Consider the following 52431-nt stretch of genomic DNA (forward strand, 5'->3'; position numbering starts at 1 on the left):
CCAATGCCAGCTCCTTCCCGGGGTCCCGGGGTAATCTTCTTCCGCAGGTCTCTGGCTGTCAATCATATCAGGAATGCAATGTCCGTTAGAGTTCGCGCTCAAACATTCCTGTTGAATTCAAAACATTAATCTCCCCTCCCCCCTTAATTATGTCAGACTGACACTCTTAAAGGGCCCTCTCTACTTAACTTGAATCCAAAAGCTATTTACATTAGAAATAAAATCCCATGCTATCTAACAACTGAATATAAGAAGTACAAAAAGAGATGAAGATTGGAGTGGAGGCTGACAGTTAGGAAGTTTCTCCTTAATTCCAGGTTGTTTCTCTCCTTCATTAGTTTTCATCCATTGTTTCTTGTCCTACTACCCTCTGGTGCTTTGGAGAATAATTTGACTCCCTCTTCTTTGTGGAAGCACCTCCAATACTGGAAAACTGCTATCATGTTCCCCCCAGTCCTTCTTTTCTCTAGACTAGCCAAAAACAAATCCTGCAACCGTTTTGCATGTTTTAGTCTCCGGGCCTTTAATCAACTTAGTTGCTCTTCTTTGTACTTTTTCCAAAGTCTCAACATCTGTTTTGTAATGTGGTGACCAAAACTGGATGCAGTATTCCAGGTGTGGTCTTACTGAGGCTTTATAAAGCGGTACTAATACTTCAAGTGATTTTGATTCTATGCCTCTGTTTATACAATCAAGGATTGTATTAGCTTTTTTGGCTGCTGTCGCACACTACTGGCTCCTGTTTAAGTGATCATCCACTAGGACTCCAAGGTCCTCTCACATTTACTGTTTTTTGAGCCAGGTTTAGCCAAATCTGTACTTAGATTTTTCCTGCCCAGATGTAAAACCTTGCTTTTTTCCACATGAAATTTCATGTGGTTGGATAGGGCTCATTTTTCAAGTCTGTCAAGATCTTTTGGAATCCTGAGCTTGTCTTCTGGGGTGTGGTCTATTCCTGCCAGCTTAGTATCATCTTCAAATTTGCTGAGTTCCCCTTCTATTCCCTCATCTAAGGCATTTATGAAGATATTGAAGAGTACTGGGCCTAAGACAGAACCTTGTGTCACCCCACTGCTTACTTCCCTCCATGTAGATATAGTACCATTAAGGACTGCTTGTTGAGTACGGTTTGTCAGCCAGTTGCAAATCCAGCTGGTGGCGATCCTGTCTATCCCATCTTTTTCTATCTTACCAAGAAGTAAGTTGTCTACTTTGTCAAATGTAGACCACATCAAAGCAACTCTGGACAACGCTAAAGAGGTAAAAGCCAAAAACTGGGTAAAAACCAAGATTGTTGTTGTTAATTGGGAAGTCGTGTCCGACCCACTGCAACCCCATAGATAATGTTCCTCCAGGCCTTCCTGTCCTCTACCATCCTCTGGCGTCTATTTAAGCTCATGCCTACTGCTTCAGTGACTTCATCCAGCCACCTCATTCTCTGCCATCCCCTTCTTCTTTTGCCCTCAATCTTTCCCAGTATTAGGCTTTCTTTCTCATTAGGTGGTCAAAGTATTGAGTTTCATCTTCAGGATCTGACCTTCTAAAGAACAGTCAGGGTTGATCTCCTGTAGGACTGATCGGTTTGATCGTCTTGCAGTCCAAGGGACCGGCAGGAGTGTTCTCCAGCACCAGAGTTCAAAGGTCTCAATTCTTTGGTGCTCAGCCTCAACCAAGATACAGACATACAAAAACTATCCATAGTCAATTACCAAGAAAAAAAAAATCACATTCGTCAGCATCCTCCTCAATACAGCCCCTGTAAGATCTCCCCACCATTCCTAGACTCCCAGGCAGGGTGACAAAGCACCTTCATAATGGCCAAAAAATATCAGGGCCAATTGAAGGGCAGTGGGGGGAAATAATACCTTGGGCAGGGACCATTCAAAATTGTAACAGTGGGTGGGGGGAACAGCTTGTGGTAAATGCTTGCATTTATGACTGTCACAGCACCCCACACTCATGTCATTGTCCCCGAACCAGGGGAAAAAAAAGCCTGTGGTAAACACTTGAATTTATGACCGTCACAAGCACCCTACAGTCATCTAATTGTCCCCAATGCGGTCATTGGAGAAGGCGGCAATAAAATTGTGACAATTATGTGATTTTGCTCTTAGCAACCAAGGGGAAGTGAAGTCCTAACTCTGTCACGGTTATGTGATTTTTCTGCCTAGCGCATACTGTCCCAGTTTCTGATTATTATTTTTTTAAAGAAAAGGCCTGAACAGAGGAAAAACAAAACAAAACGCACAAGTTACAAGGTGTACTGCAATTTTTCTCCTGAGATTGGGGCAATGGCCAAAATATACTCTCTCTGTCATGCCTGACGGTACTGCCTTTCTCTCAAAAGATGACCCAATGGGTCACAGTTATCTGGTTTATTCTATCTTGGCTAAATATGTCAATTTGCTAGTGTTTTATTTAATAGATATGTTTGAAATTTTTAACTGTGACTAAGACTACCCTTACCCAGGTAGACTTTGAGTTACACAACAGTTCATTTATTGACCATTGAAAGTTACAATGGCACTGAAAAAGTGACTTATGACCGTTTTTTCACAGCTACAACCATTGCAGCCTCCTCATGGCTCAAAATTCAGATGTTCGGCAACTAGTTCTTATTTATGACACTGCTGTGCCCTGGGGTCAGATGATCCGCTTTTGCAACCTTCTGACAAGCAAAGTCGAGGAGGAATCCAGATTCACTTAACAACCGTGCTACTAACTTAACAAATGCAATGTGTTGTGACCCAGGCCCAAGTAGGTAGTAGTAAAATCAGTCTGTGGCTCAGACTGCTAAGACAGTCTGTTATTAACACAGCTGCTTGCAATTACTGCAGGTTCTAGTCCCACCAGGCCCAAGGTTGACTCAGCCTTCCATCCTTTATAAGGTAGGTAAAATGAGGACCCAGATTGTTGGGGGGGCAATAAGTTGACTTTGTATATAAATATACAAATAGGATGAAGACTATTGCTTAACATAGTGTAAGCCGCCCTGAGTCTTCGGAGAAGGGCGAGATATAAATGCAAATTAAAAAAAAAAACAAAAAACAACCAAACAAACTTTATTAGAACAGCTGAGAATTAACGCCTTCTCAGCGTAGTCCAAACTAAATCAAAGCAAATTCTTCACAACACGATTCTTCAGTCTTATCACCAACCTTGGTCTAATTAGGCAAACTGCCAAAGGCTTTTCTTGGCAAAAGTTCAAAAACAGAAGACAAGAGATAAATGCAGCAAGAAAAGGCTGTCAACGTTGTTTTCCGGCAAGGAGCCCAAACGCTGTTGCTGGTCTTTTAAGCCTTATGGGAGGGGCCAATCATCTCTTGGCCCTACTCCTGAATCGTCCTTATGGGAGGGGCCAATCATCTCTTGGCCCTACTCCCGAATCGTCCTCTTTGCTTGAGCTACTCTTGCCTTCAAGAAGCTCTTCTCATGTGGGCATTAGGAACAGGCTCCTCCTGTTCCTCTGCCTCACTACTGTCAGCCTCTGGAGGCTCCGTAGTCCACATCTCACTCCCAGATGGCCCTGGCCCCACCTCTGCCTCTGACGCAGAGCCCTCATTCAGGCCTTCCCCAGCCTCCAGGACTGGCCCATGTTCTTTCTCAGCCTTATCGCTGTCCGACTCCGTTGCCAGCTCCGCAGGCTACTGGCGGACTACAACACAATGATTCACTTAACAACTGTGGCAAAAAAGGTTATAAAATGGAGCAAACTCATTTAACAAATGTCTCTCTTATTGTTGTGTCTGCGCCCCCCGAGCCGGGCCCCCTGCCAGAAAGTGACTTGGAAAGTGAGGGGGAAGGGCCATTAGGACTTACCTCGGGAGCACCAGCTTCTCTGGCTCAGCTCCAGGAGCCAGAGGTAGGCCAGGTGGAGGAGATAACGAGGCCTCCATCCCCTGACTCTTTCCCCCCCAGGACACGCCTCCAGACCCAGCTGATGGCAATCAGGCCTGGCTGGACCCTAGATTTCGTAGGCAGGAGAGGCGGGAACAACAGAAGCAGGGGTGGGGCAGGCCTAGGAAGTGCTGAATCATGGAACCACACCCCACAGGATATAAAACCAGCGAGGGCTGCTATGCCTCTTCTTGGCAGCAAATCAACTGCTTAACTAAGAGCTGAAGTACTGTTTGTTCCTGGGTGACTCATCGGCATCAAGGGAGATAACAGAGTCATTTGGCAGACGCTCGCTAGTTTGCTGCCAGAGCTGTTAGTGCCGGCTAATTAAGCCATCGCTCAAACGGAGGCGAGGGGGGACAGAACACTTATCAACATAAATTTTGGGCTCAATTGTGGTCGTAACTCGAGGACTATCTGTACAATCTTCTCTATCTCTATTCCTTGTACGAAATAGGGTCTTCACTTGAAACTGTCGGCTAAGCAGAGGAAGGTGGAATGACCAGGCTCTAAACTGAATCACCAATCTGAAGAAAAGAGATTTTTATGACCTTATGAAAGGTCAGATTTCTCCAGGAACAAAAGGAGCACATTCCAGGTTCACAGCACTTTGTACATGAAAGGCCCCAAACCTGCAGACCCCAATTTTGAGCAAGGTGGGGGGAACCTTCAGGATTGTGGGGAGAGAGAAAGGCCGAGGGACACTGGAGTGGGACTGGGAGAATTAAAGTACCAGCATCCATGGTTTTAAATGGAGTTAAGGCTTCAAGTTGTTTATTCGTATATACCAGTGATGGCTAACCTTTTTGCTGTCACATACCAAAAGTGGGGGTTGCACGGGAGGTCATGCGCACACGTGCCCACACCCAAAATTTAATGCGCCTGGCCCCCTGCATGCATTCCCCCCACCTGCGATCCCTCACTTTTGGCATGTGATGGCCCGGTGGGCCCAGTAGGCCCGTTTTTTGCCCTCCCCAGACTCCAGAGACTTTTTGGGAGCCTGGGGAGGGCGAAAACAGCCTTCCCTGCCCCCTCAGAGGCCCTCCAGAGGCCAGAAACAGCCCGTTTCCTGACTTCCGGTGGGCCCCAAAGGCCTGAAAATCAGGTGGCCAGCATGCGCATGCGCACTGGAGCTAAACTAGGGCAATGATAGCGTGCCCACAGATATGGCTCCACGTGTCATCTGTGGTATGCATGCCCATAGATAGGTTCACCATCACGGATATATACAGTGGTAGGATTCAAATAATTTAACAACTGGTTCTCTGCCCTAATGATTTCTTCCAAACAACCAGTTCACCAAACTGCTCAGAAAGTTAACAACCGGTTCTCCCGAAGTGGTACGAACTGGCTGAATCCCACCACTGCCTATATACATACCTGCCAGGAACCATCTTTATTCCAAGACAATATTTTGCAAAGAGGCTTAAAGAACGAATACTAGAAATTCAGAAGGGACTCTTTCTATTCCTTCCATATTGTGTGGCCCCATTAATTCTTTCCCTTCCAACTCTTTCTGAAATTGCAGGGAGGATCAACTTTGTTACACCTTCTGGGAAGAGCCTCCGTGGTATCCGAAGCAGAACATCCCAGATTCAGTCACAGTTTTGTTCCATACAGTATCAACCTTGTGAACTCTCAGACTTCCTCTTTCTGCTATGCATTCAAGATGGACAGATTAATGCCGACATTTGTATCAGTGGTGAAATCCAATTTTTTTTACTACCGGTTCTGTGGGCGTGGCTTGGTGGGCATGGCAGAGGAAGCACACTGCAAAATCCCCATTCCCTCCCCACTCCTGGGGGAAGGATATTGCAAAACAACAAACAGGGCAAGAAAAGTCGTAAAATGGGCCAAAGCTCACTTCCCAAATTTCTCACTTAACAACATAAATTTTGGGCTTAATTGTGGTCATATGTGGAGGACTACCTGTAGTCTGCCCTCAAGGAAAAAACATACACAAAAGAGACCTAATACATGATGGACCGATGACATCAGCAAATATTGCTGGCCCAATTGGTAAAAGAAAGCCCAGGAAGAGGCCTTCATCCTGTGTTTGGATGTTATTGTTAGTTGCAAAGTCTTGTCCAACCCATCACGACCCCATGGCAACATTTCTTCAGGCCTTCCTGTCCTCAATCATGCCCCGGAGTCCATTTAAGCTCACGCCTACTGCTTCAGTGTCTCCATCCAGCCATCTCATTCTCTGCCGTCCCATTCTTCTTTTGCCCTCAGTTTTTCCCAGCAATAGGCTCTTCTCCAGTGAGTCCTTCCTTCTCATTAGGTGGTCAAAGTATTTGGAGTTTCATCTTCAGGATCTGGCTTTCTAGAGAGCAGTCAGGATTGATCTCCTCCAGGACTGACCAGTTTGATTGCCTTGCAGTCCAAGGGACTCGCAGGAGTCTTCTCCAGCACCAGAGTTCAAAGGCCTCCATTCTTTGGCGCTCAGCCTTCCTTATGGTCCAACCTTCACAGCCATCCATTGCAACTGGGAAAACCATAGCCTTGACTATACACACTTTTGTTGGCAGGGTGATGTCTCTGCTTTTTAGTATGCTGTCTAGATTTGCCATAGCTTTCCTCCCCAGGAGCAAGCGTCTTTTAATTTCTTGGCTGCAGTCCCCATCTGCGGTCATCTTGGAGCCCAGGAAAATAAAATCTGCCACTGATTCATGCTTATACTTATATATATATATATTATCCACTTGACAAATAAATAAATTAAATAAATAAAAATACCTCCATTTCTTCCCCATCTATTTGCCAGGAATTGAGAGTGCCGGATGCCATCATGCATTGGCTAGACAATGATAATGATGATGATTGATGATTGATGATGAGATCCTTAAAGAGGCAGGATGTCAGGTAGGTAAAATAGGCCCCTTCAGGAGCCAGCCGTCTCTCTGTGGCTAGCAAACGGCGGATGATCCCCAGTTCAACCTGTGCAAAGGCAACCTGAGCTCCGCCTCCAAGAGAAGCCCAGGCCTCTCTCCCCTCCCGTCCGGAGATGGGCGGTGAGGCTGCAGCCCCGTCGGGAAAGGGAGGGAGGCGTGTGGCCGGCAGATCCGGGCGAGGAGGAGCGCAGGCCGCGAGGAGAAGGGGCCGCTCTTCCCGCGGCAGAGAGTAGCTGCTTGCAAGGAAGGAAAAGCAGGCGGGCTCGGGGATTCCCGGGGAAGAAGGTAGGGCCCCCTCCGGATTCGGGAGACGCTGGAGCAGCCGGGAAGTGGGGGGGAGGAATCACGTTTTGTTTTGTCTACCCCCCCCAACACACACACACACACACGTGCATGGCTGCCCAGAGGCTTTGCCTTGCAAGGTGCAGTTCAAGAGGCATTTTTGCACTTATTTTCAGGGAGGGGGGGCGGGGGCGGCGAGGGGGAAAAAATCCCTGCTGGATCTGAGATCTTGGGGTTCTTTTCCCGTCTGCCTGGTTGCTTTGATCCGGTTGTGGCTTTTGAAATGAAGCAGTTCTTTTTTTTCTGGCGATTGTCTTGTCTTGTCCCTTTTCACCATTCCAGTTTGGGGAGCTGCATTCGGGGCAAAGTGGGGAAGGGGGGGGGGATACCGGATTGGCAGTAGCAGCAGCAGCAGCAGCTCTGTGTTGTTGGTTGGTTGGCTGAGACAAGCCACGGGGACCTTTGTTGTCCTAGAGGTGTCCCTTCCCCCCACCCCCACCCCCCATTGATTAAAACAATCCTTCAATCCCTGTCAAATATATATCGATTTGCCAGATGTTTTGATTTAGGTGCCTGACTCTTGGGCAGAGTTGGAGGATGACATGCCTCCTTTACCGACTGCCTCGTGCAGTGACCGTTCTGGGGGAGGGGAAAAAAAATCATCCCTCTTTGTCGTTGTATACCATCTTTGCAGCGTTCCCTTGGGCACATATTTGCAATTAAATATATTCGATTTGCAGCCCTTCCTCCGTTCCATCCATCCACAATCATTTTAAAAACAACACCCAAAAAAAAAAAATCAAACTGGGCTGCATAATCTGCAATACAGCCCCCATCAATGCCCGACCTCCAGGAAGGGTGGAAGACCAAAGGCTTCAGGAATTTCCTAAATGCCCAAAGAAAGTCAGGACCAATTGAAGGTCTGGGTGATGGTGGTAATGAGGTGGGCGGGGGATAATGCCTGGGGCAGCCCCCATTCAAAGTTATGACTATGGGAAAAGAAAACCAGTTTTGTGACGGTCTTGCATTTTTGTCCCTAATCCTCCCATTTAGAAGATTTTAATCACGGCATCATCCCATAATCACATAATGGCCCCTTCGGTCTTCTCAAACTAGCCGGCAACAAACTGGCAGTCAAATTGTGATCTTGTGCTTAGCAACCTGCCACTTTTCTCTTTAACAATTGAAAGGAAGTGACATCATAACTCTGTCAAAGTCATGTGGTTGGGTGTGTTTTTTTTTCTCCTCTGCTTAGTGGCCCCGGATGCTTAGCAACTGAGTTTCCAGGCTGAACTGTGGTTGCTAAGCAAGGACTCCTTCCGTAGCCACAGTATATCTTTCTCAGCATGAAATAATTTAACTGGGCCGTTCCTGTGCAGCTAAATGAGACTAGGATGGGATAGCCAGGCATTAAGCTAAAACTGCTAAGCAAAGAAAGGGGTTTTTATACCCCTTTGAAAGGCCCGTTTTTCCCAGAGAAAGCAAAAAGGAATTTATTTTAGGCTCAGAGGATATCAAGGGAGCAAGGGAGGCCTGAGGACTGTGGGGGAAAAAGAAAAGCCAAATGACATTAGAGGAGGACTGGGATAATTGAAGCACAGACCTCCGTGGCTTCAACTGAGCCCAGGCTCCAGGTTATTTATTTATACATACCAGCAAGGAATGTGTATTCTAATGAGAGAATATTTTGCAAGTTTTAAAGGAAGTGATGAACGTTAGAGACATAGAAGAAGATCCTTTTATTCCTGGCACATTGTGTGGCCCTCATTAATATTTCCTTCTTCCTTTCCTTTTCTCTCCTGGATCTGCAGGAAGGAGCAACGATGGCGGAACAGAGGGTTGGGGTACCCAAAGAAGCAGGAACTGAGAATGAGGCAAGAGACCCCCTCATTGTTCAGGTCAGGACCACGGGGGACTGCTTGACCAGCAATGGCCCATCCTATATTAATCTGCAGTCCCAGGAGGAAATCCACCAATGCTGGGACTTTCATTTGCAGAAGTTCCTGAAAAGTGTGGCAGTGCTTCCCGCAACTCTGCCTCCCTTGGAGGAAAATGCCACAGAATCGCAGGCCTCCACGGGGAGAGACAAGGAGAATCCGCAGCAAGAGATTTCTGGGTGGTCCAGAGGCGAATCCGTGCTCCAAAGAGACCCGAACATCAGTGCAAAAGCTTGGACGGGCAGGGAAAAGCTGGATTTCTGCATGAAGGTGAAGGTGAAAGAGACTTTGAAGGAAGTTGACCTCGGGAGCCAGTGGCCCCTGCAGCTCAGGCAGTTCGGTCCTCAGGATGCTGAGCAGCACCAGGAGGTATCCAATCCCCAAAGGCTGAAAAAGAGGGAAAGGTGGGACGGGTGGGTGGGAAATATGTGGGGGTTGCGAAAAGCCATTACTAACCTGTGAAATGTTTCTCTAGCCATCTGAAGTAGCAGAGTTCAGAGTCTGTGTGTCAGTTTTGGTTGCAAGAGCCTGTATGAAAACAAGGTGATTAGGATAATAGTCTCAGAGCATAAAATACTGGGATTGGTTGTTTTTTTTAAGGAGATTGTGGGGGATTCTATTCGTCTTATGGGAATCGGACAGTTGCCCAAAGGAGAATATTATGTAGCAGATGATTTTGGAATGGATCCATAGGATGATAAAGGAGGATGGGTGAGGTTTTCAGATGTTCCCGTTTGGTAGTATTGCCTGAGAACAAAAAAGAAAGAAATGCAACTTTACCTTTGCTATAAAAACTGTTTTGGATGACCTATTGATTTGTTAAATTTATTAGTTGTCTCACTTGCTACTCTAGGTGGCTTACAATAGTAAAAACAGAAAGATGAAGTGTAAAGATAACAGTAGGAAAATAACAAAACAATAAAACAAACAACGAAAGAAACCATGAAAATACAGTAATATGAGATTAAAAGATGGACAAGGGGAAGCAGGGAATGCGGAAGAAGAGAGTGGGGTTTGCTGTCAATCTAGTAGCCATCTCCCCAGGCCAATTCAGGCTCTTGGGGAAGGATAGGAGGGTGGTTATAGCCATTTGTCAATTGCTTCAGATAAAGACTTTCCTGCAGAAGCCTTTAACTAAAAGCTTTCCTCTCTCTTAGCATATTCCCCAACCTGTGCTTTCCAGATGTTCTCATTTTCCTCACCCTGCACTAAATTAAAATGTGCCAATTTTTTTATTTTATTTACATTTATATCCCGCCCTTCTCCGAAGACTCAGGGCGGCTTACAGTGTATAAGGCAATAGTCTCATTCTATTTGTATATTTACAAAGTCAACTTATTGCCCCCCCAACAATCTGGGTCCTCATTTTACCTACCTTATAAAAGATGGAAGGCTGAGTCAACCTCGGGCCGGGCTTGAACCTGCAGTAATTGCAGGCTGCTGTGTTCTAATAACAGGCTTCTAACAGCCTGAGCTATTACGGCCCCTGCAATTTGGCGAAGGCTAGAGTGTTAAGAATTCCAGTTTGGGAACTCTTGATTACCATAACCGTCCTGAATCACTGGGACTCAGGTGGCTTATAAGTTTAATAAATTAGTATGTGATTGATCACACAATCAGCCAGCTGTTTAAACTGGATCGGGCATTTTTGTCCACCTGTCCAGACCTTCCAAGGACCTGGGTATTGCAGGTACTATGGCAGGATATAAACTGTTCCAAGTAAAGTTGCCTACTACAATTGACCGATGGGAATTTCGTCAGTGCTAATGGTGTTTAAATGGTGCTCCAGTTGTCTTGGCATTGCACCCATAGCACCTATTACTACTTGCTACTTTGTCAATGTGTTGTTTGAAGTCAATGCTGTTTTCTTGTAGCAGCTAACTAGGTAGTCCACGGTTTCTTCAGTTTTGCTTTCCTGTTGCTGTTTTCTTAGTTTTGGTTTTCCATGCATTTGTTCTTAAGGTTTGGTCTTGTGATGCCAGAATTGGCCCCTCTGTTTCTTTGTTCAACTTTCCATATCTTAACCATTATCAGATCTTCCTGTTATTTGCTTTGCTAATTTTTGATGTACCGGCCTCTTTTCCCTTCTTCATTTGGTCTTTCTTATAAGTGAGTTTGATCTCTCCGGTAATCAGTAAGCCTTCAGGGTTTGTTGGATTCAGTAGATCTTCTTCAGTGTCCTTCAGGTATTCTTCCAATGCCCTTTCTTCTTCAAGTGTCTGGTCTACTTGCAACATTCCATGGCCACCTAAGTTCCTTGATAATGTCAACATTGCTGTGTAGATGAAGGTCATGATTCATTGTCCTTATTTTTCTGATCTTCCTATCCAGCTTGAATCCAGTCCAGTATTCCAGCTGTGTATCTAATGACTGGAATTACCCAGGTGTTAATTGCTTTGATGGTGCTTCTTCACTTTAGGAATGTGTCCATTTCTAATCTTTTGCTTGACTTCATTGTGTTGGATGTTGTGAGCTTGAAGGATATCCAGGTATTTGGATACCAGGTTCAAGGTTGACTCATCCTTCCATCCTTCCGAGGTGGGTAAAATGAGGACCCAGATTGTTGGGGGCAAGATGTTGACTCTGTAAACCGCTTAGAACGGCTGTAAACGCACTGTAAAGCGGTATATAAGTCTTAATTGCTATTGCTATTTGTAGCGATCTTCATCATCTAGACCAGTGGTTCCCAAACTGGATCGGGCATTTTTGTCCACCTGTCCAGACCTTCCAAGGACCTGGGTATTGCAGGTACTATGGCAGGATATAAACTGTTCCAAGTAAAGTTGCCTACTACAATTGACCGATGGGAATTTCGTCAGTGCTAATGGTGTTTAAATGGTGCTCCAGTTGTCTTGGCATTGCACCCATAGCACCTATTACTACTTGCTACTTTGTCAATGTGTTGTTTGAAGTCAATGCTGTTTTCTTGTAGCAGCTAACTAGGTAGTCCACGGTTTCTTCAGTTTTGCTTTCCTGTTGCTGTTTTCTTAGTTTTGGTTTTCCATGCATTTGTTCTTAAGGTTTGGTCTTGTGATGCCAGAATTGGCCCCTCTGTTTCTTTGTTCAACTTTCCATATCTTAACCATTATCAGATCTTCCTGTTATTTGCTTTGCTAATTTTTGATGTACCGGCCTCTTTTCCCTTCTTCATTTGGTCTTTCTTATAAGTGAGTTTGATCTCTCCGGTAATCAGTAAGCCTTCAGTGAGATCTTTTGAGGGTGCCGGGAACTTTTGAGCTACGGAGATTTTAAATATCTATTTCCTTATAAGGGTGCCGGGAACTTTTGAAAGGCTTTCCAAGGGTGCCTCAAACAAGAAAAGGTTGTGCCTCAAACAAGAAAAGGTTGGGAACCACTGATCTAGACTCTTGTTGGGATAGACTAACAGATATTTTTGATGTTTGATAGGCATGGCCTGACTTATTCAGTATTCTTGTTGTTCAGTATTGTTGTTCAGAGTATTCTTGACAGAGGAATCAATGCAATGAGAAACACTTCACTGAAAGAGAGAAACACTGCATTGAAAGGAGAAACCAAGGGTGATAGTAAATCTCCTTGAAAGATTCCTCTCTTGATATTAACCTGTCCCAGTTTATCACCACTACCAGAAAATGTGTCTTCCGTTGTGCCATTGATCTTTGCACAACAGCTTCTGACGTTTGTACGGACTCCTGTTATTTCTAGGCACTTGACTATCCAATCACGTGGCAGGAGTCAAATGCCTCCTTGTAATCAATCCATCAACATTCAAGTTGATCCTCCTTCTTTTGCAGTTTTCCAGAATCGTCTTGTCAATTAGGATCTGACGTTTTGTTCCTTTGCTGTTTGAGCAGCTTCCTTTCTGCTCAGATGGAAAGAGTTCGTTTTCAACTAGAAGCTGTGGACTGCATCAGCCATCGTACCAGTTAGCAATTTTGACAGTACTTGGTAAACAGATAATTGACCTGTAGCTGCCTGGTGCTGCCCTTTTTATTGGGTCTTTTAGTATTAGGTCGGCAGTTCAACGATTCGAATCCCTAGTGCCAGGTAACAGGGTGACCTCCCGTGACTTGTCCCAGCTTCTGCCAACCTAGCAGTTCGAAAGCACATAATAAATGCAAGTAGAAAAATAGGGACCACCTTTGGTGGGAAAGTAAAAGCGTTCCTGAGTCATGCTGGCCAAATGATGTATTTGGATAGCGCTGGCTCTTCAGCTTTGAAATGGAGATGAGCACCACCCCCTAGAGTTGGGAACAACTAGCACGTATATGCAAGGGGAACATTTACCTTTACCTTATCAGATATTTTTTGTTGGTGTTAGTTGCAAAGTCGTGTCCGACCCATCGCGACCCCATGGACAACATTCCTCCAGGCCTTCCTGTCCTCTACCATCCTCTGGAGTCCATTTAAACTCAGTGACTCCATCGAGCCACCTTGTTCTCTGTCATCCCCTTCTTCTTTTACCCTCAATCTTTCCCAGCATTAGGCTCTTCTCCAGCGAGTTCTTCTTTCTCATTAGGTGGCCAAAGTATTTCAGTTTCATCTTCAGGATCTGGCCTTCTAAAGAGCAGTCAGGGTTGATCTCCTCTAGAACTGACTTGTTTGTTCGCCTTGCAGTCCAATATTTAATATTTAATATTATAATAATATAATAATAATATAATATAATAATAATATAATATAATATAATACAGGGGTGTCCAAACTTGGTCCCTTTAAGACTTTTGGACTTCAACTCCCAGAGTCCCTCAGCCAGCAAAGCTGGCTGAGGAACTCTGGGAGTTGAAGTCCAAAAGTCTTAAAGGGACCAAGTTTGGACACCCCTGATATAATATAATATTTAATATTCCAGATATTTACCAATCTTCAAATTACTGTTTTGCAGTTTGTTGCTAAATTGTTTAACAATGAATGGGTATAGGCCAGTCACATGTTTAAACAAAAAACCCATGCAGTTCATCTTCATCTGGTACTGACCAATTCTTGGTCTTCCTTGGCTTTTCTCCACCATTACTGCTGTTATTAAAAATTCTTTCATTTCAGCTTCTTTTTTTAGTTTTATCCGCCTCATCCATCTCCTTTAGCCAAGCTGTGTTTTTGTTATATTTCCCATATCTGCACCCAGAGCTTCAGTTTGTCAGGTGTTGACTAATTCACTGCTTCCAGAGGTCGTGGATGCTCTAACGTGGGAGGTTTTTAAGAAGAGATTGGATAACAATTTGTCTGAAATAGTATAGGGTTTCTTGCTTGAGCAGGGGCTTGAACTAGAAGATATCCAAGGTCCCTTCCAACTCTGCAATTCTGTTACTTCTGTCATTTCATTGATGGATTGCTAGAAACATTTTTGACCTTCTCCTCCTCCTCCTCCTTCTCCTCCTTTTCCTTCTCTTCCTCCTCCTCCTCCTCCTCCCCTTCTTCTTCGTCTTCCTCTTCTTCTTTTTCTTCTTCTCCTCCTCCTTCTCCTCCTCTTCTCCTCCTCCTCCCCCCTTCTTCTTCTTCCTCTTCTTCTCCTCCTCCTCCTCCTCCTTCCCTTCTTCTTTTTCTCCTCCTCCTCCTACTCCTCCTCCTCGCATGTTGTAGGAACCCCACCTTTGTCTGGCAACTTCCACAAAGAAAGTCGTCACATTCAGCCATAATATGCTTCAAATGATTGGGTTTAATAAGTTACGCAAACATCCTTTCCTGTTCAGTAACTGCAATCGCTCTCTTAAATAGGAAGCGAAATGGTTACTAAACAAACATGTGATCAAAAGATGCTGCAAAATCTCTGGTAGCTGCTGTTTCATTCGGATAAACTTTTCTCGTGCAGCAATGCCAGCATTACTCTCACTCCGATGTACGTTGTCAGGCACAGAAACTTGCATATATCGGTGGTAAAATTATTAGTTTTTGTTTATTACTGTTCTATTTGCGAGGGGTCCTCCTTTGACTGACTTCTCACAACTAACTCCAGTTTCATAGGCCACAATATACTGGCTCTTCATCTGGCAGCTAGCTAGGCGAGGAACTATTTGCAAACGCATCAATAATAAGCAGTATAAAAACATAACTTTATGGGATCAAATTTCTGCATCTGAAAATTCATTTTGCAAACGATGAATCTATTGAGGCCTTTTGAGGCACCTGTCACTTAATTAGTATTAGTATTAATGTTAGTATTTATTAAATTTCTATACCGCCCTTCTCCCGAAGGACTCAGGGCGGTTTACAGCCAACATAAAAACAATACAGCCAACATAAAAACAATAATTACAAACAATTAAAAGACAATATAAAAATCTAATTCAATTTGGCTAATACCTATTAAAAATCATTCTAAAAAACCATGATAAATCACATGTTTGTTATTACGTATATTAACCTGATGTTACTTTGTTTATTTAATTGTTTCTGTGCGTTTCTATCCCATACCAAGATGTCTTCAAAGAGAAAGAGCTCCAGTACAACCGAAGGAAGTAAAAAGAAGCAAAGGAAAGTCATCAGCCTCAATTTGAAGATGAAGATCATCAAAGCCTACGAGGCCGGGAAGAAAGTGACTAATATAGCTCAAGAGGAAGGCCTGGCCCACTCCACCATCTCCGCCATTTTGAAGGACAAGGAACGGATCAAAGAGGCCACAAAAGGATCATCGGGAATGACCACGAGCATCATAAGGAAGCAAAAACACCTCGTCCACGAAATGGAGAAACTCCTCATCCTCTGGATCGAAGATCAGATACAGAAGAGGCTTCCGGTGAGCCTTTTCCTCATTCAGAATAAGGCGCGCAGCATTTTCTCGACGCTGAAAGAACGGGCAGGTGACGAATGCACCGAAACATTCACGGCCAGCCGTGGCTGGTTTATGCGATTCCAGCTAAGATTTCATTACCAGAAAACACACAGATTAGGTAAAGCTGACAAAGAAGCTGGCAAACACTTTCCGGATGAACTGGATAACGTCGTAGCAGAAGGGAACTATTTCGCTGAACAGATATTCAGAGTGGACGAGACTGGGTTGTATTGGAAAAGAATGCCGGAGAGGACCTACATACACCGAGAAGCCCAAGCAATACCGGGGTGCAAAGCATTTAAGGACAGAGTAACCTTGCTATTGGGTGGAAACGTCGCCGGATTCAAGCTGACGCCGTTCCTGATCCTCAAATCAGATCATGCCTGTATGTTCCAAAACATAAACAAGGACACGCTGCCCGTTCATTACCGTTTTGATTGTAAGGCCTGGATGACACACGTCCTCTTTGAGGATTGGTTTACGAATTGTTTCATACCCCAAGTAAAGGAATATTGTTGGCAAGAGGGAATAACGTTTAAAATTCTGCTGCTCCTTGACAAAGCACCTGGACACCCCCTCCATCTTGACAGTCTCCATCCTAATATAAAGGTAGTTTATCTACCCCAAAATACCACCACTCTCGTACAGCCGGTGGGCCAGGGAGCTATCTCAGCATTCAAGGCCTACTATTTGCACGCGGTGTTTGCCAAAGCCTTTGCCACAGTGGACCACGAAAGGCTAACGCTGACTGAGTTTTGGAAAAGCTACAATATTCTGCATTGTATCGAAAACATCGTAGCAGCCTGGCAGGACGTTAGTGTGAAATGCATGCAAGGGTTTTGGAGAAAGTACTTGAAATGTTTTCCTCTCCTTGTCAATAATTCGGTAGGATTTGACCAAAACCAAACTGTGGATGAAATAAATAAGAAAATTTTGACACTCGCGAAATTCCTTGATTTAGAGGTCGATGCTAAAGAGGTAAAAAAATGGATTGCTTATGCAGAGGGAGAGCTTTCGAACGAAGAGTTAATTGAACTGAAAGAAGAACTGGAAGCCCAAAAGGTGGTGGAAGAAGAGGTAGAGAAAGAAAAAGAAAAAGTAGAGAAAGAAAAAGAAAAAGTAGAAAAAGAAAAAGAAAAAGTTGTCGAAATTGAGCCCAAAACATTCAGTCTGAAAAGATTGGCTGGTGTTTTTTCGAGTGTTAACAAAGTTTTATCGGAATTGAAACGTATGGATCCAGACGTAGAACGTTTTAGTAAGGTACATTGGGAAATGAGTGAAATCTTAAAATGTTACCGTGAAATATATGAAGGAAAAAAGAAAGAAAGGAATGATAAAGAAACCAAACAGAAGGACTGCCGGAAGGAAGTTACTCCTTCTCCAGCTCCACTTCCCCTCCTTTTGCCCTTCCCGTCTACAGGAATACAACGCCCAGAGGATCCACAGCCATCAACCAGCTATGCCAGCCGATTCGCTCTTCCTGAAAACACAGAAAACTACGAATGTTTTCAAGGATTTATATCCAATTTTATGTATGCAGGTACTGTAACTGTAAAATCTGATTTGTTCAGGGTCATGTGATCCTCTTTTGCGACCTTCTGACAAGCAAAGTCACAACAGTTCACAACAACCAGGTTACTAACATAATCCATGGCAGTGATTCACTTAACAACCGAGGGAAGAAGGGTCGTAAAATGGGGCAAATCTCACTTAACAAACGTCTCACTTAACAACAGAAATTTTGGGCTCGATTGTGGTCATAAATCGAGGACTACCTGTATGGGTCTGAATTTTGATCACGGGGAATGCTGCGACGCATGAAAAATGGCCCTAGGTCCCTTTTTTCAGTGTCATTGTAACTTTGAACAGTCACTAAATGAACTGTTGTAAGTCGAGGACTAGCTGTAGCGGGGTTCCTCAGAAGAAAATTGGCGGGAGCAGCTTACAGGAAGGACTTGTGAAATTTCCTGCCAACTTCCTGACGGGCTTTGCTGGCAGGAAGCCCTCGGCTAAAGTGGTACATGGCATTCACATGACGGCTGCTCCCTGGATCGTCATAATCTGTGCAGATTACGATCTCCTGACTGCACGAACACTGCGACACCTGGAATTTTGAGCAACTTTAACTCCAACTTTAACTCCAATCTTGGCAACTTTAAGACTTCTGGACTTCAACTCCCAGAATTCTGGGAGTTGAAGTCCACAAGCCTTAAAGTTTCCAAGGTTGGAGACCCCTGAGTTAGATCATTTGCAAATCTGCACATAGAATGAAACAAAAGCTTTAAAAATATTCCTGCATTTTAAACAGAATGATAATCAAAGATTTAAAAAGGTAATAAATTATTGTAGTGTACAGGTAGTCCTCAATTTACGAACAGTTTGTTTAGTGACCATTCGAAGTCACAATGGCATTGAAAAAAGGGACATGACCGTTTTTCGCAGTTACGACCGTTTCATGATTATATGATCAAACTTGTCAGCTGATTCATATTTATGACCGTTGCAGTGACCCAAGGTCATGTGATCCCCCTTTGCAACCTTCTGACAAGCAAAATTAATGGGGAAGCCAGGTTCACTTAACAACCGGGTTACTAACTTAACTGCAGGGATTCACTTAACAACTGTGGCAAGAAAGTTCGTAAAATGGGGTTCGTAAAACTCCTTAATGGATGTCTCATTTAACAACAGAAATTCTGGGCTCCATTTTGGTTGTAAACTGAGGACTACCCGTATTTTAATCTCAAAGATACGTTAGCATGAAAGAGATCTTGGAAGCAGAATGCACAAAATTTATTTTATTTCTGTATCAAATTTTAGAAATTGCCCAGTAACTGGCATGCCTAAGCTACTATGATTCTCACCCAGTGACCATTTTGCTTAATGACGTGGTCCCTGGAAGAGAATGTGGAGTGGGAATATTCAGTAAACCACAAAGGTTTTATATGAGGCAGCTGTTCAGGATTTGCGCCTTGTGAGTCCTAAAGCCAGGACAATATTCCAGTATTTGAGAGGCTGCCATAAAGGGGAGGGGGTCAATTTATTTTCCAAAATACCAGAGGTCACGACAAGAAACAATGGATGGAAACTCATCAAGGAGAGAAGCAACCTGGAATTAAAGAGCAACTTCCTAGCAGGGAACAATCAACAAAATGGAACAGCTTTGCCTTCAGAAGTTGTGGGTGCTTCATCACTGAAGGTTTTTAAGAAGAGACTGGACAGTCACTTGTTTGAAGTGGTATAGGGTCTCCTGCTTGAGCAGGGGGCTGGACTAGAAGACCTCCAAGGTCCCATCCAGCTCTATTCTATCCTAGAGATGTTTTAGTAGGAAAGAGTCTCCCATCACTGTGCTTTAGAGTTGCAGCCCATTATTTTTTTGTCTACTTTGGGGCCCCATCCACCTCTTAGTTCAAAATTGTAGCCCCATAGAATCTGGAATTGCCAACCATTTGGATAGGGCTGCCTGAAGCTACTTCTATATTTATTTAATGTGTGGAGGAAGAAAAATATTTTAATTAGGGACAGGCAAATTGCACCTACTCTGAGTCTGACGGAGCATGAGATTTGATTTGGCAATTCAGACTTCAGAATTGGCTCAAAAAAGTAAATTTTGTGCATTAAATGTCGAGAATCTCTCCATCTCCCCCAACACATTTTGAGCACTACGAATCACTGAGGGAATGAGACCATGCCTGGTACAGGAATTCTTAAAATTGAATCTACTTTCCTTTTTTTTTTAATTTTCCCAGGAGTCCCAAAGGATACAATACTAAAATCTCCCAAATTGGAAGAAGAGACTTTTGAGATACGGAAAGTAAAGATTCCCCTGGACATAAAGGAAGAGATTGATGGAGAGGCCAATTCACCAGGTAAGGATGCAAAGCGTGGATCATTGCAAACATTTCTGGGGTGCTTTGAGCCAATAGGATCCTTTGCTTCCCTTTTGGAAGCCAGGGAAGTGTCAGCATCTTGCTTAACTAGTTGGTTGGGTGGTCCTTGACATCTGATGGTCCAGCAAGCTGAGGAAAGAGACGGTCTCAGTTTCCACTGCAGAATTTTTGATTCCTAAAATTGTTGGTTGAAAAGGTTAGGTTGCAGTGGATAGGAAAAGACCTGCTGGAAAACCTAAAAACCTGCCCCAGTTGAGCAATAGCACTAGCGCTTAGACTTATATACCGCTTGACAGTGCTTTACAGCCCCCTCTAAGTGGTTTACAGTCAGCATATTCCCAACAATCTGGGTCCTCATTTTACCCACCTTGAAAGAATGGAAGGCCGAGTCAACCTTGAGCCTGGTGAGATTCGAACTGCAGCCGTCAGTTAGCAGGAGTAGCCAGCAGCGCTGCATTCTAACCACTGCGGCTCTTTTTTACTACTAACTCTTCCAAACAGCATTGTGAATTCCCCCACATGACATATTCAAGCAAAGAATGGCCTCTGGAATCCTACCAATTATGACCCTTAAGCAGTTATGACCTTTAAGCAAAAAAGTTTTCTCTTAAATCACTGGGGGGTTTTACTAGCCAAAATATATGTGATGGAATACCATACGAGTCAAACCAGGATGAGGTAGACTTCAGTATTCAGCAGGGTCTGACCAGTTCTGGAGAACCGGTAGCGGAAATTTTGAGTAGTTCGGAGAACCAGTAAATACTACCTCTGACTGGCCCCACCCCCCATCTATTCTCTGCCTCCCAAATCCCAGCTGATCGGGAGGAAATGGGAATTTTACAATAACCTTCGCCTGGAATGTGGTCGGAATGGAGATTTTACAGTATCCTTCCCCTGCCATGCCCACCAAGCCAGGCCCACTAAGCCAGGCCCAGCAAGCCAAGCCAAGCCACGCCCACCAAGCCGGGCCCACAGAACCTGTAGTAAAAAAAATTGAATCCCACCACTGGTAGACTTACTTAATGAGGTTCAGAATCCTGGCTTGAGCAGATGTATGGTGACACCCTCAGGCTGTGTTACTTAACTTCAAGGGGGGGTTAATGCACTGGAGTCTTTGCCTGTCACCTGGTGGAGGAGGCCAGCTAAGCGAACAAGAATCTAAGACACCATGGCTCTGAGCATGTAATATTGGACTAGCTACCCCCATGTTCCTAATGTCTGTCAGGTGAAACAATACAGGTAGTCCTCAATTTACAATGGTTCCTTTAGTGACCATTCGAAGCTACAACGGCACTAAAAAAAGTGACTTATGACCGTTTTTCACAGTTACGACCTTTGCAGCATTCCCATGATAATTATGATCAAAATTCAGATGCTTGGCAACGGATTCCTATTTATGACCCTTGCTGAGTCCCAAGGTCATCTGATCCCCTTTTGTGACCTTCTGTCGTGTCCCACTCCTCCGCTGACGGCCGGGTCAGGGAAATCCGAATCAGGCTTGCCTCTGCAGCTCTGCCCAAAGTCCTAGCAAAGTCCTCAGAGCAGGCAGGAGACCAGAAAGTGACTTCAGCAAGATAAGTTCGACTTTGCCTGACTCAGAGACTTCCAGAAAGCAGATCCTTTATATAGGCCATGGGGTGTGGCTCCATGACTCAGCACTCATTAAGGCCTGCCCCTCCCTTCCTTCTGTTGCCTCCGCCTATCCAGTCTTCTGATGCGAGGGTCACTCCAATCAGCAGCTGTTGGAAATAAACTTTCCTCAGGCTCACATGCTGTGGAGGAGGGGGAGGGGTCTAGCTGCTCCGTTTGCCTGGGCATGGAGCCAGGGCTGGGGCCGGGGGATGCTCCCTCCTCTGCAGCTTGTCTGGGCATGGAGCCAGGACTGGGGCCGGGAGGCATACATTCCTCCGTGTTCGGGAGCAGATAAGAAGGCCCCGGCTGCTGTGAGAGCGGGCAAGACACAACACCTTCTCACAAGCAACGTCAGCGGGGAAGCCAGGTTCACTTAACAGCCGGCTTACGAACTTATCAACTGCAGTGATTCACTTAACAACTCTGGCAGGAAAGATCGTAAAAATGGGGCAAAACTCACTTAACAAACATCTCATTTAACAACAACAAAAATTGTGATCGTAAATTGAGGACCACCTGAAATTTTATAGACTATGAGCCATCAACGTTGAGTATTAGTGACTATATACACTAGATAGGCTTTTGCCATGATTGGATCTGTAACTTAAGTCATGTCACAGATGATCAAATCCTATATTCAGAAGAGGCCAGGAAGTCTAAAATATTGGTCAGGGTACGAATCTAAATTTAGCCACTCCCCCACACGACTATTCAATTTCTGCCTGGTCATAACAAAGGGGAATTTCCCACCTTCTGGCCCACTGCTTTGTCTGCCTTTCGCACAGATTGTGCCTTTTGTGTGCCTTTTGCTCAGATTGATCAGGAATGAAGGCAGGGTGAAATGCTCCCAGTTCGGACCGGTAGCGATGGCGGCGGGTGGTTCAGAGAACCAGTAGCAAAAATCCCTGCCCCACCCCCCCATGCCCAGCTGAGCCGCGCGATCATCAGAGGTTTGTTTTTTTTACTTTTAAAAGCATTTTTTCTTCGGCCGAAAAAATGCTTTTAAAAGTAAAAAAAAAAAAAAAAGCCTCTGATGATCGCGCGGCTCAGCTTGGGATCGTCAGAGGCTTTTAAAACCTCTTCGGCCAAAGAGATTGTAGAAAAAAATCTTTTAAAAGGCTCCTCTGACGATCCCAGCTGAGTTGTCTGATCGTCAGAGGAGCCTTTTAAAAGAATTTTTAAAACCTCTTCAACCGAAGAGGTTGTAGAAAAAATGCTTTTAAAAGTAAAACAAAAATAAAAAGTTGGCCACACCCACCCAGTCACATTACCCTCACCAAGCCACGCCCACAGAACCGTTAGTAACAAATTTTACATTTCACCCCTGGAATGAAGGATTCTGGGAACTAAAGTATGTCCGCCTAGGGAAGGCTGAGCTTAGCTGTCATGTGACTAAGATTGGCTTGGAATATTTCATGGACTCAGTAATGATAGTTTGCATAACGTTAATGGGTAAGAGAGACCATCCATTGTATTTACTGGTAATTAAGAAGACAATTAAGAACACGCTCTGAGTAAAACAGGCTTACTCCTAGAAGAGACTTCTTGGTGATGGGGCCTTCCCAAACCAGAGACTTCGGATAAATGCTGGCAAGGCATCAAATGGGGATGCCTGAATTTGGGATTTCTTAGGTCAAATGGGAGGGGGAAGACTAGACCTGTGAGAAAACCCTCCGACACTAGAATTCATAGCAGAAATTGTTTGAAATGGAATTTATTGCTGGGAACAATAAGACATAAATGCTTTTCCGTTTCTCTTAGAATATGACATATGACAAGAAGATGACCTCATGGGAAGATAAAGTGGGAAGATCTGAAGAAATAAGACATTTGCAAGCATTTGGAATGAGTCAAAAGATTATTTTTTCTGGGGCCCGAGATTATAGAAAAGCCAGTAAATCCAGTGGGAGCACAAAGGCACTCATGAAAGAAAAGCCAGTGCTTTCCTGTCTGATGAAGGTGATCAAAACATAAATGAAGCCAATTTTCAGTTTGGGTGAAAAAGGCCGGAATTAAGAGGAGCCAGAGATGTCGTCCAACCATCCATGTTCTAGATACTCCACATGTGCAACCAAAAGGATAACCTGAATTAAAAACCCCTGTGAGAAAATTCACAACAAACCCTCTTTTATTCAACAGGAGAGAGCACACTCCCACAGCAAGAGAAAACTACACTTGCTCTGAGCGTGGGGAATTTTCCTTGGAAGACAAAGCTTGTGAAGCCCACGCGAATCCACGCAGCAGCAAAGTCATAAAATGTTCAAATTGCAGCATCGGTTTCTGATTAAACACAAGAAATCCCATGTAGGAGAAAAGCCATACAAATGCAGTCAACGTGGAAACGCTTTTGACAGGAAAGGGGGATTCTAGCCAAACCCCTCAGGATACAGAGAAGAGAAAAGCCACGTAAACACTCTCTGACTGTGTCAAAAGCTGCATTGGTCAAACATGAGAGGGCCCATAATAGATGAGAAGCCACATGAATGCCAAATCCAACTTGGTGGTCCACTTCCCAGATTCATACAATCACACAAATGCTCCGTGCGTGGAAAAGTTTCTGTAGTTTTTCCCTGTTTCATAAACGCACGAAAATCCATCTCTGAAGAACATCCTAGACGGCCAGGGTTGGTGTTCCGAATGATGGTAACAATGCAGTTTCAGAAGGACGATATTAGCAGACAATTGAGAGTCGAACACAAAGGGGCATTTTGGTGGTTTTTAAAAATATGGACACATTAAAATGTTTTTAAAAATGGACTTGTTCTGCATTGAAGTTCTTCGTTCGAGCCCTGGGATCGCAGGCAGATTAGAAATGACCCTTTTCTGCAGTCTTAGTAGTCATTGTCAGCTGGGATGGGCATAACCGAATAGATCAGTGGGTTGATATCTGTAAGGGACATTGCTCTGGGCCAAGTGAAATGCTAGCAGTTCGCACCGGTTCAGGAGAACCGCTAGTAATAAAAGCTACCAGTTCGGGCGAACTGATAGTAAAAAAAAAAAACACCTACCAGTTCGTCCAAATCGGTATTTCCAACAATCAGCTGTGCCGCATTATTTATATTCGCTAGAAAGCAAGAAATCCTGCTTTCTAGTGAATCTAAATCATGCGGCACAGCTGTTCCCCCCCATCACTGTTCTACTTATCTTCTTAAGCCTCCTTTTTTCCGCACAAACTGCGTTTGGTGTGCACTGTGCATCTGCACACAGCATGCATTTGGCGCGCACCGCACATGCGCAGGCAGCCAACAGGTGACAATTTATGAAGGATTTAACTACTGCTCTGGGTTGTGTGGCACCTTCCTGAATATATTTGGCCTCCGTAGAGGTTTTGAGAGAGAAGCTGCAACCTGACTACAATAAAACCTATTCAGTAGGGGACATTTGGGTAGCAAAGAAAAGGGGATTTTTTTTCTAGAATTGTCCTCATAGGTAATGCACCCGTTCCTCACCCTCACAGTTTTTCCAAGGCTTGATTATCTCTCCTGTGAATAGATAATCCTGTGGTTAAAATACTATCATAATAGCTCAGGCTGGTAAGAAGCCTGTTATTAGAACATAGTAGCCTGCAATTACTGCAGGTTCAAGCCCGGCCTGAGGTTGACAGCCTTCCATCCTTTATAAGGTAGGTAAAATGAGGACTCAGATTGTTGGGGGGGCAATAAGTTGACTTTGTAAATATACAAATAGAATGAGACTATTGCCTTATACACTGTAAGCCGCCCTGAGTCTTCGGAGAAGGGCGGGATATAAATGTAAATAAAAAAAAAATCACTGAAAATCGGGTGGCATACAAATGACATACAAATTGAATAAGTAACAATGCTCTTTATTTGCTGGTATTTTATTTTTCAGGAATTTATATGATTGCTCTTCTCATAAAAACAACTGGATGACAAGGGAAAAAAAATCTAAAAACAATTTAAATTGACAGAGTGCACCAGTATTTCTTAATCTTGGCAAGTTGAACATGTAAAGACTTCAAATCCAAGAATCCCCCGGAATTTGCTTGTGTGGGCAAACTGAGAGGTGAATGAGACTGAATTTTCAACATACTTCCCTTCTGCCTGATTAGATTCTTAAAAATTGGATTCCCTTCCCCCACAAGATCCTTGTGACTTTTAGGGTGGTCTTGATTGACAGGAAGAGTCTGAACGAATGATTTATTTAGTTTATTACTTTATTTATTTTGTCAAGCATGTATTTTATGACAGATACAAGTGTAAACAGAATTATAAATACATGTAAAGGATACAAATAAAAGAAAAGATTAGGGCAGGGACGGTAGGCACGCTGGTGCGCTTATGCACGCCCCTTACAGTCCTCTTAGGAATGGGGTGAGAACTACAGTAGACAGTCTAAGGTTAAATTTTTGCGATGGACCTACAAACCAGGCAGGACTTCAACTTCAATGCTGTTTCCTTGCCATCTTGACTTTGTTGATCACACTTGTCCTTGATGGAAAAAGTAAGCAGTCCTAATAAAAGTGTCTAAAACGAAACCAAGGATTTGTTTTAAGAGCAAAACTTGTTAAATGTTAAAATGTTGGAAATGGACCTGGGCCCATGAATACAGGAAAATATTTTTTTATTTGTGGGGAAAATATTTTGTTCTTTTGCTTAACTGAGTCTGTAGGAAAAAGAAGGTATAATAATAAAATTTATCGTTCGTGCTAGTTGAGAAATTTTCGATTCTCTTCCCTCTCAGTTCCAATTTGGTTGTTTCCTGGCAGTACCCTCCAGATCCTTTCTGAATGCCTCAATCTGCAAATTCCTCGCAGACAAAAGCTCAAGCTCATTTTGGCTGGATTGAGAAGATAACCATAGTGATTAGGCTTAATATTGAGATGGGAGACCACCAAGAAATCCTTTAGAAGAATCCATCACAGAGGAAGCCAATAACAACTTCTCTTCCTTTGTATTGTAAAAAAAAAAATTGATCAATCAGAATAGAACTGGAAGTGTCTATGGAGATTCTCAGTCATCCAGGTCATGATTGTCCCAAAGGTGCTTTTTTCAAGAGGTAACTTGTTTTTCTTTGAAAATGTTTTGCTTCTCATCCAAGAAGCTTCTTCAGCTCTGACTGGATGGTTCCTTCCATTCCCCACCATTCAGTCAGAGCTGAAGAAGCCTCTTGGATGAGAAGCGAAACGTCTTCAAAGAAAAATAAGAAAGTCTAGTTGCCTCTTGGAAAAAAAAAACACCTTTGGAATAGAGTTGGAAAGGGATCTTGGAGGGCTTCTAGTCCAACCCTCTGCTCAAGCAGGAGACCCTACACACAATACAAGGTTTGTAGTAAACAAACAAAAGTTGAATTTCTCAAGTTCCCCTCGCCTGCCTCTTGATTTTATGACCCCATTTGTGAGAGAGATGTGGAGCGCCCAGAGGCATTTGGGATAGAATAGAATAGAATAAAATTTTTATTGGCCAAGTGTGATTGGACACACAAGGAATTTGTCTTGGTGCACATGCTCTCAGTGTACATGAAAGAAAAAATACTGCAAACCCCTTGGGCTGAGCCTGTCCTCAAGGAGGAAGGCTTAGTCCCTAATGGCCCTTTGGTGAGACAGTTTTCCTGCAGCCCATCTTTGGAAAAAACCCGCCACTTTGAAATAATCCAAATTAGTGCCTAATTCTGGACAGTCCCTCATCTGAAATGGAATAGGATCTTTGCTTGAGCAGGGGGCTGGACTAGAAGACCTCCAAGGTCCCTTCCGGCTCTATTCTGATTCATCATTGGAGGTTTTTAAGAAGAAACTGGACAGACTGCATAGTCACTCATCTGAAATGGAATAGGATCTCCTGCTTGAGCAGGGAGCTGGACCAGAACAGGGGTCTCTAACCTTGGCAACTTTAAGACTTGTGGACTTCAACTCCCAGAGTTCCTCAGCCAGCAAAAGGTTGGAGACTCCTGGACTAGAAGACCTCCAAGGTCCCTTCCGGCTCTATTCTGATTCTCACTGGTTCTTGGAGAAGTCCATAAATAGATAAGATGGACCATAGGGACCTTCAGCAGCCAGGCATCTCGAGATGGCTTAGAGGTGGAGCTCTTGCCTCACAATCAGGAGGTTGTGAGTTCGATCCTATGTAGGGTCTCCTGTTTGGGCAGGGGGTTGGACTAGATGGCCCACAAGGTCCCTTCCAACTCAGTTAATCTCTGTTAAAAGAGAACATCGGCCGGTAGCGAGCATCTGAGGTATCACATGCAGGGGTGAAATCCAGCAGGTTCCGACAGGTTCTGGTAGTGGAAATTTTGAGCAGTTCAGAGAACCGGCAATGCCACCTCGGGCTGGCCCCAGAGTGGGATGGGAATGGAGATTTTGCAATAACCTTCCCCCAGGAGTGGGGAGGGAATGGGGATTTTGCAGTATCCTTTCCCTGGAGTTGGGTGGGAATGGAGATTTTGCAATAACCTTCCCCCAGGAGTGGGGAGGGAATGGGGATTTTGCAATAACTTTCCCCCAGGAGTGGGGAGGGAATGGGGATTTTGCAGTATCCTTTCCCTGGAGTTGGGTGGGAATGGAGATTTTGCAATAACCTTCCCCCAGGAGTGGGGAGGGAATGGGGACTTTTCAGTATCCTTTCCCTGGAGTGGGGTGGGACTGGAGATTTTACAGTATCCTTTCCCTGCCACACCCACAGAGCCACGCCCACAGAACCGGTAGTAAAAAAAAAAATCAGATTTCTTCACTGGGCTGTGGATGTCCCACACTCTCGCGCCCTCCAGAAACAAAACTTCCCCCAGCTGCAGGTGCAAAATAAATCCATCCTCGGGAGCCGCTGAGAAGCGCGAAAGAGTTAAAGCTACAAAGCTCCGCCCGCTAGAGAGGCGGCAGCGCCGAGGAGCTTGCCGCTGGTCTTTGCCCCCTTCCCGTCCGGAGAGGACACGGATGGGCGGCGAGGCTGCAGCCCCAGCTGGAAGGGAGGCGTGTGGCCGGCAGACCTGGGCGAGGAGGGAGCGCCGGCTGAGAGGAGAGGCGGCGGCTCTTCCCGCGGCCAGAGGGGAGGCTGCCTGGAAGGAAGGAGAAACAAGACAGGCGCGGGGCTTCCCGGGGAAGGAGAAGGTAGGGTGGATCGGGGAGCCGCTGGAGCAGCCGCGGGGATCCCCCCCTTTCCCCCCCCCTTCTCCCCTTTGCTTCGGCTCCCATTCACTCCTGCATGGCAGCTCCGGAGCTAAGCGCTTTGCCCCGCAGGTGCAGTTCAAGAGGCACTTTAGCACTTAATTTTTTTGGGGGGTGCGGGGGGGAAAATCCCTCCAGGAGGAACTGTGATCTCGGATCCTCCCTGGTTATTTCGATCCGGTTGTGGCTTTTGAATGAGGCGGCCGGGACTTCTTCTGACGGTTGTTCTTGTCTCGTCTCTTGCCCGTTTTCGCCAATCCACTTTGGGATAGTTGCATTTCTTGCAACGGGGTAAAATAATCGTGGCGGAGACCTCCACCCACCCACCCCCGTCCCCAAATGAATTAAATCAATTGTTGTATCAATATGGTCTTTGTGTCAATTTGCGAAGAGTTTTATTTTCGGAGCTTTGCTTGAAATGTTTGAGCTTGTGAGTGTGACTGTTGGATAAAATTTTCCATCAAAGATTATCTATCTATCTATCTATCTATCTATCTATCTATCTATCTATCTATCTATCTATCTATCTATCTATCTATCTATCTATCTATCTATCTATCTATCCTCTATCTATCCATCCATCCCTCTCTCTCTCTCTCTCTCTCTCTCTCTCTCCATCTCTCTCTACCTCTATCTATCTATCTATCTATCTATCTATCTATCTATCTATCTATCTATCTATCTATTTATCTATCTATCTATCTACTATCTATATCATCTATCTAACTATCCTCTATCTACCCATCTATCTATCTATCTATTTATCTATCTATCTACTATCTATATCTATCTATCTATCTACTATCTATATCTATTATCTATCTATCTATCTACCTACCTACATCTATGTCTGTCTGTCTGTTTACTATCTATGTCTATCTATACCTTGTTTACCAACTGATTCGTGCAGTGACCACTTTGAAAAAAATATACTTTTAATCATCTTTTGCGACCTCTGCGGCGACTCTCACATGGATCGCTCTTCTGATAATGATTATTAAATAGTTGATTTGTAGGGACCCTGATCTCATCTAATCAACTCTGGTGGCTCTCAAAAAGTAAAAATAATAATTAAAAAAAGAGGTTAAACCTAGAGCCGCCTCAGCAACATGGGTGACCTAGACGTTTAAGAATAAATGAAAATAAACAACATACAAATATGTAAAAACTATCCACACAGGTAGCCCTAGCTGTACGACTGCAATTGACCCTGGAATTATGGTCATATGACATGCAGGTTGTTAAGCGGGTCGCCGTATGACTGCACATGATTTTACAACCTTTTTTTTTTTTTTGCAACACTCGTTAAGGGAATCTATTGTCTGTAATGGGTGGTGTTTTTTTTGCTGGAAACCAGAAGTAACCGTCGGTTTCCGGCAAAAAAGCATAAATCACAATCATGTGACTGCGGGATGCTGCAAATGGTGGGCTGATCATGTGACCATGGGGAGGTAGCAGATGTGGAGCTTTGAATGGAGGTCGTAAAGGTCCATTGTAAGGGCACAAAGAAACTGGTCGTAAGTTGAGGACTTACCTGTAAATGAATTTAACAACATAAAATCGCAGCCAGCCAGCAGCAGAATTCACTCTGGAGCATCTCACTACAGCCGGGTAAGAACTCCACACTATTGTCAAAACCTCCAGGCATAAATGATTGGGTTGTGGCCAATGAAAAGTCTGGGGCTGGGTGGGGGTGGCGGGGGTTAATGACTTCTCCCGCAGCCATTTGAGCTTGTTGCAATGAAAAAAGAAGTGCTTTGTGTCCCATTCCCACATTTATGACTGTTGCAGTGTGCTTGGAGTCACATGTTCGTCATTCCTTCCCTTCACAATTGGCTTGCGACACACAGAGTCAACAGAGAAGCTGGCAGTAAAATCAGAAGGTGCTGTCACATGATTTTCTGCTTAGCAACCATGCCACTTTGCTTAACAATTGAAGGGGAAGTGACATCATAAACTCTTTTCACTGGCGGTGATTTTCTGCTTAGCGACCACGCTGCTTAGCAACTGAGTTTCCAGCCTGAACTGTGGTTGCTAAGAGAGGACTATCTGTGTATCCCTATCGATCTCTGTAGAAAATAAATTAGCTTGGCTGTTCACTGGCAACTAAACAAGCGTAGGGTGCAATGAGCAGGCCCTAAACTAAATCGCTAATCAAATACAGAGGTTTTTATAGCCCTTTGAAAGGCCAGTTTTCCCCAGAGACCAAGGGAGCTTATTACAGGTTCACAGAATTTTGTCAGTAAAGGCCCCAAACTTGGAGAGAGAAATTGTGAGGGATACTGGAACAGACTGGGAGAATTGAAGCACCAGGACCCGTGGCTTCAACTGAGCTCAGGCATGGAATTCATTCATTTATTCAGGCAGGGAAATTATCTTTATTCCAGCGAGAGAATACCTTGCACGTTTTAAAGGAGTCGTGCAGATTACAGATGTAGGAAAAAGTTCCTTTTGTTCCTGGCACGTCCTGTGGCCCTCTTTACTATTTCCTTCTTCCTTTCCTTTTCTCTCCTGGAACTGCAGGGAGGAACAATGATGGAGGAGCAGAGGCTTGTGGTAATCAAAGAAGAAGAGAGAACTGAGAATGGGGGAAGAGACCCTTTCATTGTCCAAGTCAGGACCATCGGGGACTCGTTGGCCGGGCCTGGACCATCCCACATTAAGATGGAGTCGCAGGAGGAAATCCACCAACGCTGGGATTTTCAATGGCAGGAATTCTTGAAAAGGGTGGCAGCGCTTCCCGCAGCTCTGCCTCCGCTGGACGATGATGCCAGAGGTTTCCAGGTCCCCTGGGGGAGAATTAAGGACAATCCACCGGAGGAGAGTTCTGGGGAAGCCCGAGGGGAGTCCGTGCTCCAAAGGGATCCGAACATCAGTGGGAAAGCTTGGATGGACAGGGAGAAGCTGGATTTCTGCATGAAAGTGAAAGTGGAAGAATCGGTGGAGGAAGTTGACCTGGGGAGCCAGTGGCCCTTGCAGCTCAAGCAGTTCAGTCCGCAGGATGCTGAGCAACACCAGGAGGTATCCAATCGTCAAAAGACCGAAAAAGGGGGGTGGAATGCGGTGGGCAACACAGAGGGTGAAATGTTGCGAAATGGGTTACTAGCCAACTATAGTAGCAGGTGTCAGTGTTGGTTGCCTGTGAATGATTGGCCTAATATATTCCTTGACTGATGACCTTTCATTCAGTGACCCATCATCCAGTTGCAACAGTGCTGAAAAAATAAGAGTTACAACTGTCCATGAAGTTAAGGCCCCCCTCCCCCCATCACACGATCCAAATTTCAGGGCTTGGCAGTCTGCCCACACTTACGGCCACGTGGGCATTTCAACTCCCTCCACTCGTGTATCTTGTCCCTCATCTCTGCCCTTTTGGGTGTCCTGCACTCTGCCACATACCTTCGTTGCCCCGCTGCCACCATTGCCCTCCCCCCCAGCTGATCTTTGCTGTCTTCTTCCTGCTAGTGCCCCAGGATCCAGTCCCTGGGTGCGGGTGCAAGCCTGGAATGCCCCCATTGAGCGCAGCAGGGCACCGGGAGCCTCATCTGCCAAAGGGAGTTTGCCAGGAGAGAGGCAGCAGGATAGCGAGGCAGAAATCCTGGCAAGCAGGTCCCTGGACAAAGGTGCCAGGAGGAAGTAGAGGGATGCGGACTTTACCAGTTATCAATGTTGTTTTCCGGCAAAGAGCCCAAACGCAGTTGTTGGTCTTTTAAGCCTTATGGGAGGGGCCAATCATCTCTTAGCCTTACTCCCGAGTCGTCCTCTTTGCTTGAGCTGCTCTTGCCTTCTGGCAGCTCTTCTCATGCGTGCATTAGGAACAGGCTCCTCCTGTTCCTCTGCCTCACTACTGTGGAGGCTCTGGAGTCCGCACCTCACTCCCCGATGCCCCTGGCCCCATCTCTGCCTATGATGCAGAGCCCTCATCCGGGCCTTCCCCAGCCTCCGGGACTGGCCCATGTTCTTCCTCAGCCTCATCGCAGTCTGACTCCATTGCCAGCTCCGCAGGTTGCTGGCGGACCACAACACCGCTTGTGTTGCAAGTACCCCTGGGAAATCAACTTAAGGGCTATTGCGAGGGGTGGCGAACAGCCCAGTGTGGCAAAGCCTACCCCTTTCTCAGCTATCTTTTCACTTGCAGTCCAGCTTTCCTCTGGCAAAGCCTCTTAAAACAGCCAATAGCTTCTAACGTGCTGCCAAGCACACACCAGAATGCTTCTGGGAAATGTGAGCCTCAGCACATACTGGTCCTTGGCGAATCTTTGCAGGAGGAATGATGGCTCAAGAGTAAGAAGGCAGCCTGCGGATAGGCTCTGCCAGCTCGGGGTTCTCCTGCGCCTCTCACTGAAGCCTGCTTCCAGCTGCTGAATGCATGCTGCGCTTCTAGAAGGCCACTTTCCTCCTATTCTGCTGCCACCTGAAACATACTTCCTACATGGCCTGCCAACTTGCTCTCCTGCCTGGTAATGGAGAGCAACATGCCTCCGTGTCTGACTGCCTCCTCCCTGGCTGAGCCAGGCAAGCTCCCTTCAGCAAACGAGGCTCCGGTGTTCTGTCACCATGTACATTCCAGGGCTGCACCCTCACCCAGCACCTTGATCCCAGACCAGCAGAAGGAGGAAGAAGACGGCAAAGGTCAACGGCGGCAAGGATAGACAGTAAAGTGCAGAGCAGCCAAAAGGGGGAAGAGACGGAGGGAGATAGGTGGGTTGGGGGAGTTTGCAGTCGAGCGTGGGAGAGCAGGAGGAACGTGTGTCTTCGCCGAATGATGTCGCTGGCCTAGCCTAATGACCGCAACTGGGTCTACTGGAACTGATGTAGCTGAGCAATACGGTCCTGTGATTTTGCCTAGTGACTGCCTTGCTTAGCGACAGAACTTCTGCTCCCAATTACCGTTGAAAGTCGTGTATGACCAGTAGCCTCACAACAGAAAACCCAGGGGGTTCTGCTAAGGAGACTGTGGGGCTTCCTGTTTGTCTATGGCAGGGGTGTCAAACTGGATGTTCTGTCTCCTTCCCCACTTTGGAGCAACGAGCTGGCCTTCAGCCAGTGGATTCACGGCCCTTATTAGTCCTGTCAGAGAAATCGCAGCTGTCTGCCAAAGTTCAAACAAATGACTAACAGAGTAAGACTTTCAGCTCTCTTTGAAACGGTTCAACTAAACTTTGCTTCCTGTGGAGTGAGAGCAGTCCCAAAGCTCCTTATATATCCTGTGGGGTGGAGCTCCTGCCCCACCCTTCCCTTTGATGACGCCACCTCTCTAATCTTCTGAAGCGCGAGTCGATCCAAGCTTGATTATTATTATTGTCAGCTGGGTCTGAAGGCATAGCCGGGGGAAGGGAGAAATCAGGGGATGACGGCCTCATTACATCCTCCGACTGGTCTGGTTCTGGCTCCTGGAGCCAGGCCAAAGGAATCGGTGCTTTCGAGCATGGGGCCAGGTTCAGGGGCTGGAGTTACAACACTGGATTTCTTCAAGGGCCGGGTCAGCATTTTAATTCCTCTCTGTGGGCTGGGCGGGACGGGGGGAAGAGAGGGGAGATGGGATGGACGCCTCCTGCAGCACCCTGATAGCAAAAACGGAGCACAGGGGCCCCTGAGTGGCCCCCTGTGCCCCGTTTTGGCCAGCAGAGTGTTGCAGGAAGCCGTCCAGGCTGAAAACTGGGTGTGTGGGTGTGTGTGGGGGGCAGCTCCCCGCACCCTGTTTTGGCTGCCAAAGGCACCACAGGCTGGTCCTTTGCTCTTTCCAGGCTGGCCCCGTAGGCCAGATTTAAGCATCCTGCAGGTCGGTTTCAGCTTCCAGGCCTTTAGTTTGACACCTCTGGTGTATGGCAATCACGAAGATGGCCCAGGGCAAAATGTTTTGCAGCAGATAATTCTGGAGTAGATTCAAAGCAGAGGTGGGTTTCAGCAGGTTCTGACCAGTTCTGGAGAACCAGTGGCGGAAATTTTGAGTAATTCGGAGAACCGGTAGTAAAAAATTCTGACTGGCCCCGCCCCCATCTATTCTGTGCCTCCCGAGTCCCGGCTGATCGGGAGGAAATGGGGATTTTGCAGTAACCTTCCCCCAGAGTGGGGTGGGAATGGAGATTTTACAGTATCCTTCCCATGCCACGCCCACCAAGCCATGCCACGCCCACCAAGCCACACCCACCGAACCGGCGCTAAAAAAATTTGAAACCCACCACTGATTCAGAGGATTATAGAAAGGCAGAGGGGGAACGGTGTGGTGTCCCAGAGGTGGAGCTCTCATCTGGTAATCAATCAGGAGGCTGCGAGTTTGATCCTAAGTACAGGTAGTCCCCAACTCATAATTCATTTAGTGTCCGTTTGGCATTACAAGTTGACTTTGTAAATATATACAAATAGAATGAGACTATTGCCCTATACATTGTAAGCCGCCCTGAGTCTTCGGAGAAGGGCGGGGTATAAATGTAAAAAAAAAAAAAAAAAAAAACTGAAAAAAAGGGACTTATGAGCATTTTTCACATGTAAAACCATTGCAGCATCCCCATGTTCGTGAGATCAAAATTCAGACACTTGGCAGCTGGCTCATATTTCTGACAGTCCTGGGATCGTGTGATCACCCCCTCTTGCAGCCTCCTGCAGTGTCACAAGGTCACGCGATCTCCTTTTGCAACCTTCTGACAAATTTAAAGGGGGAAGCCAGATTCACTCAACAGCAGTTGTTACTAACTTCACAACTGCAGTGACTCACTGAACTGTGGCAGGAAAAGACATCAAATGACGGCAAACTCACTTAATTGTCTCAGCAAAAGAAATGGGCTCCGCTGTGGTCGTAAATCGGGGACTACCCGTAGTGGCAGATATTTCTCTCTCTGGGTGCAAAGTGAAAATAGCTGTTGTGAGTTCCACATAAATGTCAGGAAAGGCACCCTGACCTCTCCCCCCGCCTCCATGCAAGGGAATTACAGGGTCTTTAAAAGAAAAGAAAAAACTAGAAAGGCAGAGGGGAGTTGTAGAGTTTTCAGATGTTCTGTTTTGTAGAGTATTCTATGATCAGGAAAACAAACAGGGGCCGGATAGCTCAGGCTGGTAAGGCCTGTTATTAAGAACACAAAGCCTGCAATTACTGCAGGTTCAAGCCCGGCCCGAGGTTGACTCAGCCTTCCATCCTTTATAAGGTAGGTAAAATGAGGACCCAGATTGTTGGGGGGGGCAATAAGTTGACTTTGTAAAAATATACAAATAGAATGAGACTATTGCCTTATACACTGTAAGCCGCCCTGAGTCTTCGGAGAAGGGCGGGGTATAAATGTAAACAAAAACAAACAAAAAAAAAACAAAAAAAAGCAATCTTTACCTTTGTTATAGAACAGGGGTCTCCAACCTTGACCCCTTTAAGACTTGTGGACTTCAGCTCCCAGAGTTGAAGTCCACAAGTCTTAAAGGGGCCAAGGTTGGAGACCCCTGTATAGATATAAACCTGTTTTGGTTGACCAAATGAGGGTCGTTTGTCAATAGCTTCGGCTAAAAGCATAGGTTTTTTTTTCCGCCCTTCTCCGAAGACTCAGGGCGGCTTACACTATGTCAAGCAATAGTCTTCATCCATTTGTATATTATATACAAAGTCAACTTATTGCCCCCAACAATCTGGGTCCTCAGTTGTAGGCAGGGGTGAATTGTAAAATGTGTATATTATATACAAAGTCAACTTATTGCCCCCAACAATCTGGGTCCTCAGTTGTAGGCAGGGGTGAATTGTAAAATTTTTTACTACCGGTTCTGTGGGCGTGGCTTGGTGGGGGGAGGGTAATGTGACTGGGTGGGCGTAAGAGGTTGTAGAAAAAGAGCCGAAGAGGTTGTAGAAAAAATGCTTTTAAAAGGCTTCCCTGATGATCCCAGCTGAGTTGCCTGATCATCAGAGGTTTTCCTTTTCTTTTAAAAGCATTTTTTGGCCTTAAAAAAAAAGCCTCTGACGATCAGGCAACTCAGCTGGGATTGCCAGAGGAGCCTTTTAAAAGCATTTTTTTACAACCTCTTCAGCCAAACAAGTTGTAGAAAAAATGCTTTTAAAAGGTTCTGACGATCCCAGCTGAACGTACTGGGATCATTAGAGGCTTCTTTTTTTTAACTTTTAAAAGCATTTTTTCAGCCGAAGAAAAAATGCTTTTAAAAGTAAAAAAAAAACCAAACCTCTGATGATCGTGTGGCTCAGCTGGGTATGGGAGGGCGGGGAGGGGCAGGGATTTTTGCTACCGGTTCTCCGAACCACCTGCCGCCATCGCTACCGGATCAGGCTATCAGGTCTGAACCGGGAACATTTCACTCCTGGTTGTAGAGGTTTTTGTGGGGTAAACCCTTTCTAATCCTGATCTAATGGTGTCCCCCAAAATATTTCAGATGTTCTCACCATCTTCACTCTACTCACTTGGATGGCTCAGGAATTCTGGGAGTTGAAGTCCACGAGTCCTAAAAGAGCCACACCGTAGCTCCCCACCCCTGTAGCAGATTAAAACACTTCAGCTTGTAGAAATCTGGATTTTTAACAGTAGCTTGGGAACTCCAGATCAATGCATAGTTATCACGATCTCTTTCAGTCAGGATTCATGCCTGGATATGGGGCAGAAAGAATATTGGTTGTTCTTCTGAATGATCTCTGACAGGAGCAGGATGGCGGTTGTGCATCCATCCTTACTTTGCTTTTCAGTGGCTTTCGATACTGTCAGTCATGGTCTCCTGGATTGGCACCTGAGATTGGGGATGGGATGGACTAATGACTACTCGAAGAACAGGTGCCAATCATGGCTAAGGAGGTTATTTGCTCATTTTTGTGTTTTGCATCCCTTCCTACATCTGGAGGCTCGGTTCATGGCCATTCATGCTCTGGTCATCTCCCTGTTGCGCTACTGTAATGCAGTCTACATGCTATTCATCAGATTCTGACAGGTTCTGGAGAACCGGTAGCGGAAATTTTGAGTAGTTCGGAGAACTGGCAGATACCATCTCTGGCTGGCCCCAGAGTAGGGTGGGAATGGGGATTTTGCAATATCCTTCCCCTGCCACGCCCACCAAGCCACACCAGGAGTGGTTCTACTTAACTTTACTACCAGTTTGCAATGGGAGTGTGCACACGTGCTTCTGCGCATGCGCAGATCACCCATCATGACGTCTATAGAACCGGGCCGAAACGGGAGCAATTCACCACTGAGCCACACCACGCCCACCAAGCCACGCCATCAGAACCTGTAGTAAAAAAATTTGAATTCCACTACCGGGCTTGCCCTGAAAGACTATCCAGAAGCTTCAGTTGGTACCGAATCTGCCACACATTATACAGTACCTCTGCTCCAGAAGCTGCATTGATTTCCAGTTTGCTTCTGGATCCAATTCAAGGTGCTGGTTTTTACCTTTAAAGCCTGTTAGGGGAGGGAGGGAGGGAGAGAGAGGGAGGGAGGGAGGGGAGAGACAGACAGACAGACAGAGAGAGAGAGAGAGAGAGAGAGGGAGAGGAGAGAACATTGCTATACTGCTGTCTCATATAAAATTCCCTCATGCAGAAATGGCAACGTTACTAAGCCCGGCATGTCTTCTTCTCAGCTGCAGAAATTTGGCCATGTGTCCACATTGGTCAGAAAATTATTTTTTTCCCATCGTTTATTACCACCGTACTTGAGAACAGTCATTAACTGATGTGGCCACAAAAGGAGAAGTGGATTTATTGTGGCTTGTGAAACCGGGGTTAGGCTTGTATTAGGAGAAGCCAGCCAAAGTTTTGCAAGCAAGGAAGTGATTCATTGCCTTTGAAAAAAATATTTATTTTTATGCCTCCTTTTTATTTTTATAAACAACTCGAGATGGCAAGTATAGCTAATGCTTCTTTTTCCCTCCTGTTTTCTCCACAATAACCCTGCAAGGTGATTTGAGCTGAGAGAGGGTGTGATCGGCCCAAAGTCACCTGGCTAATTTTTGATGCCTAAGGCAGGACTAGAACTCGTAGTTTCCTGGCGCCTTTCCCATGATTAGACCAAGCTGGTTGAACCAAATTGCCCAGAATGAGGTACAGCCACTCCTCATTTATCAACCACCTCAGTTAGTGACTGTTTGCAAATACGACCCTATTTTTTTTTTTTAAAAAATCACTTTCTATCCAAATGTGCATTTGTGAGTTACAGAGCATCGCTTGTCAGTCACATCTTCACTACCACAGGCAATCCTCATCTTACAACCATTTGTATAGTCTCCATTTGAAGTTACAACTGCGCTGAAAAAAGTCACGCTGTTACAGAATCACCCTGGTGATGTGATCAAAATTCAGTTGCTTGGCAACTGGTTCATATTTATGGTGGCTGCAGTGTCCCAGGGTCACGTGATCCCCTTTTGCGACCTTCTGACAAGCAAAATCAATGGGGAAGCTAGAACAGAAGAGCCGTGGTGGCGCAGTGGTTAGAGTGCAGTACTGCAGGCTACTTCTGCTGACTGCCGGCTGCCTGCAATTTGGCAGTTCAAATCTCGCCCGGCTCAAGGTTGACTCAGCCGTCCATCCTTCGAAGGTCAGTAAAATGAGGACCCAGATTGTTGGGGGACAATAGGCTGACTGTGTAAACCGCTTAGAGAGGGCTGTAAAAGCACTATGAAGCGGTACACAAGTCTTAAGTGCTATGGCTATCACTTTAACAGCCGTGTTATTAACTTAAGAATTGCAGTGACTCGCTTAACAGCTGTGGGGAAAAAAGATTGTAAAGCGGGCAAAACTCATTTAACTGCCTCGCTTAGCAACAGGAATTTTGGCCTCGATGATGGTTGTAAGCCGAGGACTACCTTGTACAGTTAGTATCCAATATATATCCTGCTCTTATTTTCACTTATTTATTTATTTTTTATGTGCATTTATATCCCATACCAAGATACCTTCCAAGAGAAAGCACCCTGGTTCAGCTGAAGCGAGCAGCAAGAAGCAAAGGAAAGCCATCGATCTCAATTTGAAGATGAAGATCATCAAAGCCTACGAAGCCGGGAAGAAGGTGACTAAAATAGCGCGAGAGGTAGGCCTGGCCCACTCCACCATCTCCACCATTTTGAAGGATAAAGCGAGGATCAGAGAGGCGCTGAAAGGAGCGGCGGGCATGAATACAAGTATAACAAGGCAGCGAAAAGGCCTCATCCACGAAATGGAGAAACTCCTCATCCTCTGGATCGAAGACCGGATACAAAAGAGGCTGCCGGTGAGCCTTCTCCTCATTCAGAATAAGGCGCGCAGCATTTTCTCAATGCTGAAGGAACAGACGGGCGAGGAGTGCACCGAAATATTCACGGCCAGCCACGGCTGGTTTATGCGATTCCAGCAAAGGTTTCATTACCAGAAAACGCACCCGTCAGGTGACGCCGCGAGGGCCGACGAAGAAGCCGCCAAACACTTCCAGAATGAACTGGATGGGATCATAGCAGAAGGGAACTATTTCGCTGAACAGATATTCAGAGTGGACGAAACTGGGTTGTATTGGAAAAGAATGCCAGAGCGGACCTACATACACCGAGAAGCCCAAGCAATGCCTGGGTGTAAAGCATTTAAGGACAGAGTTACCTTACTATTGGGTGGAAATGTCGCCGGATTCAAGCTGACGCCATTTCTGATCCTTAAATCGGATCACGCCTGTATGTTTGAAAACATAAGCAATGACACACTGCCTGTTTATTACCGGTTTGATTGGAAGGCCTGGATGACGCCTGTCCTTTTTGAGGATTGGTTTACGAATTGTTTCATACCCCAAGTAAAGGAATATTGTGAACAAAGGGGGATTCCTTTTAAAATTCTCCTTCTCCTAGATAAAGCACCTGGACATCCCCCACATCCTGACAGTCTCCACCCCGATGTAAAGGTAGTTTACCTACCCCAAAACACCTCCGCTCTCCTACAGCCTGTGGGAATGGGAATGATCTCGGCATTCAAGATGTACTATTTGCACGCAGTGTTTGCCAAAGCCTTAGCCGCAATGGAATATGATAGAGTAACAGTGCGCGAGTTTTGGAAAAACTACAATATCCTGCATTGTATCGAAAACATTGCCATCGCCTGGCAGGATGTGAGTGGGAAAAGTATGCAAGAGTTTTGGAGAAAGTGTTTAAAACGTTTTGTTGCTCTCACAAACAATTTCCAGCTATTTCACCGAATCCCAAATTTGGATGAAATAAATCGGAAAATTTTGACGCTCACGAGATTCCTTGATTTAGAGGTCGACGCCGAAGACGTGAGAAATTTGGTGGCTTATACGGAAGGGGAGCTTTCCAACGAAGATTTAATTGAACTGAAGGAAGAACTGGAAGCCCAAAAGATTGTGGAAGAAGAGGTGGAGAAAGAAGAAAGGAAAGAAGAGAGGAAAGAAGAAAGGAAAGTTGTAGAGGTGCGGCCCAAAACGTTCAGCCTGAGGAGATTGGCCAGTGTTTTCTCGAGTGTGAACAAAATTTTATCCGAATTAGAGAGCATGGATCCAGATGTGGAACGTTTTAGAAGGGTACACTGGGAAATGTGTGAAATCTTAAAATGTTACCGTGAAATATATGAAGGAAAAAAGAAAGAAAAGAATGATAAAGAAAACAAACAGAGCGGGTTGCTGAAGAAAGTTACTTCTCCCTCAGCTCCAGTTCCCTTCCTTTTGCCCTTCCCATCTACAGGAACACAAAACCTGGAAGATCCTCAGCCGTCAACCAGCTACGCCAGTGGATCCGATGTTCCTGAAAACACGGACAACTATGAATATTTTCAAGGATTTATATCAAATCTGATGCTTACAGGTACTGTCATTTCAAAACCCACTGGGAACAGGTGGCTTTCGTTTAGCGACTGCTTTCTTTTTTGTTTTGTTTTTGAGTAACCAGAGTTAGTAAATGGCGTCAGTGAAAAAGGGACCCTATGGCCAATCCTCCCATTTACAACCATCACATTTTTATAAAGTGAAGAAAATATGAAGTATAGGCAGAGGTGGGTTTCAGCAGATTCTGACCAGTTCTGGAGAACCGGTAGTGGAAATTTTGAGTAGTTTGGAGAACTGGTAGTTAAAAATTCTGACTGGCCCCGCCCCCATCTATTCTCTGCCTCCCGAGTCCCAGCTGATCAGAAGGAAATGGGGATTTTGCAGTAACCTTCCCCGGGATTGAGATGGGAATGGATATTTTACAGGATCCTTCCCCTGCCATGCCCACCAAGTCACGTCCACCAAGCCATGCCACGCCCATCAAGCCACACTCACAGAACTAACTGATGGTAAAAAAATTTGAAACCCACCACTGAGTATAGGGTATTGTGCGTATGATCCTGCTTTAGCTTTCCTTTGCTTTACAGATCTGTGAAGATCATAAATGCAAGGACTGATTGTAAAGTTACTTTTTCTGAGTCCTTCGGGAGAAGGGCGGTATACAAATTAAATTATTATTATTATTATTATTATTATTATTATTATTATTATTATTATTATTATTATTATTATTATTATTATTATTATTCACCCTAGTAACTGAAAAGGGTTGCTAAACAAGGTAGTCACTAAAAGAGAACTACCCATGAGCTCATAATCACAATTGTGGTTTCAGTTAACGTCCGCTTATATTAATGACTGAGTTCAGTCCTGTTTGCGGTCTCTAAATGAGGACTACCTGCACTGTTTCTTTATTTATTTATTTTGGTAATGCAATATAATCATTCCTTAATTTTGGACTTATATAATACAGGGAATCCTCAAAATAGAACACAACCAGGGCTGGAGTTTCCATTGCTAAACAGCGTGGCTGTGAAATATGATGTGTCATAACCACATTGCTTATCAATTGCAATCCCAACAGACTTCCAGGCCATTGTAACTGAGTGATCACACTGGACAATAAGAGAGGACCTCATGTGATAGCAGACCTCATGTGATAGATAGTCAGAGCTGTGAGCCTGTGTCTTTGCAAGCTGAACTTAGTGTGGGGAGCCAGAGGGAGCCAGATGCTAACAGACTACAACAGGAGTCCCCAACCCCCAGGCTGTGGCCCACTACCGGACCGCAGTCTGTTCGAAACTGGGCAAACAGTGAGTGGTTGGCAAACATGCTCCACTCATGTGAGCAGTGGGCTTTGCGCTCGTGCACGAAGCTCCCCTCGCACAAGCGGAGGGCGCTCAAGTGGAGGGAGCTTGTGTTCACGCACGGAGTTCCATTTGTGTTAATGGAGCTTAGCACCAGTGAGCACAAACACCCTCCGCTTGTGCAAATGAAGCTTCCCACAAGACTGCAAGTCAGGGGTGAAATGCTCCCGGTTCAGACCGGATCGCCAAATCTGGTAGTGATCGTGGCGGGTGGTTTGGAGAACCGGTAGCAATCAGGGTGCTAGGCTCCGCCCATCAGCCCGGTTGTCATTACTTCCTGGTTTGGTACCCACTGTGTTTTGTACCCTCTGTGCATGCGCAAAAAGGTTTTGCACATGCGCAGATGGTCTGCGCGTGCATGTGATGCACGTGGATGAGTGAAGCGAGCGCATGCACGCGGCACATGCACTTCCAAACCGGTAAGGAAGGTAAGTAGATTTCACCCCAGTGCAAGTGCCTGCCGCTCATACCAATGGAGTTGTGTGCGCACACATGCGCCTGCCACTCACATGTCACTACTCCTTGTGCTGGACTGGATTTGTGTGTGTGTGTACACTTTGGGCCCAGTTCATCCTCCTCTCGTTTCAGAATTGTGGCCCAAAAGAATCTGGAGCTGCCAAACATCTGGACAGAGCTGCCAGAAACTGCTTCCGTTCCTTCAATGTATTAGGTGTGGAGGAAAAAGAAATACCTTTATTAAGGGCATGCAAGTTGCACCTGCTCCGATTCTGAGCATATGACTTGATTTGGGGATTCAGACTTCAGAAATGGTCTAAACCAGGGGTCTCCAACCTTGGCAACTTTAAGCCTGGAGGACTTCAACTCCCAGAATTCCCCAGCTTTGCTGGCTGGGGTATTCTGGGAGTTGAAGTCCTCCAGGCTTAAAGTTGCCAAGATTGGAGACCCCTGGTTTAGAAAAGGGATTTTGTGCATTAAGAAGAGACTGGACAGCCATTTGTAATATAGGGTCTCCTGCTTGAGCAGGGGGTTGGGCTAGAAGACCTTCAAGGTCCCTTCCAGCTCTATTCTGATTGATTGACTGATCTCCAAGTTGGATCCCATCTCTTCCAATAGGGCTTGAATCTTATTCCTCTCGGAGGGACTGGAGAGGAAGTCTGATTCAGGACTTATTTAAATTGAATCAACTTTCCCTTTTTTGTTTTGTTTTCAGGCATCCCAATCCCAGCATTATATGATACTAATATCTCCCAAATTGGAGGAAGAGGCCTTGGAGATTGTGAAGGTGAAACGTTCCCTGGAGATAAAGCAAGAGAATGAAGAGGAGTCCAACTCGCTAGGTAAGGATGTAGACCAGGGGTGTCAAACTCACGTCATCACGTTGTCGTCGCGTGATGCTTTTTTCCCCCTTTGCTAAACCGGCCATGGGCGTGGCCAGCACGTGACACATCCGGTCCGCAGGCCACGAATTTGACACCCCTGATGTAGACTGTCAGTCATTGCAATTATGGAGTAATTATCACCCAAGCTGCTTTTCTGGTCTCTTTTTGAAAACCCCGGGAAGTGCCAACATCTTGTAGAACAAGTTGGTTGTGCAGACCTTCTCATCTTATGGCCCACCAAACTCTTTGTTCTGGGTGGAAATCCACATTCAGCCACCGCCAACACACACAGCTGTCTAGTTTCCGCCTGGGCATAAGTAAGGGGAGCCTTCCACCCTTCTGGCCCATTGCTATCTATCGTATTGCACAGATCAGGAATGAAGGATTCTGTGAACTGAAGCGTGGCCATCTAGAGAAGCTGAACATAGTTGTAAGGTGGTTTGATTAGCTTAGAACGGTGGTTTTTCAGCCTGTGGTCATCACGGGGTCTTGCGAAGGCTCGAATAAATGTTATGCTGAACATTTTAAGCACCATTGGTCACTTGGTCCATGCAATATTCTAAGACAGTGGTTCTCAACCATGTCTTCTCCACGCCTATGGTCCATGGCTACAAAAGGTATTTAAAGGTGGGGCGTGGTGAAGACATGGTTGAGAACCATTGGCTTAGAATATTGCATGGACCAGGTGACCATGGTATTTAAAAGGTTGGGGAATGAGCCCATTAAATGAATGCTTTAAAAGAATGCTTTAAGTAAATCAGTGGCTGCTTAGTGATATGTGAACTCTGCCAGCTTCAAAAATAGACTTCTTGATGAGCAGGTCTCCCAAGCCGAGGTCTTTGAGATAGATGCTGAAAACCATCAAATAAGGATGCTTGAGAGAATGGACAGCCACTTGTCTGAAATGATATAAGGTTTCCTGCTTGAGCAGGGGGTTGGACTAGAAGACCTCCAAGGTCCCGTCCAACTCTCTTATTCTGTTGAATTAGGGATTTCCTAAGTCAAACAGGAGGGAGAAGACCAGCTGGTCTTTTAGAGACAAGGTCAAATGGAAGAGAGAAGACTAGTTGCTTAAGGAGATCCATCAGCACTGGAATTTATACCAGACATTTTTTTTTAAATGAAATTCATTGTTGGGGGACAATGTGACATAAATGCTTTTCTGTTTCTCTCAGAATATGATGGATGTGGAACAACTCATAAGGAGAAGACCTTCCAGGTGGGAAGATCTGAAGAAATAGATTTTGGAAGATTCCATTAAAAGGAGTCAAACGATCATTTCTCTGGGGTTCCAGGATTAAGGAAAGCCAGTAGATCCACCAGGAACACAAAGCAAAGAAAGCCGGTGAAACTTTCCTGCCTGAAGATGGCGATCGAAGTTTAAATGAAGCCAATTTTCAGCGGGGCACTAAGTCTGAAATTAAGAGATGCCAGAGATGGTGTGCAACTATCAGTGTTCAAATGTGCAAGTAAAGGATAACTGCGTAAATATATACTCTTTGAGAACGTTAACAGCGAACCCCATTTATTCCACAGGAAAACCCTCAACAAGGGGAGGGAAAAAAATCATGTTTGCTCTGAGCGTGGAAAAAGTTTTGGTTTTAAAGCAAACCTCCCCAAAGATCATCCAAACCAAAAGGAAGCAGCGTACCACGTTCAACCCGCAGGAAAAGTTTCAACGCAAAATCAACTCTGATTAAACACGAGAAATTGCGCGCGTGAGAGAAGCTGTACAGATGCACTGAATGTGGGGAAAAACTTTTCGGGGGGAAAAAAGGACGTTCTGGTCAAGTCCTGAGGAGGGAAAAAAGCCACATAAATGCTCTCAACTGCAGCAAAAGTTTTGTTGGGGGAGATGCCCTCATCAAGCATGAGCGAAGTATGAATGCTCCCAAGTTTCTGGATCAGCTGCCACCTTAAACACACAAAGGGTGAGAAAGTTTACAAGTATTTAGACCTTGGCAAAAGCTTCAGTGAGAGAGGATGGCTGATGAAATACGCTGCATACAGAAGTCATACCAGTGCTTAGACAGAATGGAAATCTTCAGTCACAGCTTTTGATCGACACAAGAGCCCACATACAGGAGGCCACAATGTGAAAAGACTTTCTTTCTAGCTCACGTCTCAGGAAGCATAGTGTGCATACACGCTCAAGAAGCCCCACAAAGTTCTTCCACGGCGGGAAAACATCTGTTAGGAAATGGTGGCCCACCAGTGGATTCATCCCTGAGAGAAACCATAAAGGCTCAGTCGGAGAGAAAGATTCTGTAATTCTTCGATGCTTCTTAAACATAGGAAAATCCATTCAACAGCGACGTTCTGGAGGACAGGATTGGGTGTTCGGGTCTACCATGCAGTCTCAGAGATAGTGAAAACAATGCCAGCGTTGGGGGTGAAACATCCGACAGCCAGAGAGGAAGCACAAGGAACAAGGATGATGGCTTTTAAAAATACTGACACATTAAAGTGTTATAAGGAAGCACTTGTTTCACGCTAAAGTACTTTGTTCGATAGGATAGCAGGCAGGGTAGAAAGGACACTTCTGTTGTGACCCAGGCCTAAGTAGGTAGTAAGAAACTCAGTCAGTAAAAACAAACAAACTATATTCGAACAGCTGAGAATTACTTCATTCTTAGCGTAGTTCAACTAAATTAAAGCAAATTCCTCCCAGCACAAATTCCTCAGTCCTATCGCCAACCTTGGTCCAATTAGACAAACTGCAAACTGCCAAAGGCCTTTCTTGGCAAAAGTTCAGAAGACACCGATACAAAATAAATGCAAGAAGACAAAGCTATCAGCATTGTTTTCCAGCAAAGCCCAAACACCATTGCTGGTCCTTTAAGCCCCATGGGAGGGGCCAATCATACTCCCGAGTCGTCCTGTTTGCTTGAGCTGCTCCTGCCTTCTGGCAGCTCTTCTCATGCGTGCATTAAGAACATGCTCCTCCTGTTTCTCTGCCTCACCACTGTCAGTCTCTGGAGGCTCTGGAGTCCACACCTCACTCCCCGATGGCCCTGGCCCCACCTCAGCCTCTGATGCAGAGCCCTCATTCAGGCCTTCCCCAGCCTCCAGGACTGGCCCACACTCTTCCTCAGCCTCATCGCTGTCCGACTCCGTTGCCAGCTCTGCAGGCTGCTGGTGGACCACAACAACTTCTCTCAAATCTTGGTACAGGAGACGGTGAATTGTAGTTCCACCTTAGCCATGAAAGCCAGCTGGGTGATCTTGGGCCAGTCACTCTCTCTCAATCTAACTCAGCTCACAGGGTTGTTGTTATTGTGGGGAAGATAGGAGGAGGAAGGTGTATTAGATATGTTTGCCGCCTTGAGTTATTTGTAAACATGATAAAGATGGGATACTAATAAATAAATAAAATAGATCAGGAGGTTGATCTCCGTAAGGGATGTATAGGTTTTGAGAGAGGAGTTGCAATCTAACACAGCAAAATCTATTCAGTAGGAAATATTCTTTCTAGAATTGCCCTCATAGGCCCATAATCATTCCTCACCCTCACAGTTTTATCGAGGCCTGCTTGATTATCTCTCCTGGGATTAGATACATTAATCCTGTGGTTAAAACATCATCCAGAGCCATTGAGAGTCAGGTGACATACAAACGACATACAAATGACATGTAATTTTCTTTGGTGATATTTTATGTTTACATAATTTGTATGGCTGCTCTTCTCCAAAAAAAAAAAAATTACCGGTCGGCCAAGAAAAGAATTCAAATGAAAACAATTTAAAAACAATAAACTGCATCGGTGGTTCTCAACCTTGGCAAATGGAAAACGTGTGGACTTCAATTCCCAGAATTCCCCAGACAGCCTTGCTTTAGCAGGCAAAATGAGAGGTGAACTGAGACCGGACTTTTGTCATATTTCTATTCTTCCTGATTAGACTTTTTAAAAACATGATTCCTTCCCCCACAAGATCCTTGCTGCTGTCAGGGCTGGTTTTGACCCTCAGGAAGAGTCTTTAACAAAATAGGAGATGCAGCTAAAAACCAAGCAGGACATGGACTGCACTGTTCTGCCTGCCATCTTGTCTTTTTTCCCACTATGGATGGCCTTGTTTTCCATGGAAAAAAAATAATCCTAATAAACTGAAAAGTTTCTAAAATGAAACCGAGGGCTTGTTTTAAGAGCAAAACTTGCTAAATGTCTAAAAATATTGGAAGCAGACCCAGAACCATGATGTAGTGCTGGGAAAATATTTTTGCACTTATTTGCAGGAAAAAGAATGTATAGAAATAAAATTGTTATTGCTGATGGTGAAATGCACACTTTTGTTCTTTTACTCCATGATTACGTTCATTTTCTTCCTGGGACAACCCTCTGGGTCCCCTCTGAGTGCCTCAATTTGCGAATTCTCCACAGATGAAAGCTCAGGTTGATTTTGGCTGGGTTAGGAAGCCAAACTGGGTTAGGAAGCAAACCATAGTTATCGCTTAGTACTGGGATGGGAGACCACCAAGAAACCCTTTAGAAGAGGCATTATGGAGGGAACCAATAGCAACAGCACAGACTTATATACCGCTTCACAGTGCTTTACAGCCGTCTCTAAGCGGTTTATAGAGTCACCATATTGCCCCCAACAGTCTGGGTCCTCATTTTACCAACCTCAGAAGGATAGAAGGCTGAGTCAACCATGAGCTGGTGAGACTTGAACCTGCCAAACTGCTGGCAGCCGGCAGTCAGCAGAAGTAGCCTGCAGTACTGCATTCTAACCACTGGGCCACCGCAGCTCAGAGCAGCTTCCCTTCCATTTTTATTGTCAAGAAAACAAGGTGGATTTACTGTCTATATGGAAATTTTCAGTCATTCAATTCACGGTTGTCCCAAGAGATGTTTTTTCAAGAGGGAACTGGACTTTCTTTGTTTTTCCATGAAGACATTTCACTTCTCATCCAAAAGCTTCAGTTCTGAAGAACTGAGCTGAAGAAGCTTCTTGGATGAGAAGCAAAAACATCTTCAAGGAAAAAGGAAGTCCAGTTTCCTTTTGAAAAAGCACCTTTGGGACAAGGCAGACTTAACTTTGCAATAAAAAGAAACAAAACTGAATCTGACAAGGTCTGAGCCTTCAGCAGCTAGGTATCTCTGAATATTGGCTAGTAGTGGACAAATAACACGAGCGGGCTGTGGATTTTTTCACAACTTGCTATAACAACCTTCCTGAAACAAAACTCCCAAACTTTTAAGATTTTGGCTGCTCCCGCACACAGCACTGTGTGGCAGCAACCAAAAAAGCCAATGAAATCCTAAATTGCATTAACACGGATTCTATCAAGATCAGGTAAGGTATTAATGCCACTCTATAAAGCCCTAGTAAGACCACACCTAGAATACTGCATCCAGTTTTGGTCACCACAACATAAAAAAGTTGAGACTCAAGAAAGAGTGCAGAGACAAGCAACAAAGATGATTAGGAGCCTGGAGGCTAAAAACATGAACAGTTGCAAGAACTGGGCATGGCTAGTCTAGTGAAGAGATGGACCAGGGATGACATAGCAATTTCAATATTTCAAGGGCTGCCACAGACAGGAAGTGGGTCAACCTATTTTCCAAAGCACCTGAAGGTCAGGCAAGGAATAAGGGATAGAAACTGATCAAGGAGAGATTCAACCAAGAAACAAGGATCAATTTTCTGACAGTGAGAACTATCATCCAATGGAACAGCTTTGCTTTCAGAAGTTGTAGAAACTTTCAAGAAAAGACTGGACAGCCACTTGTCAGAAATGGTACAGGGCAGAGGTCTCCAACCTTGGCAACTTTACGACTTGTGGACTTCAACTCCCAGAAATCCTCAGCTAGCGCTTGAAGTCCACAAGTCGTAAAGTTGCCAAGGTTGGAGACCTCTGCCCTGTACCATTTCTGACAAGTGGCTGTCCAGTCTTTTCTTGAAAGTTTCTACAACTTTCTCAACTATCTACAACTTTCTACAACAAGCTCAATCCCTCCAAGACGGAGTGGCTGTGGATGCCGGCACCCCGGTACAGTCAGCTGCACCCACAGCTGACTGTTGGGGGCGAGTTATTGGCCCCAAAGGAGGTGGTACGCAACTTGGGCGTCCTCCTGGATGGACGGCTGTCCTTTGATGAACATCTGGCGGCCGTCTCCAGGAGGGCCTTTTACCAAGTTCGCTTGGTTCGCCAGTTGCGTCCCTTCCTTGACCGGGATGCCTTATGCACGGTCACTCACGCTCTGGTTACGTCTCGGTTGGATTATTGCAATGCTCTCTACATGGGGCTGCCATTGAGGTGCACCCGGAGACTGCAGTTAGTCCAGAATGCGGCTGCGCGAGTAGTAATGGGAGCCACTCGTGGCTCCCATGTAACATCGCTACTACGCAGTTTGCACTGGCTTCCTGTGGTCTTTCGGGTGCGCTTCAAGATTTTGGTTACCACCTTTAAAGCGCTCCATGGCTTGGGACCCGGGTACTTACGAGACCGCCTGCTGTTACCTTATGCCTCCCACCGACCCGTATGCTCCCACAGAGAGGGTCTTCTCAGGGTGCTGTCCGCCAAACAATGTCGGCTGGTGGCCCCCAGGAGCAGGGCCTTCTCTGTTGGAGCCCCGACGCTCTGGAATGAACTTCCCCCTGGCCTACGCCAAGTGCCTAATCTTCGGACCTTTCGCCGTGAGCTAAAAACACACCTATTTATTCAAGCGGGACTGACATAATAGTTTTATTAATTTTAAATTGGGTTTTTATTGTCTTAGGGTTTTTAAAAAATTTTAAATTTTAATATTGGCCTTTTTGTAATTTGCTTAGTTTTAAATCTTGGTTTTAAATTGTATGTATATCAACTTTTTATCTTTGGTCCCTGAGTCCTTCGGGAGAAGGGCGGTATAAAAATCTAATAAATAAATAAATAAATAAAAAGTTGCCAAGGTTGGAGACCCCTGGTATAGGGTCTCCTGCTTGGGCGGGGGGGAGGGGGGCGTGTTTGTGTGTTGGACTACACGACCTATACCAGGGTCTCAATCTTGGCAACTTTAAGCCTGGAGGACTTCAACTCCCAGAATACCCCAGCAGTCCACCAGGCTTAAAGTTGACAAGGTTGGAGACCCCTGACCTATACAGTCCGTTCCAGCTCTGTTACTCTTTATTTATTATTTAGATTTTTATTATTTAGATTTTTAGATTTTGAAAGATGTCACTCCATCCTTGAGAACTGGATTGTCCGGGTGAAGCACAACAGAGTTAAAGCCATAGAGCTATGCCTTCTAGAGCGGGCTCCAAGAGGACATGGATATACGGCGAGTCTGCAGCGCCATCTAGAAGGGAGGAGCGTGGGTAAAGGCTGCCGTGCGGGCGGGTGGGAGCAAGCAGGATTGTGAAAATAGGCGGTGGCCGTTCCCGAGGTCGTGTGGATGGATGGAAGGAAGGAAGGTGAAATCAAAGGAAAGAAAGGAAGGAAGAAGGAAGGAAGGAAGGAAGGAAGGGGGGCAGCCACGCAATCACTGTCTCCAGTCCACTTGTGCAGCGCAGGTCACCTTTGCTTTCCAGGTGCCGTTCCAAAACAGGATTCTTAAACACAACAAACAAACAAACAAACACAAAATAACCAAACCACAACCCTATCATTTTGCCTGGATCAGGGATCTCGACTAGCCCCCTATTTCTGTGATCCGAATATGGCTTTTGAAAAAGGTGTTGGAAGAAATGTCCATCTGGGTTCAGTTCCAGGTGGGAAGAAAGACACTGGAAACATGGAGACTGCTTGGAAAGATGGTTTAATGGTGGACGGGACCACCTGCTGGATTTCACCCCTGATGCAGGGGTAATTTTGTAGGTTGTCTTGAATCCCAGGCCTGGTTGAATCTTGCTGGGTGATGATGTAATGAAGGGGCTTTGGGCAATTCTTATAATGGCTTAATGCTTTGTCCTGGTTTGGATCTTGAGTAAGGGCTAATCCTATCATGTCCTGAGGGCCATGTCTTTTGTTTTGTAGAGAAGCTGGCCCAGCCTTTGTCTTGTAGATAGGTTGGCACCAAAATATCTGCGGGGGGGGGGGGCAGTGAGCTGAGGCTCTGAGTTTGTCTTTAGAAACATATTTCTCCTTTAGGAAAACTATAATATTCTGCCTTAATATTTCCTAGAATATTTCATTTTTCTAGGAGAGGGGTGGGTGCTAACTTCCTACAGAGACAGCTGGATCTACTTGGTGATTGCCTCAGCCTTGATCCTTTCCCCAGCTTAATTTTCATTGTTGCATGGATGAGCTTCACAACAATGTGATAAAAGGGCCAGAGTGGTAGCAGCTTTGGGGGTTTGGTGTTGCAAAGAACAATGGCGACCTTTGTGGTGTCTTTCCCATGTTGCTGTTATGGTGCTCCATCAAACAGTAGCCAGTTCCACGTGACTGTCACTTTCTCTCAGCCCTAGGAAGTAGGTAATGGCAAATCACCTCTAAAAATCTTTGTCAAGAAAACTGCAAGGACTTGTTTCCGAAAATCAGGCAGGATTAAACAGGAAAAACAACAAAAAGCAGGTATCTGGCCCATGGGCTCTCTTAAATCTAAACTGTTTCTCAACCTTGAAAACTTTTAGGTGTATGGATTTCAACTCCCAGAATTCCCCAGGTAGTAATGCTAGAAAGGAATTCTGGGAATTGA

At 45.3% G+C, this 52431-nt stretch overlaps 2 protein-coding genes across 7 annotated transcripts; both read left to right on the forward strand.

Annotated features, from left to right (window-relative positions):
• The first annotated feature begins 6927 nt into the window (after positions 1-6927).
• LOC131193465 (tigger transposable element-derived protein 1-like) lies at positions 6928-24034 on the forward strand. 5 transcript variants are annotated; one of them, XM_058173635.1, is made up of 6 exons: positions 6929-7076; positions 8885-8971; positions 9071-9379; positions 15405-17298; positions 19505-19624; positions 23039-24034. In XM_058173635.1, the coding sequence occupies exons 2-6, from the start codon at positions 8897-8899 to the stop codon at positions 23050-23052; spliced, it is 2412 nt and encodes an 803-aa protein (XP_058029618.1). In that variant the 5' UTR covers positions 6929-7076; positions 8885-8896; the 3' UTR covers positions 23053-24034. The 5 variants fall into 5 exon arrangements, with proteins under 5 accessions (XP_058029622.1, XP_058029618.1, XP_058029616.1 ...); XM_058173636.1 differs by lacking the exon at positions 6929-7076 and adding an exon at positions 8341-8707; XM_058173639.1 differs by having other exon boundaries at positions 6928-7076; positions 8885-9280.
• A 4089-nt stretch (positions 24035-28123) lies between these two features.
• On the forward strand, positions 28124-46394 carry LOC131193462 (tigger transposable element-derived protein 1-like). Of its 2 annotated transcripts, XM_058173630.1 has the most exons (6): positions 28124-28337; positions 29961-30005; positions 30918-31415; positions 39260-41144; positions 43643-43769; positions 44987-46394. In XM_058173630.1, exons 1-5 carry the CDS (start codon positions 28164-28166, stop codon positions 43747-43749), a joined length of 2709 nt encoding a protein of 902 aa, XP_058029613.1. In that variant the 5' UTR covers positions 28124-28163; the 3' UTR covers positions 43750-43769; positions 44987-46394. The 2 variants fall into 2 exon arrangements, with proteins under 2 accessions (XP_058029613.1, XP_058029614.1); XM_058173631.1 differs by lacking the exon at positions 29961-30005 and having other exon boundaries at positions 28125-28337.
• The last annotated feature ends 6037 nt before the right edge of the window (positions 46395-52431 follow it).

The sequence above is a fragment of the Ahaetulla prasina genome, chromosome 2, assembly GCF_028640845.1.
Source record: "Ahaetulla prasina isolate Xishuangbanna chromosome 2, ASM2864084v1, whole genome shotgun sequence".
Classification (NCBI taxonomy): domain Eukaryota; kingdom Metazoa; phylum Chordata; class Lepidosauria; order Squamata; family Colubridae; genus Ahaetulla; species Ahaetulla prasina.

Excerpts from the sequence above, each read along its gene's own strand:
- LOC131193462 (XM_058173630.1), top strand. The coding sequence starts at position 28,164 with ATGGGCGGCGAGGCTGCAGCCCCAGCTGGAAGGGAGGCGTGTGGCCGG. Across the intron at positions 28,338-29,960 it reads GCTTCCCGGGGAAGGAGAAG|CCAGCCAGCAGCAGAATTCA; the intron begins GTAGGGTGGATC and ends ATAAAATCGCAG. Across the intron at positions 30,006-30,917 it reads GAGCATCTCACTACAGCCGG|GGAGGAACAATGATGGAGGA; the intron begins GTAAGAACTCCA and ends CTGGAACTGCAG.
- LOC131193465 (XM_058173633.1), top strand. The coding sequence starts at position 8,897 with ATGGCGGAACAGAGGGTTGGGGTACCCAAAGAAGCAGGAACTGAGAAT. Across the intron at positions 9,380-15,404 it reads ATGCTGAGCAGCACCAGGAG|ATGTCTTCAAAGAGAAAGAG; the intron begins GTATCCAATCCC and ends TCCCATACCAAG. Across the intron at positions 17,299-19,504 it reads ATCCAATTTTATGTATGCAG|GAGTCCCAAAGGATACAATA; the intron begins GTACTGTAACTG and ends TAATTTTCCCAG.